This window comes from Tamandua tetradactyla, chromosome 16 (genome assembly GCF_023851605.1).
Source record: "Tamandua tetradactyla isolate mTamTet1 chromosome 16, mTamTet1.pri, whole genome shotgun sequence".
NCBI lineage: Eukaryota > Metazoa > Chordata > Mammalia > Pilosa > Myrmecophagidae > Tamandua > Tamandua tetradactyla.
In genome coordinates this window covers 13193794-13265882 of record NC_135342.1, presented here as the reverse complement: position 1 = coordinate 13265882, position 72089 = coordinate 13193794, and the positions used below count along the sequence as shown (strand labels likewise).

The following is a 72089-nucleotide window of genomic DNA, read 5'->3' as shown; positions in this document are numbered from 1 at the left end:
CTTCCTGAATTACAGTGCTGTTGGCGTGAGTTCAAAGTTAATGAACCGACTTTATATATATGTGCATATATTTACATTCTTTATTGTGAAATATGAATATATATATAAATACATATATAAATATATATATATGCAGAAAAGTGATCAATGTCAAAGTACAGTTTAGCAAGTAATTAGAGAGCAAATCTCAAAGTACAGTATGGGTCACAGTTCCACAATTTCATTTATTTCCTCCTCGTTGTTCTGATACACCAGAGACTAATAAGAAATACCAGTATAATGACCCAATAGTCAGAGCCCTTTGTTAAACCCTGTCTTCTCTGCTACACCTCTTCCCTCTCCTTCGGCCCTTCTCCCAGTCTTCAGGGACATTTGGGCAATGACCGTTCTAAATTTTTTCTGTTGGAGAGGGGTGTTGGCCGTATGGAATAAGGGGTGCGACCGGTTGATGCCCTTAGAGGGACTCCTACCTCTGGGTTTCAGGACTTACCTGGCCATTTGGAGGTTTTAAGTTTCTGAAAAACAAACTTCTGACGAGATCTTTTTAAAAAGTGTCTTTAAACAGAAACACGCATAAAACAAGGTTACGTATTGATGGGTTGAGGAAAATGTTGTGACCAGAAGACTCACAGGAACGTAATGTTTTATTTCCCCCGGGACCAGCGATTCAAAATGTGCTAGTTCAGCAATTGTGGTGACTTTATAAACTTGACTGCAAATCACAACCCCCAAGCCTGTGACACAGAACTCTCCCTTGGTGGCGGGTCCTGGCTCCCGGGTCTCCCCACAGCAGGTTCTGTCCCCCTCCTGGGCTCATTTAGCAAATGCTCTAATCCTCTTAGGCCAGGCCAGCCTCGGCAGAGCAAAGAGAGAATTAGGTAAGATTTTTTTTTTTTTGGGGGGGGCAGGGGGGGTGGGATATATGACAGGCTGTATGGGACACATGGCCGGGACATAATAGAGCTTCTTCTGGTTATGAGAGAGGGTCTGGAAGGGGATGGAAATAAAGCAAGTCACACACTGAGACCTCAGGAGGAAACCGAGGGACAGGGAGGGGGGACACCGGGGGGCAGAGAGGGTACCTGGAAGCACAGATGACTTTCTCCCCATGCCTGGAAAATGTTCTCCCATCTTTGATTCTCACTTTTAGTCACCCGAGAGCCCAAAGCTCTGCCTGTGTTTTTAGAACATCTCTCCTCTCTACAGGAACCCTTATTTTCCCCTCCAGAGTTATGAATTCTTGGTGTGTGTTTATATGACACGGTGTTGACAGCTCATCTTTATTCTCCCCTCTTGGCCGAGTCTTGGTCTGGGTGGGCACAGCAGGGGAAGGCAGGGTGAGGATACCTTGGGATGGCTCCGAAGGAGACCCCCCCCCCGAATTCTTAAGTGTACAGCAGGACAGGCAGCAGTTAGACTTGTAGAAGGACTTTCCGGAGCAGAGGCGCAAGTAGCCTTGGTGGGCCGTTAACTTTCTCTTTAGCATCTTGCAAAAACCCTGGAACTCTCCCGAAGAATAACATTCTGCCGATGCCCCAGGAGTTTGTGGATTCCAGGAGCTTTGTGAACAGGACATGGGTGGGACATTAAGAGGAACTTCCAGAAACAGAAAGCTGTTTGGGCAGGGTAGGGAACCAGCACGTCCCCTTGGGTTTTCCTGCCCACCCCAGGTTATATCAGAGCCTCTGCACAGCCCCTACCCTTTGAAGCCCTAATGTGAGTTGGCTTTTGACATCTTTTCCTGCGCATTTAATATATAGTTCAAGAATGAGTGTAAAGAGAAGGAGGCTGATAGCAAGACCTAGAGACACAGAGAGAAACCTCAAGCTTCTCTCCATGTCTGCAAAGTGCTTTTCCAGGCCCCGCCCGCTCCCCGGGGCCCGAGCTCCTCCCGGGGACCTCAGCCTGTGTCCCCCACTGCAGCCCTCACCTGGCCGAGAAAGTGGGGAGGTATCCGGTGGGCGGTGCACCTTGGGGCCCGGGAGGGAAATGGTCAACCACAGTGGAAAGCCCTGATCAGAGCCTGCGGGGCTGGAGGGGAGAGAGAGGAGACTGAGACCTGGGCCGTGGGAGAGGGAGCCCATTGTCTCTGCCTGGGTTAGTCTGGATTGCAAATGAATGGATTAATTTCTTTTCTTAGCACACTTCCATTGACGCCATCCTCATCTCTCTCTCTTTATCCTGGCAGCTTCCAAACCGCAGACCCATCTGATCTGGAAATTTGACTGTCACCCGGGAAGCCCCAGGAGGAGCCCTGAGCTCTGCCACCCCCGCTGCCCCAGGGCAGGTTCCTGGAGGACCCACCCTGGAAGAAGGCTGGAGGGGGAGAAAAGAGGGTGGAGGGGCCCCCTGGGGGTGGGAAGGGTAGGGCTTCAGGTCCTCCAGTGCAGCCTTCAGAGGCTGAACTTTTTCTTGTTTTCCTGCTTGCAAATTAAAATAAAATAAGCAGTAGGAGATAGAGAAAATGAACTTTCCCCAGAATGCCAGGGTAATTAATTGTGCTGGGTCTTTTTGCTAATTTACATATATAGTAGCATATATATTTTTACAAATATATGTCGATGGACATATCTATGCGTGCGTATATTTTTTGCACGTGCCTATTAAACGCATCCGTTGTTAGAAATAAACAATATGGAAAAGCATCATTTCCTTGCCCAAAGCTGCAGACTCATTTGATGATTTAACGCCTCATTACTCATCCAATCTGAGCCTATTCCTTAAGTGAGATAAACCAGACACAAAAGGACAGCTATTGTCTGATTCCACTTTTATGAACTACCTGGAATAGACAAATTCTTAATGAGTTAATTCAGCTTGGGGGTTACCAGGAGCTGAGGGAGAAGGGAATGCATGTGATTGCGTCACCGGCGGGGAGCTTCTATTTGGGGTGATGGCAAAGTTTTTGCTAACAGATGGCGATGGAGATAGTACAACACTGTGAAAGCAATTCATTTCATTGAATTGCACACTTAAATATGGTTAAAATGGGGAAAAAATCCACCATTTTGGGGGGCTGGGTTGGGAGCAGTGCACAGTCTGGGGATTGAACCTGGGTCTCCCACGTGGAAGGCGAGAATTCTACCACTGAGCCACCCAGGCAATAGAATTTTATATTTTATATACATGTTACCACAATAAAAATAAATACATTACAAAACACGCGGAGATTTTGGGGAAAGAGAAACTCACAAAGACCCTGTACTCAGAACTCATTTATTTCAGGAAAAGGAAGACCGAAATGCACCAGGCAAACGGAACAAAACGAGGGATGCGTTTTGAAGAATCGATCCTTAGTGATAGTTCGCACTCATTCCTTTTAATTGTGAATGAGCATGAAGTTGCCACAAATTATTTAGCTCTTCCCTTATTTGGGAACATGTGGCTCTAATTAACCGACATTTATTTATATACTGAACCGCATTGTGCATTTTTGCTTATTCACGCTGCAGGGGGTGGGGGGAAGGGATAAATGTTCTCACAGGCTAAATCTCTTCCAGTAAAACCACCGGGTCCACGCGAGCGATGCACATTTTATCTCTCAACAGATGTCACCAGCTCACTCCCCAAAAGTCTCTGATCCACCCACAAACTGTCCCCAGCAAGAGAGAGCCAGGTGTCCCAGCCTGCATGTCACCGAGTCTGGGAGCAATCCCTGGCTTTCTTCTTTGCCAATTCCATGGGTAAGATGATGAGCATCACTTTCATTTATATTTTTTTATGGACATGGAATTCACAGAATTTAAAGTTTACCCATTTTAAAGTTTTTTTTTTTACTTTTAAAATTATATAATATACTATATGTACAAAGCAAAGAAAGAAAAAAGCAATAGTTTTCACTCTTCGACAAGTAGTTACAGGACAGATCCCAGAGTTGTCATGGGCTACCCTACCATCCTCTCAGATCTTTCCTTCTAGCTGCTCCAGAATATAGGAGGCTAGAAGGCACAAATATTTTTTTTATCATCACAATTGACTTTCCCCCCCCTTTTTTTGTAAAAATATAACACATATACAAAAAAAAGCAATAAATTTCCAAGCACAGCACCACAATTAGTTGTAGAACAGATTTCAGAGTTTGACATGGGTTACAGTTCCACCATTTCAGGTTTTGACTTCTAGCTGCTCTAAGATACTGGAGACGAAAAGAAACATCAATTGAATGATTCAGCCATCACACTTGTTTGTTAAACCTTACCTTCTTTGTATAACTCCACCATCACCTTTGATCTTTCCATCCCACTCTTTTGGGTATTTGGGCTATTTTAAAGTGGTTTTTTTCCCCGTATATTCATTATGTTGTACAACCATCACCTCCGTACAATTCCAGAACATTTTCATCACTCCAAAGAGAAACCCCGATGCATTCATACTCATTCCCTACACCCCCTACCGCCAGCCCCAGCAACCTGCGATCTGCTTTCTGTCTCTTTGGATTTTGTTTGTTCCGGACATTTCATACCCATGGAATCAAACAATATGAAAATTCTGTGTCTGGCGTCTTCCACTTAGCATCATGTCTTGGAGTCTCAGCTATGCTGTAGCATGTATTAGGGCGTCATTCCCTTTATAGCAGCTGAATAATATTCCGTTGTGTGCCTAGGGCATATTTGCTTATCCATTCATCGAGTAAAGGACAATTTAGTTGCTTCCACTTTGTGGCTATGATGATTAATGTTTTTAAGAGCATTCATGTATTTTATTAATATTTTTATAAACTGTTATCGGTGAGCTTGTGCGTCGGTTTATGCCTTTATCGGCCTGAGAAAACCCTGAGGGCAGGGACTTCGCGGGCTTGCCCATCACTGTGTGTTCCCAGCTTGTTTGTGAGGTGTAACGATGTGCTCGGTGCAGAGTACAAGATGGATTCTGGTACGTTCTACCATAAAAAACTAAGCAGAGTTTAAAATAATGAGGTGTGCATGTTGTATTGCATTTTGAATCCGGATGCCCGTGTTGTGTCCAGCCCCCTGGACTGCGATGTCCCCTCCTGGCCCTCGAACCCACGAAGTCCATGACCCGAAGGAGAGGTGGTTAACAAGAATAGGTGCAGCCTGCAGGGGTTGTGCTGGAAGGAAGCAGGCTCCTGAGGCTCACGTATAAACCAGAGCCAGTTCATTCACTCACTAGGGAAGTCACCAGCTGTCTACCTGAATCCCCATCAGACCCTTTGTCCCATTTAGGAAAAGAAGCCAAACCACCGTCACTTGACAAAGGTCATGTACGCACCTTCCTGTTCCCGGGGGCCAGCGAGTGACCTGCAAGCCCGAGAACGTCCACCCTTAGAGAGACAGACAGATGGACAGATAGGAGGATGGACGCCTGGAGAAGGAAGCAGAATGGCACAGCAAATGTGGCAAAACGTTCAAAGTTGGTAGGTACTGGTATCTGGGGCGGGGGTGGGGAGCGTTGGATTTCTCGGTATGAGTTTTCTATTACTTTGCAACTGTCCTGTAGGTTTGGAATAACTTCAAAGTAAAAAGTAGAGAGAGAGAGAAGGAAGGAAAGGTAGTTCTCCCAGGACAGGCTGGTGGCTGGGCCCCGGCAGGCAGCCAGGGAGCTGGGGAGGGGTGGAAACTGCCTTGAGCTGAGAGAGCAGAGCCCCAGGACCCGCCGAGGGAAAGGGGTGAGGAACCAGGCAGGTCCTGGAATCAAGGATGACTCCTGAGGCCTGGCTGCAGGTGCGTCCCCTGAGATGGGGACCCTACATGCTCGGTGCCTCAGGAAGTGGGCTCCGCCTGGGTGAGAAACGCTCGGCCCCTGGGTTTACCCAGCTCCCAGCACAGGCCACGGAGGTAGTAGCTGCTCAGTAAAGAAAGAATTCATCAACCCTGGGGCAGGGGGAGGGGCAGGGGCTGCAGGGTGGAGCTGGAAGTGGGAGGGTCTCGGCCCGACGACCAGGGTGGGTCAGGGCGGGCACAGCGTGAAGGCTGGGACTTAAACCCCAGGCCTTGTGGGCAGAGGCTCAGACGCCGAGGACAGGTCAGGAGGGCGGGTGCAGGAGCCTCAGCATCTCATGGGTGAGTCAGAAGCGGCCTGCGGAGCGCGGTCTGGGAGCCGCCGGGGCCCACGGTGGAGGGGCCGAGGTGGGAGGTCGGGGCGAAGGTCGGGGAGGGCCCCTCTGGGCGCAGAGACGGATTGAAGCCTCACGGCTTCCTGCGCTGCCAAGTGGGAGGAATCGTGGTTTTCCGAGGAACGAAATGAAATCAGGCGGCGGGGGCGAGCAGAGGGCTGCGCATAGACGCGCGTCGGCCTGGGGGGCGTAGGGGAGCAGGCTGAGGTCTCAGCAGCCCTCGGCTGTGACCCTGAAATAACAGAGGGACCTCTGTCACCCCACCTCAAAGATGTGGACACGGAGGCCCAGACAGAGCCGGGGTCTCCCTTGCCCCGGGCCTGAGCTCCGGGCCTGCTCGCAAGGGCACCGTGGGGAGGGGGAGAGGGGTCCCTGGGTGGCGGGTGGGGTGGGGCGCCGTCTGCAGGGCCCTTCTGACCTCGTTATCCTGCCGCAGACCCCTCGGCATCCTCAGCCCCCCTGCGGAGGCGGCGGCAGGAACGCACCGTCTACAGCAGGCAGGAGCAGCAGGAGCTGGAGAGCCATTTTGCCAACTGCAAGTACCCAGCCTATGAGGAGCGCAAGGCCCTGGCGGTCAGGCTTCACCTAAACGAGCACCAAGTGCAGGTCTGTCCTGCCCCCCGCCCCCCACGACCCCGGGTCCTTCCTTCCCAGGCGCCCAGCCGTGCCACCCCCACCCCCTGCTGCAGGCGGGGAGCGCTGAGGCCCAGGGACCGAGTACTCGCCAGGGTCGGGCGACCTGGGAACCAGGCCCGGGGTCCCCAGCTCCGCATCAGCCCTGGGCGGCCACGAACCTGGTCACGCGGTGGGCCCGGCGGGGTCGCCCGGTCCCCAGAGCTCTGGGCTCCCCTCTCAGCCTGGGGCCCCATGGGGCGGAGCCCTCCCTGGGCTCCTCGGCTCCTGGGTGCCCAGGCCCTGCCCCTCCTGCACGCGCCCTTCCCCCGCGCCCCCTCGGCCCTCTGAACCGCAGGGTCCCTCTAACTGGGGCTGGGGGCGGGGGCGAGCCTGGTGGGGGTACCCGGCGCGGCGGGTGCTTCCTTCCCGCGCCTCCCACCGGAGGTCCCCCATTCCCGCGCGGAGCGGGTGCGCCAGGCCCCTCCCTTTGCACAGCGCCTCACGCCGCCTCTGTTCCCCCCTCCAGGTGTGGTTCAAGAACCGCCGCGCCAAACACTTCCGACAGATGCGGCTGGAGCAGCAGGGGCAGCGACCACCTGGGCAGCTGGGCGGGCGACCGGGAGCCCCGGGCGCACCCGGCTCCTATGCTGGGGGCCCTGCCCCTGCCCCTGCGGGTCCCGAATTCCCTGGGGGGGCAGGTGTCCGCAGCCTCCCTCGGCCCAACCCCTCGGGAATCTTCGCACCAGCAGCACCCGGTGTCTCCAGCCAGGGCCCCTCCTGGGGGACCCCTGCGCAGGGCGCCCTGCAGAGCACTCAGCCTGCGCCCGGCCCCTCCTGGGCTCAGGACCCCTACGACTCGGGCTCGTCGACAGACCCTGAGCTCTTCCCCGACTTCACAGAGCTCCTGGAACCCCTAAACCCCTACGTGGAGTTTTCCCCTATCCCCACGACCTCTGGATACCAAGGGGCTTCTGACTTTGTGCAGGAAAGGGTCTGTGCACCAAGACATCACTGAATTTGTAGGGGGGTCGTGCCTGCAATGTCCTGCAGGGGCGTGGGGACCCCCGGGGACAAGGGGACAGGCCCCTCGAGCTGCCCCCGCTGTGTTGCCCGTCACTGGGGGTGGTGGGTTTTGTCGTCGGCCTCTCTTGCACAACCTGAATGTGGCATCATTTACCGTCCCACTCGCTTGCTTCTCCTCTCACCATTTGCCCGCTGGCTGAGCAATGCTGCCAAGAGCTGCGGAAAAGGCAGGGACCGGTTTGCAACCACAGCACTCCTGCTGGCCAGCGTCCTCGCGGACACTTAGGATTGTGAGACTTTCTAACGTCTGTGATCTGCTGGTCTGGGCCTTCGTTGTGGTTTCATGTTCATTTCCCTGATGATAGTAGGTTGAGCGTTTCTCACTGGTTAATCCGGCCTTCACGTAAGGTGTCTGTCTGTTTAGGTGTTTTTGCCCATTTTCTGTTTGATGGGATTCTTTACCTATTTTCATGACTTTTTCACATCAGATTCATCGATTAATATGTTGCACTTTTCCCATTTTGTGGCTTGCCTTTTTTTGTTTTTTGGTGCCCTTTGGTCAAGCTAGTCCACAGGTTTCCAGGGGCTGGGGGTGGAGGTAGAAATGGGCAGTTAATATTAATTACTGCAGAGTGTCTGTTCCGAGTGATGGAAAAGTTTTTGTATTGGATGGTGGTGGTCTAACACATTGTGAGTATCATAGTATTGAATTATAATATCCAATGTTTTTACAGAAATTTTAAGTGGTCACATACATTGTTAAGAATAAATGTTTTTAAAAAAGAAAGATGACAAGCATATACATTTATATTAAAAACCTCATAGCATAAAAATACACCAACAAGTGAGTAATGGATAATATTTATTTTTTTACTCTTTGGGCTTGCTAATAATTCTGTGGTTGAATTTTAATTCTGTCTTTTTCACTACTTCTTTTTCTGTGCATCAGTTTTAAAAAATCCGGCTATTGGCAGACTGATGCTTTAGTGAAATGCAAAAGAGTAATATAAAAGTGATATTCCAAATGTAAATGGAGTTGAAAACTACCCTGCTAAACCATTAGAAAATTCTTAGGCATTATGACGTAGTGACAAAAAATTTGCAGGGTAGTTGGGAGAAGCACAGTTTGAGCAATGTTTGAGAGCTTTCTTTTCTCTTTTACTCCTTGGTTTAACCTGTCTTGTGTAAGAAAGCCTGCACAATCAAATCCCAAGGATTTGTGAAGGTACTTCTTCCTTATTCTCAGTGTAAAGCTTTACTTTTACCTTCACATTTAGGTATTAAATATGCCTGACTGTTAGATGTGGTGTGAAATCGGGATTCAATTTCATTTTCTTCATGAATATGCAATTGTCCTCTGAATATCAAATGAAGAGGTAGTCCGTCCATTCCTCACTACTTCTCAGGGTCCATTAATGCGCCATGTGTTCCTGAGTTGTACCCGTAATCTCCCTACTTCCTTGGACCAACGATTTGCTGACTTATTACAATAGAACGAAAATAAGTCAAGATATGTAGGAAGGCGTGTCTTCCCTCCTGGTTTGTAAAGAATTTCTCAGCTTCTCTTGGCTCATTCCTAAAGTTTTAAAAGGAGTTTGTGAATTTCCCCCAAGGAACCTGTTGGCATTTCAATTGGGATGCGTTAAATCCATATATGTTTCGGGTGAGGAATTAACAGCTTTACGGTATTGAATTTTCCAAACTAGCAATATTATTTATCTCCCCATTCATTTGGTTTTTTGTAAGAACTCTCCATAAAGCATTATTATTTAACCATAGAGGTCTCTCTTTATCTTAGGTTCTTCCTAAGATTCATCCTTATTAATGCCTGGGATTTTAAATGGTATTTTTCATTTCATTTTTTTTTCTCTGTTTGTCTTCTATATAGGATTCAGTTGATATATTTGTTTTCTATCCAGGAACCTAGCTCTATGCTTTTTAATTCTAGTAATTAACCTGATCATTTCATTTTTTTTTTCTCTGTCTTCTATATAGGATTCAGTTGATATATTTGTTTTCTATCCAGGAACCTAGCTCTATGCTTTTTAATTCTAGTAATTAACCTGATCATTCTCTTGGACTTCACAGGTTGAAAATCAAAAATGTTCGTGGCCATTCTGTAAATACTGCTTCCTATAAAGCATGCACCCCTTACTCTGGTATTCCCTCATCCCTTTCCCTCCTCACCCCAGTGCCCATAGGTGCTCCCCTCACCCCTTTTCTGCTTTTCTCTGGCTCCCCCTTTTCTGTTTTCTCTGCTGCTCCCCTGTGTCTCCCCACACCTGTCCTGGATCTTGTTTGGTAAATACTCTAATCCTCTTAGGCCAGGCCCGGCTCAGCAGAGCAGAGACAGAATTAGATGATATTTGGGGGGAAGACAGGGGACATGTGACAGGCTGTGTGTATGCGAAACTACCAGGAGATAACAAAAGCCCTTCCTACTTATGAGACAGGCTCTGGTAGGGGATGGAAATAGGAAAGCACACTAAGACCCATCCCCATCAATCCTTCTCATTGTGTGTGTGCATCCGATCTAGGAGAGGGAGCTGAGACCGAGGGAGTCCTGTGCCCAAGGTGGTGGCAGGGAGGGGAAATGGTTCAGCGAGATTGAGAGACTCAGAATCACACCCTGGAAAAAGGGTGGTGCCCCCGGGGCCCTCCAGGTACCCAAGAGCCATCAATGAATAGAAAATGGATTAATTTATTAATGAATGGAGGCTGATTTGCTATTTGCCGTGATTAGCTGAATAGAACGTAAATGGATTAAGTAGAACAGGATTCCTCCCTTATCTTCTCACTTCCATTTCCCCTTTTCACGCAAGCAGTCCCAGGGTCACCCTCCTCCCCCATGCTGAATCGCGAAATCTTCACCATCCAAGCAGGAAGCTTTCCTAGACTCTGTCCGCTGCTCCTTGCAATCCCAAGCTGTGTTCTAACTGTCCCTAGGGGAAGGGTGGCGACTTCCTAAATGCAGCTCTCAAGTTTCCCTACACCTGTGGCCCCCAGGGTAGTGCCTGAACAAGAATTTCTCTCTGTTCTGCTTGTAGGAAAGAAAAGGTATCAGATTTTTGTGCCCTCGATCAGATTGCCAATGGTTATCACTGTTGATCCATGGGGATCCGTGGTGATCCATCTTTAGTGGATTCCATGGCGAGCCTTAGAGATCCATTGCTATCCATGGCATCGACGGTAAAGACGACACAGTGTGCATTTTTACTCTGGGGAAAGTTACGTTTTAGATTGAGCCACAGGGTACACATGAGAAGAACTCGGAGGACGTAGGATAAATAATTCCTTGCCTCTACTGCTAATGAATGGGTAGTTAAGTTCAAGCGTAATTCTTTTCTGGGTGTCCTGGTGTGGAGATGGGGCAGTGTGGATAGAAATGCCTGTTTTGTAAGGATTGGAGAGAGGGGGCAAAGTGAGGCTGGGAATGAGAAGCCCATTTTCTAAAAGGCATAAGTAGGGCCTCTGAACCAACAGACAGATGAAACCTATTTTTAGATATTTGGGGACCAGGGAGATACATTCAGATCCATAGGCACCGGCCATCCTGATTTCCAGAAGGAACAAAGTGTGGGAGGATGATACAAAGGAGAAGACCAGTGTCCTGGGGTCCACAGGGGCAGGCAGACTCAAGATCACAGTTTCTATTTGTAGCATCCAGGGCTCCATTTTATCATGGAATGAGAAGACTGGAATCAGAGGAAACAGAAGAGAAGTGCCTTATATTCTGGCAGGAACAAACTGAGTCTCAGAGCAATGCAGAGGCTGAGACCCCGAGTTGGCCAGCTGCCACCTAGGTGCCCTGGCTCAGCCAGGCGGGGTGGGGTGGGGGGAAGGCCATGCTCCACCTTTCCTGGAATCTTCTCCACCTTAGCCTGGAGGCTGCTCACATGACCCTCCCCCCACCTAGACAGAGCCCCCTGACCCGCCAACTCCAGGTCTAGCAGGTTTTCTCTGTCCCTGCAGGGTGCGCCTTCCGAGGAGACCTGCACTACCCTAAATCCCTGCATCTCGTTTCCAATTCAGTTCTGTAGGGAGTGGAGAGTAGGGTGTTAACGGGGTCAGACAGAAACCCAGAGGTGTTAGAAACACCTCTGCACTTGGAACGAGTTCCTAAGTGAAGCCCGTCTGCCGGCGGGCCCCGCCTCTGAGAATCACTGCTCTCAATCATGGTTTTCAAACTTTGCCACGCGAGAATCGGCCCGGAAGCTTTGACAGCGGCCAGTGCCCAGGCCAGACCCCAAACCAGTTAAACATTGTCTCCAGAGACCGGACGTGACGCTGCCGTTATTGAATTCAAATTTACGTTGTCTGATTGTCCCTTTCGAAGACACTCCCTAAATAAATCAAGTGCCATCAAAAGAAAAATCTTAAAGCGTCACCACTGTTTTTATAGAAAATGAATGCAGCATCCGTCCATTTTGCTGGTTAAACTTTTTTTTTAAACACCACGTTAACGGATTCTTTCCGGAAATTCTAAATAAAATGCCGAAGGGAAATAATTTTAAAACACTGCGGGTTTGATTGTCACATCAAAGGGAATTAGGGGCGGTGTTGGGATCAGATGAAAGTATGCGGAACTGCACGAACCTGCTGTGAGGCCGCGCGGCCGCCAGGGGGCACCAACACACCGCCGCTCCGTCCCAGGAGGCGTGGTCGGAGCACGGAGGGGGTGGGGGGGTTGCTGCCTGGTTTTTAGGGGGACCCGAGGTTCCTCACGGGCCACTTAGGCAAGCTGGGGCCACTCAGGGAATCTCCGGGTTGTGGAATGGGGCTGGACCCTTCACATTCAAGTGGGAGAAAGGCAGGGGGAAGATACAGAGGTCCCATTACCGTTTGCTTCCACTGGGGTAATTTAAGCTCAAACCAGATAGAAAATATTAACCTGGAACAGACATGCAATAGCTCCTGGTTTAATTTGGAACAAGGCTGGAAAACAGTTTGGTAGTTTCTACTAAATCCTAATGTACACATATCTTCCGAGGCAGAAATTCCACTCCTGGAAATGTCCACCAAGAGATGCCACAAAAAGGCATGTTAAAGATGCGTGAAGGGTCAGCGCCCCAGGTTAGAATCAGACACCCCAGGAAGCGCACAGAGGTTCTCTGCTTCCTCCAGAATAGCTCCAGGGACCCCCAACGCGAGCACGGCCTGGCTCCACACCATCCAGGCCATCAGCTTACACAGGATTTAAAGCTGTGCTTTCTTGATTTAACTCCTGCGTAGTTACTGCAACCTGTTAACTGTTTTGGGGGTTTTGCTGTAAATGACCCGTTTTGCCAGTTTTTCGAAGCTTCTGGGGGGGGACGCTGCAGCTTGGGTAACTGGCCATGGCAGGCATTTTATTGATAAGGATTTGCATGAAAGGGACAGCCAGTTAATGTGATTTTGAGATATTTTTAAACTTTTAGCTATGATTACCATATACTTAATATAATGCAATTAATACTAAATAGTTATGGAACAATGGCTGCTATGTTAATCTGGTAGTAATAATTATAATACCAATGACAATAATGTACATTGATTTAAAGTCCTTTTATTTTTGCAGGTATTTTATTCAGAGAGATTTCTTTAAAAAGGGACTATTCGTTAAATTAATCCTTTGACATTTAATTAAATGATAATCTCGTGGATCTGTCTTATTTCTTTATTAATAATAACAGACCTGGCTTCTTTAAAATTCTCTTTCTTGGTGGGAATTTTATTTGTAAGCATTGCATTCAAAGAGCGGTTTTGCTGTCTTCTAGCAAACTAATTTCCTGGGGATCACTATATCCATTCAATAAGTATAATAGTTTAGAATTCTATAACTAATTAACCTATGTTTCCTTCTTAACTTTATAATAATGCTGCTGATTGTGATTATGGTAAGGCCTTCAACATTTTAAGGTCTTTTTCATTGACTAGCATTTTGTTGGGAAAGATTCAGCACAAGGACAACCAGTTACTGTTATTTGGATGCCTTTTTAAACCAATTACATTCTCAGCAATGACTACATTATTTTATTAGTAATAATAGGCGCAAACAATTTAAAATGGCTTTATTGCATTAAGATTTTATATGGAGATATTGCAGCATAAACAAAAATGAGTTAAGATTATTTAAAAATGTATTTTAATGAAATAAACTGCTGGTGTTATCGTATTAATGGAAAGAGGAAGGAGAGGGAAGAAAAGTCCAAACCCTTTTTTAAATCTTTCAACTTCTCAGCACATATCTTATTTAAGGGGATTTCAGTGAAAGTGGGAATTAACTACATTTCAACCATTGGTTTATTTATCATTACTTCTACCTATTTTTATTGAGGCATGATTTATGTATGGTAGGGCACACATATTGTTTTTGTACAACTTCATGCATTTTGTATATGAATCCATACAGGTAATCACCACTCAAAGCAAGGTGCAGATTATTTCTAATAATTTAACAATAAATAATAACACCAACCACTTTTTGAAAAAATTTCCAAGCTTTAATCATTTTAATTCCTTAACGGTACACAGCTTTTATTTCACCATGTCTTGATGTGAAGCTAAAAGATTTGTCCCCAGACTGATAAGGGACACTGAGCTCCTCTCCCAGAAGTAGGAGAGAAGATTAGATAACTGGTCCTTCCAGTTTTGGGTAACATTTTAATTCCAACTGTTTGACATGGGTTACAATTCCACAATTTTAGGTTCTTACTTCTAGCTGCTCTAAGATACTGGAGACTAAAAGAGATATCAATTGAATGATTCAGCAATCATATTCACTTGTTAAATCCTATCTTCACTGTATAACTCCACCATCACCTTTGATCTTTCTATCCCTCTCTTTAGGGGTGTTTGGGCTATGGCCATTCTAACTTTTTCAAGTTGGATGGGTGTGTCACTAATATGGGGTAGGGAGATGGAACTATCTGATGTTCTGGAGAGGCTGGGCCCTCTAGGTTTCAGGACTTAGCTGGACTAGGGACCCACCTGGAGGCTGTAGACCAATCACTTTTAAATCCTTTTATTTCTTGGCAAGGGGGGGCATTATTTAGAGCAGCTGAGAATGAGGGCAGACTCAGCACACCTGGGAACTTGGGAGAAATGGAAGTTTTCAGGCTCCACCCTCACCCTTCCAGCCCCACCGAAGATACAACGCTAGGGTGGGGCCCGGGAATCTGTGTTTTCACAAGCCTCCAGGTGATTCTGATGCAGGCTCAAGTTTGAGAACCACTGGGTTGGGGAAATTTCTGAGAAAGGACGTGGTCTCTCCGAGGGCCACGCGTAAGCTCGAATATTCCCCAGCACAATTGGCAGGAGCCGGGCGAGTTCTGAAAATCATTTCCTGGGAGGACTTCATGGCCGGGAGAGGTGAGAGGTGGCTGGGGGTGACTCTAGGTGTGACAGCGAGAGGGATAATTACAAAGGAATCCTAAATTTAGGTGGAGAAGAAACATCTCAGGCTCCGCACGGTCTAGAGGACGTTTCCTTCCACCCATCACCCTGGACGTTAGACAGTGTGGCTCGTGGCTCCCTGCACACCTGTGCCCAGGTACAGATGCATAACTTACCTCTAAATTCACATGTAAAATGGAAGCTTAGAGATGTGAAACATGAGCCCTGCTCTCTCTTTGTACGTGATTGGCCGCCACAGACACTTTTTTTTTTAAAATTTTTTTCTTTTTGAGGGAGGAAGGGAAGGAAAGACAGAGAGAAGGAAGGAAGGATGGAAGGAAGGAAGGGAGGAAGAAAGGGAAACATCTTTAAACATTTTCTTGTTTTATTATATTTTGTTTGTTTTTTACATGGGCTGGGGCCGGGAATCGAACCGGGGTCCTCCGGCATGGCAGGCAAGCACTCTTGCCCGCTGAGCCACCGCGGCCCGCCCCGCGACAGACACTTTTATAGTTATCTTTACAGATTTTTGTGCAAATTGAAGAAAATGCCCTTCTTTCTACACTCTTTCTCTTCCTCCCTGCTATCCTTAAGTTATTTTTCACCACACCCATGTCTATTTGAATTTGCATTCAATTTGTGTCTTACGTAATTTTTTATTTTTTATTTTATTTATTTATTTTTTGTCTTATGTAAATTTTAACTGAAGGAGGGAAATATGCAAGTTATAACTCTTCTTCGAGTGAACAAAAAACGCACATGTTCTCAAATGTGCAAAATCCCTAACTGTCTGAAAACAGGTATTCAAACAAACAACAAAAAACCCAAACAAAACTCGTATAGGAATAACAGTAGGAGCACTATTTAACAATAGCCCAAAGGTGGAAACAATCTATAGGTCCATCAAACTGAAAAATGGATTTTTAAAATGGGATCTATCGGTACAATGGAATATTACTCAACCATAAAAAAGGAATGATGCTTAGATTCATGCTACAGTTGTGGATGAGCCTTCAAAAGCACGATGCTGAGTGAAAGAAGCCAGACACAAAAGGTCACATATTATATGATTCCATTTATACGAAATATCTAGAATAGATAAAAGAAAGGGAAAGCAGATGAGTAGCTGCCAGGGGCTGGGGGAAAAGGGGTGTGGCGGCTACCTGGTGCAGGATTTCTTTTTGGGGTGGTGACATTGTTTTTTTTTTTAACATATATGTAATATTTTTATATATAAAGTACATTATATAAAATGGCATATGTCTGAGGAAAAGTAATGGTGAGAAGCAAAGAAGTCAAAAGGAAACTGTGAACACACGCCACTTTAGCATTTTGCGAGGTTCCACTTGGCTCTTTGAAGTTAAGCACCTCACTGAAGAGGAGAGTAATCAGAAAGACTTCACACCTGCTAGATTTGTTTTTGTTCTATCCTTTTTTGTGTGTGCCTCCCACTAAGCAGAGGAAAGGGTTAGGGACCCTTTATACACAGAGTGATTTACCCCCTGCTGCTGTTGGAAGGTTAGTCATTTTAGGATCCGTTATTTGGAAAGGAGAATAAAGGCAACCTAGGGTTTTCCTTAATTCCTACCATAAAACTGTAAGTTTCATGAGAAACTATAGTTTCACAGCTATCTCCCCAACATCAAGGGCAGCACATAGTAGGTTCTCAATAAATATTTGATCGAATAAATGGATGAACTGAAGGATCAATCAAGGAAATCAGTGAGATCAATGAGTATTGAATGTCTTTTCTATGCAATGTAGAATGCAGAAAATTTTAAGACATGCTACTTTAAAAACACTTTGTTATCAAATAGGAACACAAAGCTAACGATCATACAGTAGTCAGAGAACAATATGCAATAGTATTAATGGCAAGAGTGAAAGTTAGGTTCTGAGTGGTTTAATTTATAATGCTTTTAAGGGGTTGGTTTGTAGAGCAGGAAGATGATGCTGAGCTGGGCCTTGAAGCTTGATAGGATTTAAATCATACAGTCTGCTTGCTAACTCCACTCACCAGCAGCCTCCAAAACACTCCTCAGAAGCTCTTGAGCTAATGCTAACAATTTAAAATTTTGAGAATGTATTAAGTCCCTCTGTCCAATCTACCTATAAGAGCAGCATTGTGTTTATTAGGGACGGAAGAAAGAAGACAAAAGATGATTTCGTAACACAGGTATGGTGGCCATATATTTGGACCTTCAATTCCAGTCTTACAATAGGATATCATATTTGGAATTGAGACTCTACAGAAAAATCTTTGCTAAAATATTTGTAGGTGGTCTGATTGCTACAGATCCTGCACACCTCTTCTTACTCTTCACAGGTAATGTATCACTGCAACACACAGTGGAGTCCAGGTTCTTTGCTTTAATGACTACTTTAGGAAATTGAGCTTTCAGAGAGATCTTTGCGGATGACTTCAAAACTGATATGGTTACAGATTTAGGATGTTAAATAAAATTAAAAAAAAAACTGATATGGGTTGCAAACTGATCTCCAGGTAGCCCTTTGAAACTTAAAGTCAAAAGATCAGTAGATTGAATGGCTCAAAGTTGTTTGTCTAATCTAAACAGAGTGAGGCTATAAACCTAAACAGAAAGTAAGAGACTCTTCTAGCTTCTCAGAGAGGCTTTGTGATTTTACCATAACAGTGGTATCCAGTATCTATGCTCTCCAAGGAGTTTAGTTTAATCTTATTTTTTTGCAGGAATATACTTGAGTGGCAAAACAGTTTTCTTTTCTACTTTGCTGAATTTAGCAGAGAAATAGGTCAAATAACGACTTCTGGAAGTCACTGGCAAGTGTCCTGACATGAAGGCAATAGCAGCACCAAAGTCTCAACACATACTACTGTTTAAAAAACAAAACAAAACAAAAACCTTTTTGTTGAAAAACAAACAGGTACAGAAAGCCACAGAAAACAAATGCATACCTTAATGTGTTATTATAAGGCAAACACCCCTGTAGCTACCATCCAGGCTGAGAAACAGAGCTCTGCCATGCACATTCCCCCAGAAGCTCCTCCACGTGCCTGTTCCAATTATAATACCTTTGCTCCCTACAAGTACACCTTCATCCTGACTATTATAGCAATCTTTGCTTTTTTTAAACAGTTTTATCACCCAAGTGTAAAACAAAAAAATTCAAGTGTGTATCCCTAGACTATTGTTTAGTCTTAACTATTAAAAGAAATTAAATCTCTTTTAATGTATAGGTCCCTCCTTCAATCATTCTCTTTTCTTTATGCTCTATTTGTTGAAGAACCCAAGACCATTTGACTTGTATACTCCCCTATACTCTGAATGTTGCTGACTCATGGTGCTGTTCAACAAGTGTCTCTGTCCTCTTTATTTCCTGCATATTGGTGCTGGATCCAGAGGCATGATCAGGCTTCCATTTGATTCCTCTGGGAAGACAAAGTCATGGTGTTTTCTTTCACCAGGAGACATGTGTTTGATTGTCTTACTTTTTGTGATGACAGCAGCTATTGATGCTCAGTGCTTATATCTATTAATTTGTTGGGGATTGAAAAATGGTGATATCCTAACTCTAACATTTCTTTTTTTTATCAGTTGGAATACATTTATAAGGAGACGCTTCCTCTCTTCTACTACTTGGTGACCCAAAGGCACTGTTTGTATAGGAAAGATAAGAGAAATTCTTGACTATTTCCCATTATCAGTTTTTGAAACAATTAATTAGTTGCTGTGCCAGTTTGAATCTGTTGTGTACCCCAGAAAAGCCAAGTTCTTTAATCTTCATTCACTATTGCTGGGTGGGAGCTTCTTGATTGTTTCCGTGGAGATATGGCCCACCCAGTTGTGGGTGGTAACTTTTGATTAGATGGTTTCCATGGAGATGTGGCTCTACCCATTTAAGGTGGGGTTGCTTATAGGAGCCCTTTAAGAGGGAACCATTTTGGAAAAAGCTTGAGAGCCAGGAGAGCCACAAGAGCCGCCAGAACTGACAGTGCTGACAGAACAGACAGAGCCCTAGGGAGGCCATTGAAGAGACAGCCAGCAGATCTCACCATGTGCCTTCCCAGCTGAGAGAGAAACCCTGAACATCATTAGCCTTCTTGAACCAAGGTATCTTTTCCTGGATGCCTCAGATTGGACATTTTTATAGTGGTTTAATAAATTCCCTTTTTAAAAGCCATTCTGTTTCTGGTATATTGCATTCCAGCAGCTTGTAAACTAGAACAGTTGCTTATCCCACTCCAAAGGAGACAGATTTAAATATATATGGTACATATAGGCTATATGTATCATTATGAACACATGTATTTCAATATAATTGATGGGTAGCAATTTCAATAATTATCAACTTTAAAGCTCAAATTGTCCTGTTTTGGGCCAATGGTTGCTTCTTCAGTTTGGCTCCTGGATCTTTGGATATGAGCCTAGTTGTCCAGATGGCTTCCTCAGTATCTAGTATGACAAAGTGCTTGTGGCTCACACAAAGAAAGAAGGCTCACCTTCTTTATTTACTACCCAAGACCTAAAATGAGCCATTCTCTATGAAACTTTGGTGTATCTTAGTGGGAAATGGTTTTATACTATTTCAAGACCACAGTCTCATTTCTATAATACTGCTCATTGTTGCTGGGTCTCTTCAGTGGACAGAGATATGAGAGTTAAAAAGAAAACCTCCTTTGTAAAAACCTTTTGATTTAAAAACAATACACAGATACAGAAAACATACATTTTTAACAAGAAATACCTATGAGTTAATATTGATATTGGTATTTTAAATTAAAATTCAGTACCACAGTTTTGTTTTTTATTTAACCCCTCCTGTATCTCATCTTCCACACTGGTTTTCAAGAGCAGAAGTAATATAGAATAGACTATCCCACAATTGCCATTTACTTTATCTCACGTTACATACATCATAGTCTCAGAAAAAAATACAAATATCATTATCAAGAACAGTTAAATTTTTCCCATATTTTATCGTCATTCTTCCTTCAGTTTTCATAACTGTACATTGTCAGATAGCCAAGACATACCATATTCTGTGTTTAACCCTTATTTAGTCTTAGTCCTACAAGTAGTTATTTATTTAAAGCTAATAACAATCCTTATTTTGGTCATCTAAAGCTCTTTATCTAGTAGATTCCTCAGGGAGAGAAAAGAAAAGCAATATTTCCTGAGCTCTTGCATGTTGATAACTGTTTATGCCTTTTATATTTGAAAGTCAGTTTTGTTGTATATAAAATCTTTGACTCACATTTTCTTGTCTTAGCTGTGTTACTCCGTTTAGTCTGGCATGAAGTTTTGCTGTTGAAAAATCTGATGATAAGTATAAATATAAATATATTTGTCTTATGTATAAATCACATATTCCTTTTGCCTAGATGCCTATAAGGATGTTTTCCCTCTTTTTCTTTAAAATCCAGTAATTTTAGTAGACAATGATGTAGTGTTGGTTGTTCTGGGGGATATTCTCAGCTATGTGGTGTGCTCTTTCAATATGTAATTTCAGTTCCTTTTTTTAATTTCAGGAAAGTTTTCTGGTATTATAGGTTTTAATATTTGTTCTGTTCCCTCTCTTTGATTTCTTTTGGGGAACTTCCTATTTTCTATATGTTGTATCTTCTTTGTCTTCAATTCATCATTTTTCTTTTAAATCATTATCTTTTTTATTTGTAAAATTCTCGTTCTTTTCACCTTCTAGTTCTCTTAAAATATTATCTGTATATTTAATCTTATGGTCCTTCAAGTAAAGTCTTAATTTCTAAAATGATTTCTATCTCTAATTATTGTCTTAGTTCTGTCACTTCATTTCTGAGTTTTAAAAGTCTGATCCATGTCTTGTATCATTTCCTTAGCATCTATTAGCTGATTTTTTAAAAAAAAATACTTCCTTTTAAGTAGTAAGTATATATATATATTTTTTAACATGGGCAGGCACTGGGAATCGAACCCGGGTCCTCGGGCATGGCAGGCAAGCACTCTTACCTGCTGAGCCACCGTGGCCCGCCCTAGTAGCTGATTTTGAAATAGCAGCTTATACTCTTGATATATTCTTGTGGACATATTTTTTGGCGTGTATTCTTTGTCTGGAATGATGTCATTCTGTTACTTACTCTTTCTTTCTTATAACTTACTTATTGCTCATTTTAGCTGCTATTCTTAAATTGGACTGTTGTATTTTCTTATAAATATCTGTTGGCTATATTTTCTACTCTGTACACAGCTTTGTCAGAGGCTCGGTTGCTGTTTTTCTGTTTCCTCTTCTTTCTCCCACACAGACGGCAGGTCTATGGATATTGGTGGTTTGTTCCCACATTCTTGTATCTTGGATTTTCTGAGGATACCTGGAACCTAATTTTGTATTAAATGTTTTCAGTTTTGCTATTTAGCTGCCCTATTTGTTGCTATGTGGGAACTTGGAAAATTAACAAACTATGCTGCTGCTACCATCTTCTATAATCTCAATTATAAAACATTTTCAAACATATATTTAAAACAGCAGTACTGCTCATCACACATCCCCAAAAGAGATGGCCTCTTGACACAGTAGGTTGCTTCGAACTAGACAAAGCCTCCAGAGATGATCTTATCCAGGCCCCATAGGCAGTATGCACACACTGTAAAATCCATCTCTTCATTTTCTGGTTGAAAAGATCATTGTAGAAAAGACCTTCACTTAAGAAAGGTCAATGAAGTTCAGGGTTTCTCTCTCAGCTTCAAAAGCACATGGTGAACATAGTGATGCCTGCTAGCTTTCTCTCCAGGCTTCTTGTTTCATGAAACTCTCCCGGGGCATTTTCCTTCTTTATCTCCAAAGGTCTCTGGCTGTGTGGGCTCTTGTGGTTCTCATAGCTCTCTCCGGTGACAATGTTTTGAAACTAGATAGCTGTGGTGGGTGTATCACACTGTCACTGTCCTAAATGCCACTGAACTGTACACTTTTAACTGGTTAGTTCTACATTATGTGAATTTTACCCCACTTAAAAAAAAATTAGAGCAACACACATACACACACACACACACACACACACAGACACTTAGGGAGAAATCATTATTTGGAAAAGAATGGCATGTACAAAGGAACCACTGAGCACCTGAAGACTGGGGAAGAGAGGCCTTGGAACAGTGAGGACAGCAAAAATTTGGGCTCCATATCCACCCCAGGCCTGATGGAGAGCAGAAGGCGTATATTCAACTGGCCCCTGACTATGCCACTTTGGATGTTGCCAACAAAATTGGAATAACCTAAACCGAATCCAGTGGCAAATTCCAAAATATAAGTTTTTTGACCGTAAAAACGAAGCAAAACAAAAACACAAACACTTGAGGGTATATAGCTCCTTGAATTTCACAAAATGAATACACTCATAAAACCAGCACTTAGATCAAGAAAAAGAGAACTTGCATCCCCTCCGCCCAAAGTATTCTACCAGAGATTCGTATTGTTAGTTTTGTCCTTTACGTACATTAAGCCTCATGGCTTCTCATTGCTGTGTCTGGCTTCCCTGACTCATAATTATGTTCATGCGATTCTCGCTTGTGTGAAGTCTGGTATTTCATGGGGTAAATGCACAACATCCAGTAAATTGTCATGGGTATTTGGGACGCTAACCCACCCGTATGAGAAAATAATTAAACCCTGCATGACACATTTGAAAGAAAAAAAGCTTATGAGTTAAAGACATGAATATGCAAAGTAAAGCGTTATACTTTCAGAAGACAATATAAGAGCATGGCTTTGAAACTTCTTACTGAGTCACAATTAAAGGATATTTCCACTGTATTTAAAACAGAAAGCATAACGACATTAAAGAAGAAGCAATAAGGAAAACATATTTTCATTGCCTGAGAAGGCTTAGTAACTGGAAATTATTAAGAAGGCACAAAAAATCCCCCAGCAAATTGAAAAACTGGCAATGTCTATAAATAAATATATACTGATAGAAGAGGAATACCAAAGATTCCTCACATTAAAAAAGTTGTTCAAACTCACTATTCATCTGAGAGGTGCAAATTCTGAACAATAATGAGATATCATTTTATCCTCTTAAAATAGCAAATATAATTAAATATCGGCAAATACTGATACTTGGAAAGGGCAAGAGCAACTGGAGTTGCCATGCCTGTAGCAGGCAGTGTAAATTGGTGTACAACTATTGGAGAAAAATTTGGCCACACCTAGTCATGACAGATAAGTCAGTCCTCTTTGCCCTGAAGTTCACATCTTGCTAGAAGAGCTTTCATATTCGTTGTCACATGATGTCCTCCAAAGTAGTGCTTTAACTGGGGAAAATTGGAGGGGAAGAAAACCACATTCACCCACAGGAATGGAAAGCTAACTTATGTTATAAGTTTCAATACCAAACACGTATCTAGTCTTCACATATTGACATGGATGATCTCCAAGTAGAGAATGCTGAGTAAAATTGCACGTTGGTTAATGTATTATCAAGGCCGCCATTTAAAAAGTTTTAAAAGCACTATACTGTGCACTGTTATGGTCAAACATCCAAATACTAAAGGAAAAAACTAGAGTGGGAGTTAATAGCTGTTGAAGTTTAAATAATAAAATAAGGAGATAAAGGTGATAGAAAGGAGAGGAGCCTAAATTCTTCCGTAATTTTTTTCTTCTCAAATGTGGTTTTATTGAGATATATTCATACCCCATCCCACTCGAAAAGCATGCAGTCACGGGTTCACAATACCATCTCATGGTTGTGCATTCATACCCGTGATCAATCGTAGAACATTTGCATTACTTCAGAAAGAGAAATAAAAGAAAACAGAAAACCCCTAACGTTCCATACCCTTTATCCACCCCCCTAGTATTGCATTCTACCCAATTTAAAGACATACAATGAAAGTAAGTTAACTAAGACAGTGTAGTATTGTCAGAGATAGATATATAGACTGGTGGAGCAGAATAAACTATACAAACATGGTCAATTGACATTTTTTTTGCTATATAGCTATGCAATTATTATCAAATGCTTCTGTAATTTTTAAATTGCTCATTTAAAAATTTTGGACACAATTTTGAAAAATACATTATTTCTCTATCATTCTCAATGTTTAAGACATTACATTTTTAACAGCTGGGATGCCACGCAGTATATAATAGTAACTGGGTCTTTTTAACAACCAAGTGGCCAAAGACACAATGATTTTTGAGAATTCAAGCCTCCACATTTCATGCCATTACCTGGTCATCCACACATACAAGGACATATGAACAAAAATCGACAGCCACGTCAGGTCCAGAACTTTGTCGAGTTTATTCCCAAGGGAACAGCCCTCGAGGAAGACCTGCCATCTTCTCCTGATATATTTTATCAAAGGCTTCAACCTGGGCTACTGTGAAGTGGTTTTTCCAATCCCCAGAGGTGCCTGGCAAATAGGGAACAGAAACTCAGATCAGATCCAGGGCTAAGTCTCAAGACCACATTACTTCTGCTCTCCAACCAACGTGGAAATTGTAGCCAATATGGCGGCACATTGAATGGCTGATGGGCCCCCTTACTGCCTGGCAGTCATATGCTTCCACCTGCCCAGAAACTATCCATCCTAGACCCAATCCATCCTTCTCAGAGCTGGCTATAGCTTCTAATACCTCCTGGATAGGTCACGTCTCATTGCCTCTACTTTGACCACCTCGCTTCTCACCTGGTTTGTTGTGATAGACTTCTAATTGGTCTCCCCGATTTGACCTTTCTCTTTGCTAACTTACTCTTAGCATGGCACCCATCTCGAGTCTTTGAGAAACTGAGGCAGACCACGCCACTCCCCGCTCAAATGTTCCACGGACTTCCAGTGTCAATCAGTGAAGGTTGGTTATGATGATTTCCAAGCTTCCCCGTGACTGGTTACCCTGGTGCTTCTCTGACGCTGTGTCCTATGGCTCTCCACTCGCTCACTCTCACATCATGTACGGATTCCTCCTGAAGCACGCTAGAAATGACCCACCTCCGACTATTTGCATCACATGTTCCCTCTTTCTGGAATGCACTTTTCTCAGATATACCCATGCCTTTCTCCTTTGTCTCCTTCAAGTCTTTATTTGCTCACTGCAGGCTGTTTGGTGAAGTTCTCTCCCACCACCCGATTTATATGCAAACCCCATCCTTGCTAAAATATTTTACTTTGCGTCATTCATCATATATGAGATGCTGTAATATTTATTTCCTTTTTTATCTATCGTTCCTAACCCCAACATAAGTAAGTTCTAGAAAAGGAAAATTTTCTTTATTTAATTGCCAAACACTAAGTGTTTAAAGGGTCACAGGCACACACCATGTGCTAAGAAAATATTTGTTAAAAGGTGGAATGAAAGAAGGAGTAAAGTACTATTATTAGCTTCATTTTATAGAGGAAGGAAAAAAAAGGACTGGAGAGGTGGTTAATGGTAAAAAGTGATGAATGTGGGTTCGAAGCCAGATTTTTGACACCAGAAGACTTACTTTTAACTGTACATATAAAAGTAAAAGCAATATTTTTTGCTTTCATCTCAAAACCAGATACATCATGATTAAATGGGTAATTGCAGCAGCCAGGTTTCCCCTAAGTGAATTTGATGTATGTAATCCCCAAGGGGCAATAAAAGGTGTTGTTTTTGTACCTGGCAGAAAAGGGCCCCAAATGTCCTGGAAGTTGGCTAAGTGGAACAGTCCTCGACCAAGACCAGCACAACTGATAGAGTTTTTCAATGCATTGAATTTATATAATTAATTATCTAACTATAATCAATATAGCTAATTTAAAAATTAATCTGGAACCAGTATATCCCTTACAGAGGAAAGTAAGTGTAAAGCTCAGCCCCGAGGATGAGGAAACAGGATATCAACCCTCTATACCTTTTCATTTTTTTTTAACCCCCACTGAGGGGCTCCTACTGTGCCCTGGAATATTGAAATAGTCATTCATCTAACATCAGAGACCTGGTTTTATCAACTACGTGGGTTTTCCCACTTTTCTGAAGTTAATGATACCCCCTGGGTTTGTTGTGATGACTCAATTACCAACTAAATCTGAAACCACATCACCAGCCTCGCCATAATAATCACAAAGTATTTGCTGATTATTTCTTTCATTACCATTACTGTATTTATCCCTCACTACTCTCCATCCCACAGAACAAATTCCATGAGTAACTGAAAGAGGGTGAAAACCCAGTAGGGTTTCCCTCGACACGAGCCATCCTAGACAAGACAAACTAATGGAACTATCATAGCCACTCGAGTCTACGCCAAAAACCTGGGTAGCTGGTTTCCATTGTCTTTTATCCCTGTGCTAACCATCCTTTGAGCTCTTAGCAATTTCGTACGAGGTCTATACACAGATGGCACATTGTCAGCTCTCGTCAGATTTTGATGCATAAAATGAAGTGTAATGATGGGCGCCTCTGCTAGATTCTCGTTATTTCCGGTTTCATAAAGTATCAAAGGCTGAGTTTGACCAATGTTTTTTGGAATCATTTAATTTCTTTTTCCTGGGGCGCACCATACTTGATAATTTTCAACTGCGGGATTCTAGGAAAATGGGTTCTTCCTACTTTCGTTCATTTTGAGATCAAGTATAGGGACATGAATAATCTTTCATCAGAATTGTCTTATAATAGTTGCCTCTGGGCTAAGTGAAAAGTGTTCTCCTGTTTTCCAGTTGGGTAGTTACTTTGTATATTTCTTTTTGCAGGGCAGTTCACTATAGCTGACTCACTCGTGGGTTAGTCCCTACAGGACCAGCCACAATTCCGTCCTCATTTCCCTGGTCTAGCACAGCTATCAAGTTTGGCAGGAGTATCTAATTTATCTGGTCACTGTTTGTAGAATGAATATTTCCCAATTTCATTTTTTTTAGGAGCGAGCATCTAAATCACCCCACGTAGTTCAAAGGAAAATTGAGGACTGGTCTCCATATCGGCTTCCTGACAATAGATTCCCAGGGAAGGCATGGCATTCGGGTGCTGGTAAAACAGCAATTAACGATGATCAACTGAAACATTCCCTAGAATCCATTATTTGTGCTCCATGTCCTCATGAGATGCTATCCACCTACTCTGATGCATTTTGAAATCAGAGCATTTTTTTTCACCTTTTCTCATAAGACGTCCATTTGTGAGATCTAAAATACGGCTTGCTGTAATGGCACATCTTGTTTTCCTTCCTGACCCCGAAGGAGCTAGGCTTTAGAACTGATTCCAGTTCTTCTCGTTCTAACTTCTTGCCCAGCAATTGGCAGATTTTCTCTATAGTGCTTCTGGAGTCGTAGAAGAAGAAAAAACAAGAGAGGACATGAACGAGAAAGAGAAAGGAAAAAACATGGGCTTCCCAGTATGGTTGAGTTCAGGACACCTTAAAAGTAATAGACAAGGTCTGAATTTTCTCAGAGACATTTTTATAAAGGTTTCTAGGCACTTACATTCAGAAGTCAGCAAGGGGAGGTGCGTGGAGAACTTGGCAAAGATTTAGGGTAATGGTTCAAAACATGACTGTGCCATCAAATAATACTGGTTTCCATAAAGAACATTTAAATAACACATAGATTTTACAATATTTTCTTATATGTCATCTCAATAATTAGTTCTCCATACCGGGTCCTGGGAAATTAGTATAATATAATGGATTTTATAACCAGAAAGACTTTGCTTCAAATCGCAGAACTTCCTTTTACCGTGCCAATGCATTAGGATTTCTCTTCACCCTATGAGAACTAGTTACGATCAAATAAAAAGAGAGGGAACTGTAGGGCTGGCCACGATAAAGTTCATTTTGTGGTTTGTAAGCAGATGACGGGAAGGCATGGGAGCATATACCATATGTCACAAAAGGCTTCTCGGTAAAATTGAAACTCATGTTGAAGCCAAAAAAGATTGGTCTGAAAGGAAAGTGGTGGAAGGTATATTTCACAGATGGAAGTCATTCTCTGAGTTTCTGTTTTGCTCTATTGCTCCAAGATACGGTTACAAGATAAAGTTCTTATAATGGTTTGATCACTATGACTGATTTTGAACATCACTTGACAGCTTTTTCAATTTATGAATGGATAATTCATGCATATTCTGACCTTCCAGGATATTTACACAGATTATTTTCATGCCTGCACCTCTCTCTCTTCTTTTAGTCAAGCTGGATGACTGGGAGTGGGACATACCTTTATCCAAACCTTCCCCACATATTCCCATTTTCTCCCCCACTAAGATATCAGCAGTGTCATGTGTCTATGTACAAAAATACATATCCTGTATGGCGGGGGCCATGTTTCATCCTTTTTCCACGTGAGTGTCCTGTTATTGCAGAACCATTTGTTGAAATTTTGCTTGTTTGCTTTTTTGTTTTTTGAATCAAACCTGGGTCTCCTGCATGGCAGGTGAGAATTCTACCACTGAACTACCCTTGCACCCCAACCCACAGATGTTTTTAACAACCACCATTGTCAGCCTAACCCAATGTGCCCTGCATCTAGAAAGTCCTTCAGACGTTGTTAAGACGGGATTAAGCAGAATACGAGAAGAAAGGAATCGCGTCAAATGGGCGTAGGATGATGAAGCCCAGTCAACCAATCTCTCTCCTGATACCTCTGCCCCAGGCTGAACGTCGAGTGAGAACGTGTAATAGAGTAAGTTAGAGGAAATGAAGATGTCGGTAAGAGAGCGTGGTGTCGGTAAGAGAACTATGAAAATAACAGGTACCTGTTTCAACTCTTCGTGAGTCAACATGGGACGCTTTCCTTCCCTCTCATGGACATCCGGCCACAAATGTGGTCAAAGCATGACCCATGTACGCTGCACCAGTGGTAAGGAAAAAGGGTGGACAGATTACAAAACTCCGTGAAAGCAGGATTCCAATCTGGGGTGTTCACATTTGGGGCACAATTATTAGTGCACCGTGTGGCACGTTTAAGCATGTCATACCTGTTTGAGAAATTAATGAGAGCAAGAATGGAAACTATTTTCTGTCGTCATATACATACTCTGTGCAGAGCCTATTCCATCTGGAGCAGACCCTGTACTTAGTTTTCAAGGGTCTCTGAGAGGACCTTGTCCACAAAGCCATGTGATCTGAGGGACGGTGTTAAGCTGCCCCTTTCTCTATTCAGAGTTCAGAATTCTGGGTTGGCAGATCATCCCTTATCCCTTAAACATATATATATATTTTAATGGGAAGCACCAGAAATTAGGTCTCCGGCATGGCGGGAGGGAATTCTGCCACTCAGCCGCCTTCGCAGCGCCCTCCTGCCTCCTTAATTTCATTGTTGATGCTGAAAAGTCTCCTGTTATTGTACCTCTGTTTCTTTAAAAATGATGTGTCTTTCTTCTGGTTTAAGATTTTCTTTCTTTTTAATCCGACATTTCCTGGGGACTAGGTGAAGATTTATTTGCAGCTATTCTTTGTGAGGCTTCACCCTGAGATTTCATTGAGTCAGGAAATCCGCAGTCATTTTTATTTGGAAATTGCCTTTCTCCTATTTTATATATTTGCCTTGAGAGGGCAATTTTCTCACTCTTGCCTCCATACCTTCACTATTGTATATTTTTGAAAGATTCTTAGCATTCCCGAGCTCTTTTTCACTCCAAGAATATTAATTACATTCATTTAAACTGTCATTCAAGAATGAGCATGCAATAAAGACATCTACACACAAAACACTATGACAGGCAAAAATGAAAGAACGAGTATGGTATAATTCATGAGTGGAGAAGGTCACTGCAAGAGGAAGGAAACTGCAATGTTTTCTGCCCCCCCACCTCACGCTGAAAAACAAGAGGGTATATCTGAAAAGGCATCGGTAGGAAAAAAATACTGATTTTAAATATTTAATTTGAGTACATATAAAAACATATTAAAGATACACTGGATGTGGTATTGGTTGAATATGACCTAAACAAATCCACAATTTTGCCTGTCTTTGTAAATCCATTTTTATTGCCATATCCATGTTCATTCATTTAAAATGTTTTGGACGGCTGCTTTCAAAGCCATAAGGTTGAGGAGTTGCGGTAAAGACTACAAGTCCCATAAGGCTGAAATTTTTGACTTTTTTACTAGGCAAGAATAACATGAGAGATGAAAGAGATGACTGGAATGAAAACGTCCGAGATAGTTCATATTTGTGGAAAGAGCAGGCAGAGGAGTGTTAGACATTATTAAGCCAAGTGTGCTTGCTACAAAGCTAGGTTATCCAGAACATGAGATATATAAAAGAATGATTTCTAAAATCTATAAGTGGAAAGGGAATGAAGAAATACCAAACATTCAAGAAGTTAGGATAGGTGAGAAATAGTAGCAAGGAAAAGCATGGTTAAAGGGGAAACATAAAACAACCCAGAAGAAAAATATCTACCTATATCAATGTTCAAAATATATTTAAATAGACTAAACTTTTCAATGAACAGTTCAGGAGGTGTATTAGAAAAAAAAGAATCTGGCTGTATGGTATATACAAGTGACTTACTGTAATCAAAGGAAAACATTAATAATAAGTATTATTTATAAATATTCATATATTTGATCAGGAAAATGGCAGTTCACATGAAAACTGGCATACCAATGTTACTATCAGATACGATAAACTTATAAAAATAGTTATTAGTAATGAAGATGATTATTACATTTTGATATTAGAAACAGAATATCAAGAAAACATAACATTCCTAATAATGTGTGCAGTTAACAACATAGTTTTACTGTATAAAGTCAATTTTTTCATAATTGAAATAGAAAAATAATCCATACTTATTCTAGGAACTATTTACCCTTATTTCTGCAATAACTGATATATCAAGTAGACAAAAATATAATGAGGAAATGGATGATTTGATCAACAAAATTTACCAGCTTAGTCTAGTGACAAAGTTTGCATATTTTTAAGCAAACATCACATACCAAAACGGATTATATAGTGTAAAAATAACAAGTTTTAATTCCAAAATTAATAGTTCTGGTCATAGAATAAAGTTACGAAGTATGTAACAACATGGATGGACCTTAAGGACATTATGCTGAGTGAGATTAGCCAGAAACAAAAGGACAAATACTGTATGGTCTCACTGATATGCACTAACATTAATGAATGAACTTGGAGAATTTCAGTTTAAGAACAGAGGTCATCAGGAGATGGAAATAGGGTAGATACTGGGTAATTGGAGCTGAAGGGATACAGATTGTGCAACAGGACTGTTGCAAAAACTCAGAAATGGACAGCACAATACTATCTAACTGTAATACAATAATGTTAGAACACTGAATGAAGTGGAGTGAGAGAATGATAGAGGGAGGAGGGCTGGGGGCATAAATGAAATCAGAAGGAAAGATATACATGATAAAGACTGAGATGCTTTAATCTAGGAATGCTTAGAGTGTATAATGATAGTGACTAAATGTACAAATTTAAAAATGTTTTACATAAGGAAGAAGAAAGAAATGTCAATAATGCAGGGTGTTGAAAACAGATGGCAATTAATATTTTAAAACTTTAACCTATATGTGAGACTAAAGCAAAAAATGTTTATTTGGTACAAAATTTATATTTTGACTAGTGCATTTCCTATTATAACTTATGTGAACAGCTTAATTGAGCACCATAAGTACATGGAACCTTGAGTAGGGCGTGAGATTTTGTAGGTTTGTCCAGAATGATGCCCTGATAAATCCCAGAAGGATTGAACAGTGAGTAAAATAGTATTTGCAAAGTCCCCGTGGGGGAATGATAAGAAAGGGAGAAAATTTAACTTCACCAAGTGGAGAATCATTGATATTCTCACAAGCAGTGGGGACAACAAAAGCAATAGGCTGAGCCCCCAACTTGGGGTTTGTTCATATGAAACTTAACCCCACAAAGGATAGGTCAAGCCTACTTAAAATTAGGCCTAAGAGTCACCCCCAAGAGAGCCTCTTTTGTTGCTCAGATGTGGCCTCTCTCTCCAGCCAACACAGCAAGCAAACTCACCACCCTCCCCCTGTCTACGTGGGACATGACTCCCAGGGGTGTGGACCTTCCTGGCAACATGGGACAGAAACCCTAGAATGAGCCGAGACTCAGCATCAAGGGATTGAGAAAACCTTCTCGACCAAAAGGGGGAAGAGAGAAATGAGACAAAGTGTCAATGGCTGAGAGATTCCAAACAGAGTTGAGAGGTTATCCTGGAGGTTATTCTTACGCATTCAGTAGATATCACCTTGTGATATTCAAGATGTAATGGAGAGGCTGGAGGGAACTGCCTGAAAATGTAGACCTGTGTTCCAGTAGCCATGTTTCTTGAAGATAATTGTATAATGATATAGTTTTCACAATGTGACTGTGTGATTGTGAAAACCTTGTCTGATGCTCCTTTTTATCTACCTTATGGACAGATGAGTAAAATTTATGGATTAAAAATAAATAGATGATAGGCGGAACAAATGTTAAAATAAATTTAGATTGAAATGCTAGTAATCAATGAAAAGGAAGGGTAAGGGGTATGGTATGTACGATTTTTTTTCTGTTATCTTTTTATTTCTTTTTCTGAATTGATGCAAATATTCTAAGAAATGATCATGATGGTGAATCTGCAACTATGTGATGATATTGTGAATTACTGACTATATATGTAGAACGGAATGATCATATGTTAAGAATGTTTGTGTTTGTTGTTATATTTTTAGAAAAATTTTAAAAATTAATGAAAAAAACAAAAACAAAAAACAGTAGGGGGTTCGATTCCCAGTGCCTGCCCATGCAAAAAAGAAAACAAAAACAAAAACAAAAAAACCAGTAGGACCTTGAGATTCCCTTATTGGGTCCCCCTTGAATTCCCTCACCAGCTCTGCATGCAACTGGCCCTTGCTCTTTAGGGTCCCAGGTCCTGGATCTGGGGGGAGCAGGTAACCCTCATGCATGCACCAGCCTGCATGGTGGGGGCCTGAAGGACTGGGCCAGGAGAGTTGTTTCCGGCTTGCCACCCCATAACCGGTGGTGAGTGCAGCAGTAGCTCCCAGAACGCTCCAAAGCACTTAGGAGAACCTTAGAATTGCAGTCACCTGGGGCACAGGTTTGCTGGTTGAGGGATTAGCCTCCATTGCCTGTGAGAATAAAGAAACAATGTTTCCTTGAGAAAAGGAGACATCTGGATCTGTTTAGGGTCTGGAGAACAGACTCCAGAGGACCCTTGCTTTTTCTTGGGCTATTTCATAAAAATATTGTTAGGATAGCTAAGCTCTGAAGGGGTGCATTTGCACAGGCCAGTCTGCAAAGACTGAGAAAGGTGGTTTCTTTATTCCTTTTTTTTTTCTCTTGTTAACTCCTGGCATTCAAAGAAATCTCTCTCCTAACAGTAGCTGGATGAAAGTTTAGGGAACTGACGCCTCAGAGTCTAAATTCCAGCAGTAATGGATGGAAATATCAAAATGTCCAGGCTGCAACCAAAGATTACAAAATATACAAAGAAACAGAAACAAATGTTTGTGGAAAGAAGCAGGATAAAGAATTAGAAATCATCAACAAGGACAATCATAGCCTGGACACATCAGACAAGACTTTGAGAGAATAATTCTAACTATGCTAAACTCAAGGAGTTTAAAGGAAAACATGGGCAAAGAACTAAGGAACACCAGGGAAACAATAGATGACCACAGAGAGAATGCCAATAAAGAGATGGAAATCATGAAAAGGGGGCAAACAGATCCAAAAACCATAGTAGTAGTAGAAATAAAAACGCTCTAGAGGGTTTCACCAATAGATGGAGCTGGCAGAAGAATCAGTGAACTTGACGATAAGACAACTGAAATAATTCAGTCTGGGGATCAGAAAGAAAAAATATTTTAACCTCCGCCTCATCTTCTCTTTTTTTGTGTGTGTTTGGGGGTGGGGGGTGCATGGCCCCGGAATCGAACCCGGGTCTCCTGCATGGAAGGTAAGCATTCCACCCCTGAACCACCCATGCACCCTCTCCCTCACTTTTTAAAATGTGTCTCCTTACATATATGTATTTCTACATTATACATACACACATAAAGAGGCAGATTTGTCATATGTAGGTCATAGGGAATTTTGTTCCTGACATTTTTTAGTTAAGGTGAGATCAGGTTGAACCTAAATCCATTATGACTGGTGTTTTTATAAATAGAGACGTAGGAGACAGAAGGCTTTGTCTGGAGGCAGAGATTGCGTTTTGGACGGTGGCAAGCTTCCACCAGAATGCTACAGATTTTAGGACACGTTAATTTTGAATGTCTAGACACCAAGATTGTGTGACAGTAAGTTCCTGTCGTTTAAGCCACCTGGTCTGGGGTATTCATTATCGCAGTTCCAGCAAACTGAGACAGGGATGATTGGAGAGGTTCCCAGAGCATTGGTTAAGAAAGGGTTGCAAATTCTAGGGGGGCAAGAGCCACTGATCACACAAACTCCTTATTTTGGGGGTTCTGGAAATGTGTCTAGAGCAGGGGACCCTCAGAGGGTTCATTATCAAGGTGAGCCCAGAAGCTGTGCTCTAAACTCAGGGACCAAAGCAGGGAGTCCTGTTGCCTGGGTATAGGGTGCTACTTCCAGAGATTTGGATTCCAGAGATTTAGGTTTCTTCATTTGTAGGGATCCGATTGATCATCTTCAAAAAGCATGCAGACAACTTGGAATGCTGTATTGGTATTAGTGGATAATACAAAAGATTTTGGTCTTGGTGATTTTTGACTGGATGGAAAGAAAGAGACCCACGTGTGAGTTTAGGGTACACACAGGCAGGCTGTTGGGATAATGGTGAGTTTGCAGGACGTGTCTTCATCACCCACCTCAGCGTCTGGGCTTCTGGGATTCCTGGAGACACCTTATGTGCAGTTCAGGCATTTTATGTCCAGAATGACAAGGTCCAACACAGCTTTGAGGAGGGAGCTGTCTTTGTGTCCCAATTAGCTTTACTGTTGCTGTTTCCCTCCAAGAGACACGTGAAGCAAGGCAGGGCTGAAGAACCGGCTTAGGTCAGAACAGGAAATGAGAGTGCCAGGCTCTGAAGACTGGGCTTTAACTGAGGGCAATAGAACCAGAGAACGTTGCACAGAGGGAATGCACCGTGCATATGTAACTGATGGTTGCAACATCGCCTGGGAATGTTAATGACATGGGACACAATAATTTTTTTTATATTAACATTCTTTATTTTTAACTATTTAGGGTAAGTATAAGAGATAGAATACAAAAAATACATCAAGACTATATAGACTTGGTTTTTTTTTAATTAAAAATATTTTTTTTAAATACCAAAAAACACCAAACAAACGCAAGCATTCTTATTTTGATCATTCCGTCCTACATATATAATCAGTAATTCACAATATCATCACATAGTTGCATATTCACCACCATGATAATTTCTTGGAACATTTGCATCAATTCAGAAAAAGAAATAAAATGAAAACAGAAAAAAATGTATACATACAATACCCTTTACCCATCCCTTTCATTGATCACCAGCATTTCAAACTAAATTTATTTTAACATTTGTTCCTCCTATTATTTATTTTTATTCCATATGTTCTACTCGCTTGTTGACAAGGTAGATGAAAGGAGCATCAGACACAAGGTTTTCACAATCACACAGTCACGTTGTGAAGGCTAAATCATTATACAATCATCTTCAAGAAACATGGCTACTGGAACACAGCTCTACATTTTCAGGCAGTTCCCTCCAGCCTCTCCATTACATCTTGAATAACAAGGTGATATCTATTTAATGAGTAAGAATAACCTCCAGGATAATCTCATGACTCTGTTTGGAATCTCTCAGCCATTGACACTTTGTCTTTTGGTTGAGAAGGTTTTCTCAATCCCTTGATCCTGAGTCCTAGCTCATTCTAGGATTTCTGTCCCATGTTGCCAGGAAGGTCCTCACCCCTGGGAGTCATGTCCCACATAGACAGGGGGAGGGTGGTGAGTTTGCTTGTTGTGTTGGCTGGAGAGAGAGGCCACATCTGAGCAACAGAAGGGTTCTCCTGGGGGTGGCTCTTAGGCCTAATTTTAGGTAGTCTTGACCTATCCTTTCCAAGGTTAAGTTTCATATGAACAAACCCCAAGACTGGGGGCTCAGAGCTATAGAGCTTTGGTTGTCCACACTGCTTGTGAGAATATCAAGAATTCAACTTGGGGAAGTTGAATTTTCCCCCTTTCTCACCATTCCCCGAAGGGGACTTTGCAAATACTTTTTTATTCACTGTTCAAATCACGCTGGGATTTATCGGGTCATCACTCTGGACAAACCCACAAAATCTCATGTCCTACTCAAGGTTCCATGTACTTATGGTGTTCAATTAAGCTGTCTACATAAGCTATATTAGTAAATGCACTAGTCAAAATATAAATTTTGTACCAAATAAACATTTTTTGCTTTAGTCTCACACATAAGGTAAAATTAAAAAATATTACCATCTATTTTCAGCACCCTGCAGTAATGACATTCCTTTGTTCTTCCTCATGCAAAAACATTTTTTAACTTTGTACATTTACTCACTATCCTTATACCATCTCAGTCTTTATCGTCTATCTTTCTTTCTGATTTCATTTGTGCCCCCAGCCCTCTTTCCTCTATCATTCTCACATTCAGCTTCATTCAGTGTTTTAACATAACTGTATTACATTAGGTAGTATTGTGCTGTCCATTTCTGAGTTTTTACATTCAGTCCTGTTGCACAATCTGTATCCCTTCAGCTCCAATAACCCAATATCTCACCCTATTTCTACCTCCTGATGGTCTCTGTTACCAATGAAATTCTCCAAGTTTATTCACTAATGTCAGTTCATATCAGTGAGAGCATACAGTATTTGTCCTTTAGTTTTTGGCTAGCCTCACTCAGCATAATGTCCTCAAGGTCCATCCATGTTGTTACATACTTCATAACTTTATTCTGTCTTACAGCTGCTTAATAGTCCATCGTATGCATATACCATACGAGTGTTTAGACACTCGTCTGTTGATGGACATTTTGGCTGTTTCCATCTCTTCATGATTGTAAATAATGCTGCTATAAACATTGGTGTGCAAATGTCTGTTTGTGTCCTTGCCCTCATGTCCTCTGAGTAGATACCTAGCAATGGTATTACCAGGTCATATGGCAATTCTCTATTTAGCTTTTTGAGGAACCGCCAAACTGCCTTCCACAGTGGTTGTACCATTTGACATTCCCACCAACAGTGGATAAGTGTGCCTCTTTCTCCACATCCTCTCCAGCACTTGTCATTTTCTGTTTTATTGATAATGGCCATTCTGGTGGGTATGAGATGATATCTCATTGTGGTTTTGATTTGCATTTCTCTAATGGCCAGGAAAGTTGAGCATCTCTTCATGTACCTTTTGGCCATTTGTATTTCCTCTTCTGAGAAGTAAGTGTCTGTTCAGGTCTTTTGCCCATTTTGTAATTGGGTTGTCTGTCTTTTTGTTGTTGAGTTGAACAATCTCTTTATATACTCTGGATGCTAGATCTTTTTCTGATATGTCGCTTCCAAATATTGTCTCCCATTGTGTAGGCTGTGTTTTTACTTTCTTGATGAAGTTCTTTGATGCACAAAAGTGTTTAATTTTGAGGAGTTCCCATTTCTTTCTTTCTTTCTTCAATGCTCTTGCTTTGGCTGTAAGGTCTAGGAAACCGCCTCCTAGTATAAGATTTATAAGCTATTTCCCTACATTTTCTTCTAACTGTTTTATGGTCTTAGATCTAATGTTTAGGTATTTGATCCATTTTGAGTTAACTTTTGTATAGGGTGTGAGATATGGGTCCTCTTTCATTCTTTTGCATATGGATATCCAGTTCTGTAGGCACCATTTATTGAAGAGACTGTTCTGTCCCAGGTGAATTGGCTTGACTGCCTTATCAAAGATCAATTGTCCATAGATGAGAGGGTCTATATCTGAGCACTCTATTTGATTCCATTAGTCAATATATCTATCTTTATGCCAATACCATGCTGTTTTGACCACTGTAGCTTCATAATGTACCTTAAAGTCAGGTAGCGTGAGACCTCCAACTTCATTTTTTTTCCCTCAGGCTACTTTTAGTTATTCCAGGCACCCTGCTCTTCCAGATAAATTTGGTTATTGGTTTCTCTATTTCTGAAAAGTAAGTTTTTGGGTATTGCATTGAATCTGTAAATCAATTTAGGTAGAATTGACATCTTAACTGTATTTGTAGACTTGGTTTTACAGGACTGTTAGAACACTGATTAAGTCAGCTTAACAAAGCTCTGTACCATGAGAAAATAGGTAATGCTAACATGTTTACATATTTTCATATGGTTTCAAGGCGAATATTGACTGTGACATGGGGAATTTACAGGAAAAGTTACAAAATGGAACTAGCATCTTTAACTTTTTGAAAGATTTTCCATCACACCCATAAATACACATTTTATATATATATATATATATATATCATGCCTGTTTGAAGCTGTTATGTACCACAGAAAAGCTGTTCCTTTTTCCTGACCCAATCTTGTGGGGGCAACCATGTTCCTTTTAATCCTGATTCAATATTGTGGGGTGGAAACTTTGACTGGATTGTTTCTATGGAAATGTGATACACCCAGCTGTGGGTGGGGCTTTTTGATTAGATGGAGATGTGTCCTCGCTCCTTGGAGTCTTTTAAAAGGGGAATCATTTTGGAGAAGCGACACAGCCGACAGAGACACAGGCATTTGAAGATGCTTGGAGTGCTGGCAAAGAAAGGAGATGCCTAGACAAGGGTGTTTGGAGATGTAGAGCCCAGCAGACGACACCATGTGCCTTCCCATGAGATGCTCAGCAGGCCAGAACGCAGAGTTGTATCCCAGAGGAGCTAAATGCAGGCCCACGGATGTTTAGAGAGGAAACCACTGGCATTAGAAGCTGGAAGCAACAGAAACAGAAACAAGGACCAGCAGATTCCAGCCACACGCCTTCCCATGTGACAGACATTGGCTTCCTTGAGTCAAGGTATCTTTCTCTGGATGTCTTAGTTTAGACATTTCTATGGCCTTAGAACTGTTAACTTGCAACTTAATAATATTTGAGCCCAGCCTGCTGATCGCCTTGGATGTTAAAGAAGGTAAGGTGCTGTTTTTGCCCAGCAGCCACGACCTCGGAGCAATCCCTCTGGAGGTAGGCATGGATTTAGGACCCCAGTTTTGCAAACAGTTTTGAGATAGATAGGAAAGGACGACTGAGGGAGTTTTGGAAGGTGGCATCTAAAACAATGGTGGAAAGTTAGGATCGGGCAGTCCAGAAGGCCAGTGAAAAGCAGAATTTCAGAAGAGGAGGACACTCTGCGTAGCCTTTGCTGGTTGTGGGCAGGCCTGGAGCATCAGGAAGCAGCTGGGCTGGCTTACCTTGGACCGGGCAAATGGAGCATTGGTTTGCTTCTGCCACCGTGCAGGGAAGTATGCGGATGTAGCAAACGTGGGACCCAGTCGTGAGGGAGCGTTAGACCCACACGTCGGTGAGATGTGGAGATCTCAGTCTGGTTTAAGTGGAGATCTGGAAAAGGACTCCAGGAATCCCTCCAGCTGCCTTATTATTATTTTTTTAAGTCATTTTTTTTTAATTTAAGAAAACAGCTATCTTATATCACACTCACCATATCCTTGCATGAATCACTCAAAATATTGTCCCAATGACTCTGCGTCCTTGATCACTTTCAGTAAGTCCCAGAAAAACTAGCCAGAGATAAGAATATCTCTGGGACCTCTGATGAGATAAATCACCTTAAATGGAAAAATGGAATAATGAAAAATCAACACATTCGTTTTCCATCTGTCTTGACCCACATAGGAGTGGGGAAAATGACAATTCCCCTAAAATGCCAATAAATCACCAGCGGATTCTTTAAATAAATGAGTTACTTTGTACATGAATGAGAGATGCATTTTGAAGCTTCTATATACACTTACAGGGCTAACATTAGGAATAGAACAATGGAAGGAAAAAACATGAACTCTGCTTCTGCCATAGTATAGACTAGTCACAGAGGGAAGCCACTGGGAAGTTGTTAAAGGTGACTGGTATATTTGTGTACCATAATCTCAAGCATGCTGACAGAAGAATAGATTAGTAAATTGTGCCATCTTCAGACATGCAGTACATATATCGTACAGTCACACAATAGCATGGAAGAATCTCACACACGTAGTATTGAATGAGCCCATTTATATGAGATTTAAGAACAAGGCAAACTGATCTATAGGTATAGAAGTCAGAGAATGGCTGCCTCTGTGGGTGGGAATTAACTGGGAAGGGGCGTGAGAGAACTTTCTGGGGGGAATGGAAAGTGTTCGATTATTGAATCCGCATGGCGCTTACTCAATACTGTATATATATATATATACACACACACACAAATTCATTGAGTAGGCACAATTAGTGCACACACGCATACAAAGAGAAAGATCTCTTGGCTTTAAATCACCTGAGTTTTGCTCTGATCTACGGAATGACGCTCAGTGGATATGGCTCTAGGCTCCCTCTCTTTCCAGGCCTCCGCTTCGCACTCAGAGATTTACCAAACACCAATAAAATACATAAATAAGTGCATTTTAAATAAATTTGGGTTAAAAATGACATTGTTTCCTCCACATTTTGAAGTTAACAGGAGAGGAGGCTATTTTTCTAAATTTCTCCGTTTAATTTAGTCATAAAACGTTGACAAATCCTCAAGCCACTTAGCACCTTCCAGGAAAGCATGTTTCTAAAACCTGGTCTGAGGTATGCAAGACACCCACGTTTCCTTCTGCCATTATGGGTGAGCCCAGCCTGCTGATTGCCTTGGATGTTAAAGAAGGTAAGGTGCTGTCTTTGCCCAGCAGCCACGACCTCGGAGCAATCCCTCTGGAGGTAGGCATGGATTTAGGACCCCAGATGGGAAATTCTACATCTAGTGCTTCTTTCTAAGTGGCAGGGGGCATTTTTATTTAATTAAGATTGGCTATAGAGCCACAAAAAGAGCAGTAGTTATGAATTCTCGTTGCGCTTCAAGTGTACATTTGAAAGATTCTGACAGTGTTGTCTCACTTTGTCCCTGATTAACCCCCGGCTGGAATAATTTCTGGAATGTTCTACCCCTTGCTAGTCAAGTACGGCCACATGGGGCGTCTTCTGGGAACGGGTTAGCGAGGCAGAGCCTCAGCCCCCACCGTGTATACAGAACGGGTCTAGGCATTTTAATGAGCCCTTTTCAGGTGATTCCCACCTGCATTCACGTTTGGAACTGACCTTGGCCTTGGTACTAAAGAAAGAGTTGGGAAGGAGCTGGATGGGGAGGTGGGAGCTGAGGAGTTGTGGGACCTCCGTATCCTTTGCTGGTTTATACCCGACTTCATTCTCCATCCAGGGTGACAGGTGCCATATGGGCACAGATTGGACCCATTTGGGATCCCCCTTGGAGTAAACCAGACAGATGATCTCAATCAACCAATTTGTTCCTGGAAAAGAAGGGAGCATGGTGGTCACTCATTTCAACCTGACTTTTTCACTACCTTTTCATCTTTTGCAGAATTCAGCAAAGACCTCTCTGGTATGAAATCCAGCAATGACATAATATTTACCCTCTGGCTTCCTCAGTAGGCAGTGGGAGATATACCAGAGCCGTTCTCCCTTCTGGAAACACTTCGTCCTTGGCCTTCATGATTCCAGCTCCCCTGGGGTTCTCGTTCCTTTCTGGGTTGTCTTACTCAGTTCCTTCACCTTCCTTTCCTCCTTCCCCACCGATTCTTCTCTCTAGATGGCCTTGATCGTCTTGGAAATGAGCAGACTACAGGGTGAATAATGAAGGCAGAGAGAATTGCTGCAGACACAGGTACCCAGAGAATAAATAAATAAAGAACCGTCAAACAAGCAAACACAGCACACCGGGAGAATGATTTCCACCGTCTCCCACTCCATGCACTGGTGTCCCAGGGATTCACGAAAACTTGATCTGGCACCATTTTTGGTCTACTATAAGTAAATTCAACCAGCTAGTTCCCACTCTCCCAGTTTTAGCTTGAGGCAGCCACAGAATCTAATTTTGTCCAAGGAGATATGAAAGTAGGTCATCCTGGGGCCTTCCAAGGAAATCCTGAAGGTCAAGGAAAGGGTTATTCTGCTGCCTGCTAAAACTCTGCCCTGTGGACTTTAAACAGCATCACACGTTCCCATGGGATTTGGGCCTCTCTCTTTTTTCTTTCCAGTGCCTGGTCACATCAGAAAATCACCTTTTGGACAAACATAGAAGGCTATGACGTTTACAGGGAGGAGATGTGATTTCTCCTTTTATTTTTTTTCAGAATAATTTTGCATTTGTCCCTATCACCATTATGATTCTATCCAACCAGCTTTAGAGGCAGGTTCAATTCCCTTGGTACCGCAGAACCGATATTGAACAATAAAAAGGATTGTTCACTAATTTTTGGCAGAGAGTTCTCTAAGGGGGATAAAAGGCATTAGATGCTCTGTGCATTACACATTCTGAAATTCATTGTTGACAGTGCTGTACTCAGAGTGTCAGGTGAGTGACATTTTTAGAACCAAAAACCATCTTCACATGTTAATTCCTCATGTTTGCTGAGAGAGAGAAGCAATCACTCATAAGGCAGGTAGCAGGGGGATTCAGGTCTCTAGTGTAAAATGCCTACGAAGGTTTTCCTGCAATACTGGTTCTCTGTCCGCCCTCTGCTATTCCCCAGCTTGAAATCTTGGAACCATCTTGGAACTTCTCTCTTTTTCTCAGCCCTCAATCCTACCACCAGCAAGTATCAAGTTGCTTTGATCCAACCATGTCAATATTTTTCAATTCCTTAAATTTCTCTCCACCCCCTTTCCCCAACTGTAATTCCAGACACCTTCACATCTTATTCAATATCCCTAAGTGATTCACACTTACGTTGTCCCTCCAACAACCCTCTTTAATTTCCTTACCACTGAGTGAGCAGCATAAATGTTTTGAAACTGAAAGTATGCTCAAATCGCTTTCTACTTAAATCCTTTTCATATGTTCTCGGCAGCTTCAGCTTTTCAGGGCTGAAAAGCTACTTCTGTGTCTTCAGATCAGTCCTTGTCCAATTTTCACTTCTAATCCCACAGTTGAAATATCATTCAATCAGCCCTTGAATTTGCCAGGCTCTTTTCCAATCACTGACCATCATCCTTTACCTGAAAATATCTCTCTTCATCAAATAATTTCTCATTCATTCTTTTCATCTCAGTTTGTATGCTATTTCTTCTATAAAGGCTTTATCTTAGTTCTCCACTCCCCATACCCAAATCTTCCTGAAGAGTATTTTCTATGCATTTTTCCTAATATCTCCTATTACCCCAGCTAAATGTACACCTTACTGGATTTAATTTTCGGTTTAAATCCCTTTCTCTGAATTTAAATGATTAGGGCACTCCGATTTCTACCAAGGCTTTGCACATTGCCTGGCATATAGAAAGCACACCATTCATATACCGAATGAATAGAAAACACAGCACAGCCTTTCTCAGTTCCTGATCCCATTTCTTTTTTTTTTTTTTCACTTTTAAAAATTTATTTATTAATTAAAAAATTTAACAAATGGACTAAAACATTAACACATGATCATGCCATTCTACATATATAATCAGTAATTCACAATATCATCACATAGGTGCATATTCATCATTTCTTAGAACATTTGCATCAATTCAGAAAAAGAAAAAGACAACAGAAAAAGAAATAAAATGAAAACAGAAAAAAAACAGATTATACATACCATACCCCTTAAGCCTTGCTTTCATTGATCACTAGCATTTCAAACTAAATTTATTTTAACATTTGTTCCCCCTATTATTTATTTTTATTCCATATGTTCTACTCTTCTGTTGATATGGTAGATAAAAGGAGCATCAGACACAAGGTTTTCACAATCACACAGTCACATTGTGAAAGCTATATCATTATACAATCATCTTCAAGAAACATGGCTACTGGAACACAGCTCTACATTTTCAGGCAGTTTCCTCCAGCCTCTCCATTACATCTTGGATAATAAGGTGATATCTACTTAATGCGTAAGAATAACCTCCAGGATAACCTCTCGACTCTGTTTGGAATCTCTCAGCTATTGACACTTTATTTTGTCTCATTTCACTCGTCCCCCTTTTGGTCGAGAAGGTTTTCTCAATCCGTTATGCTGAGTCTCAGCTCATTCTAGGGGTTTTCTCAGTCCCTTGATGCTGAGTCTCAGCTCACCTAATCCTGTTTCTTTACTTGAATTGGGGTAAGCTACTGTGACAACGTCTTCATCTGTAATCACAAAATCCTTTCCTACTGATATCAGTGCTGTACGTGTGGTGTGGGAAAGGTATTCCTTCAAGCCGTAACTATTCACGTGACAGTATGATGAGCACTGTGTGCTTGGCGTTCTGGATTCAGCTCAGCCACACCCACATTGGAGGGTAATCCAACTTTTAGATAACCATTTATAGACTCTTCAGAACAATGATTAGCTTCTCCAGTTTTTGATAAGTCCGCCGACTATTAAAGAGACCTAGAAATGGGTACTATGACTGATGGGTGGATTTTTACTGATTGCATTGAAAAACTGGGAACTCGTTCAGAAAACATTCTGGGGTGATCTAAGTTTGATTTTCATGGAATGGAACCAGAAACCAAAAGCAGGACATTGATATACAGGAAATTTAAAAAAGAACCTTAATGAACTTTACTTTTCGTAAAAGTTTTAGATTTATAGAAAAAAATGCAAAATGTACAGAGAGCTTCCACAGATCTCGCAACCAGTTTCCTCCGTCGTTAGCAGCTTCCGTTAGTGTGGTATATTTGCTACCATTAATAAACCAACAGCGATACATTGTTAACCTATGTCCACATTTTATTCAGATTTGCTTAGTTTTCACCTAATTCGTTTTCAATTCCAAGAGCCTATCCAGGAGACCACAATTCATTAGCTGTCATGTCTCTTGATAACATCTTGGCTATGATGATTTCTCAGATTATCTTTGTGTTTAATGAGTGTTCTAGTTTGCTAGCTGCTGGAGTGCATTATACCAGATACAGAATGGCTTTTACAAAGGGGAATTTAATAAGTTGTTAGTTTACAATTCCAAAGCTGAGAAAATGTCCCAATTAAAACAAGTCTATAGAAATGTCGAATCTAAGGCATCCAGGGAAAGTTACCTTGGTTCAAGAAGGCCGATGAAGTTCAGGGTTTCTTTTTCAAGTGAGAAGGCACATGGCGAACATGGTCAGGGTTCCTCCCTCATCTGGAAGGGCACATGGCGAACACGGCATCATCTGCTAGCTACTTCTTCTGGTTTCCTGTTTCATGAAGCTCCCAGGGAGGCATCTTCCTTCTTCATCTCCAAAGGTCACTGGCTGGCGGACTCTGTTTCTCGTGGCTCTGTCGTTCTGCTCTGCTCTCTCTGAATCTCCTCATTCTCCAAAATGTTTCCTCTTTTCTAGGACTCCAGAAACTTATCAAGACCCACCCAAATGGGTGGAGACACGTTGTCACCTAATCCAGTTAACAAACACTATTGATTAAATCACATCTCAGGGAGATGATCTGATTACAGTTTCAAACATACAATATTGAATAGGGATTATTTTACCTTTATGAAGTGGAATTTCAATTAAAATATGGCTTTTCTAGGGGACATACATCCTTTCAAACCAGCACAATGACCTTGAAGGTTTTGAGGTGGGGGGTGTCAGGTATTTTGTACCATGTCCTTGCATTAGGATTTGTCCAATGTTTTTCTCCATGATTAGATTTTGCTGGGGAAGGAAAATGCCACTCTATCACAGCCTGTCTAGTGTACATATTATCAACATGACTTATCACTGTTGATATTGATCTGAGCCATCTGGGTGAGGAGTATTTATCAGGTTTCTCTACTTTATATTCCACTCCTTCCTCTTATAAAAAATGACTTTGTTCTTAAAATCAAATCTGTATCTAATGCATTCATGAAAACATATTATATACACAGTCACTGAGGTTCATTCTAAAAAAAATCATTGGCCTGTACTAATCAAATTGTCAAACCATTATGAAAAACAAAAGCTGCGGGTATGTTGCAGGTTAAAGTAACATGTAAACTTAATGTAATTGGAATTCTGGTTTGGGCCCTGGACTAGTGAAAAAAAAAAGATGTTCTTGCAACATTATTAGAACAGTTATCCAAAGTTGAATATGCACATAGAATAGATAATAATATTGCATCAATGTTAATTTTCTGATCTCTAACACTTTATTGAGGTTATATAAGGAATTATCCTTGTTAGAAAATAAACACTGAAGCTTTGAGGAATAAAGGCAATGATGTCTGGAATCTACTCAACTGGTTAAGAAAATATTGACATATGTGAGAGAGAAAGTGATAAAAAAATGATGTGGCAAATATTGGAAAATGTTACAATGGCTCATCTGTATAAAGTGTTCTCAAGAATTATTTGTGCTCATCTCACTAGATTTCTGTAAATTTGGGGGACATTTCAAAATAAAAGTTAAAACTAAATAAGTAGAAATTCTCTGATAGTAACAAGTTGAAAGTGAATTGAGAAACAATAGATTACGGTATCTCTTTTTGAGTACAAAGGTCAAGTTGCTTTAGGGTCACGCAGTTGTGTGGGTAGATTCATAATCAATTATAATTGGACTACAGACTCCAGTTAATCATTAACATCAGAATTTAGTAAGTCCTTTTTAGATTAGATGTTAAGAAAATTTTCAGATCCACCACATAGAAAATCCATAATTGCTGAGACCAGCTTAGCAAGAGGAGTCGAGGAAGGCACCACAAATCTGAAAAATAAAGACACTCACACGGAAGAGTCTTGTAAGGTGAGAGCAGGGGACTCAGGTCTCAAAGGACAAGAGCCCTGAGTGCTTGCTCAAGCACCGTATTTCTTGTCTCAGTACAGCAGCGAGTGCACAGAAATAACTTTTGTTTGTCTTTCTTCTTTAATGGTACGTGCAGACAGAGGGAGTGCCTATTCCTTCCTTATCGGGGTAATGATTACGGGACAAAGAGCATGTTTTGGCTCTGTCTTCACTGGAACGTTAGCCAAGTGGATGCTTCTCAACTTTGGCCAACTGTAGTGTTCTAAAGTTAACGTTCCGTCATCACCCACAGGTCTCAGTGTTCTGAGACTGCAGATGTTTTGCAAAGCTGTTGCTTTGACTTCTTCTCTTATTTTCCTCTTCATTGCCCCCTTTTTGTTTCTGAAGGATGAGACTAGGGATTGAGAGGAGCTTCCTGGGACCTAGATATCTTTATCCCAGTCCACACTCCTTCTGGAAAGATAGCCAGGTGTTCTGCCAGAGTGCAACACACCAGAGACGGATTGGCTTCTAATAAAAGGGGATTTATTTCATTAATTCTTCAGAAGAAAGTCAGCTAACTTTCAACCGAGGTTCTTTCTTACGTGGAAAGGCACAAGGTGATCTCTGCTGGCCTTCTCTCCAGGCCTCTGGGTTCCAATAACTTTCCCCGGGGTGATTCCTTTCTGCATCTCTAAAGGCCTGGGCTGTGCTACGTTGAGCTCTCATTTAAGCACCAGCCAATTAAATCAAACGTCCTTCATTGCAGCAGGCACGCCTCCTAGCCGACTGCAGATGTAATCAGTGACAGATGAGGTTCACGTGCCATTGGCTCATGTCCACAGCAACAGAACTAGGTGCCTTCACCTGGCCAAGCTGACACCTGAATCTAACCACCACACCAGGCCTCCCAGCTGGAGTGCACATTTTAACTGTTTCTTACCAAGGTCATGCAACGGCAACATCAATTGCAGTCAATGGCAACGTCAGGTGAACCCAACAGACTCCACCAATGTCTCTTTCCCTTACATTCGGCCCTTAGAATCTTATTTGTTCCCGATGTAAGCCATGGTCATTTTGGGGGGGAAATTTAGTTTATGCATATATTATATTTTAGTTTATGCATATATATATGCATATGCATATATATAGTGTCATATATATGCATATATATAATATAATATATAATATACAATATATAATATATATATATTATATATATTTAGTTTATGCATATATATATATGCATATGCATATATATAGTGTTATACAGGCTTAAAGGAATTTAGGTTGTTATATGATTTGAAAATCATTTAGCCAGTACAACAAGAGTGTACATTAAGAACAGATCCACTTAAAGCAACAGTACTTTAGATTAATAGATGAAGCCACCTGGTTTGGGGGCCAGAAAAGAAACATTTTCCAGCCAGCATAACATTTATAAAACAGGAAAGAAATATTTCCCAGATTTGCATAGGCTTTACAGGTATTTCTTTGGGTGACACATTGGTATACACAGGCAACAGCACTTTAGAGTAGGTGTAATTAATTTGCCATATTTGAATAGGGAGTGTTTCTTCTGTCAATTCCCGTTATTATTTTCAGTATTATTTGTAAAGAATTTTTTTTTTTTTTTACAAATTTCACACTGATTTTTAATCTGAGTTAAAACAGAAAATTAATCCCTTTGGCTTGTGCCCACTTGTGCATAGCGTGTGCACTAAATGTCCAGGTTGCTGATTTACCCAATGTACGAGACCAGAGTCCTTTTCACTAACACTTTTCACAGCAATCTTTGCCAAGGCATCTGCAGCAGCATTATTCTCACGTTCAGGTGAATTTAGGATCAACTAGGCATCTACATGGAAAGCAGACACATTGGCACACTGACCAATTCTCCATATTTCCTTTTCCATAATGTTTTTTTCCCCTGCAATTTCCTTCCATGTATTGCTTAATTATTTTGTTTCCAGATAGGCATTCAAATAGTTAATCCATTAGCCACTGTTGATGAATCAGTAAACTTTTTTTTTCAAACAGTGTGATGATTTATTTTTTTTACACAGCCAAGGACATGATAAAGTTAACATAAGAAGTTATTTTGATAAAACACAGACGCTTTGCTTTTTACACTGATTACTTAGAAAAGACTTTTATAACTTTTCACTAGAACAGGCCAACAGTTCAAGAAAACTTTCCACTTTAACAGAGAGAAAACTAAACTTCAGTCTTGCATCACTATATTATTTGATATTAAAGTTTTAAAAAAAATTTATAGATAGACCCATTAAATATTTCTTGACTTTGACCATAATTTCCATTCCCACAAACTTCAGCAACTTACTAGATCTGTTCAGGCTTTGTCTTACATTTTCCTCATTCTGTAACAGCTATTCACTTCATCTTAGGACAAAACTACTCTTTTTTTCCTATCAATAAAAACACATCCTTTATATTCTTCATACTTAAGTCATTACTTCAAGCAAACATTTCACCACATACAATTAGCATCAAAATCAAATTTGTTAGAATAATGTCAAATATTTAAGATGCTTTAGTCAATGCCTATTTGAAACATTAATATGCAATTTTTAACAAAGAACTTTTTTAAAGTTTTTAAATTATACTTTTATAAAACAAATCTAATTACAAGATGCTATTGAAATTTACAGTTTCAATCTTAGGCTATTTTTCACTGGAGTCCAATTTATATAATGGAAAGTTAACAGATTTTTAAACTTAAAAGGAAAGAAAAACTGTAAGGATAAAACTTGCAAGCAGGCGTTTCTCAATATTAAATAGCTCCTCTAAATTAAAAATATGGACTGTAAAACCAAAGAGAAGCCACAAATTTGGGGTCATCGGGTGTCTCTTGGCATCAGTGGAGGGGGTGGTGGGGGAAGGTGGAGGCAGGTCAGCCCCTCTAAAATCAATTAACTTGGGGGCCGAGGGCACATTAATTTTAACATTAGAATCCTCAGAAGATTTACTAGGAGGAGCTTTATCAAATACCTTTTCCTCTTCCTCTGCCTCATCCTCAGCCTGCAAAGGTTCCAGAGCAGGTTAACAATAGTCCAGGACAGCCAGGTAATGACAGGGAACGGGACCCCTTGCACACGGAGCTTTTTTAACCCTTTACCCACTTGTTCCCAATCTCCTCATTTTCAACTGCCCGATGTTGGAAACCAGGGACAGTGTTTTTCTGTAACTTGCAAAAGTTCCATAATGCAGGACTCACTGGCCCTAGCTGCTCCTGCTGGGAGGAGTTGTTTCAGAAGCCGGAATAGGGGTGATATTTAGTAGTGTTACCACTATTCCCCATTATTAACCTACTCGTTTTACCCGAGAGTGTCCGTACCTTTAGTTTCTGTTTCCCGGACTCTAAACCCGCTTGGGGATTGGTGATGTGACCATTTCAATTTTCGCTCCGGCGAATCTTCTTCTTTGAGCCCCACGTTGGGTGCTGCTTGCTGAGACCAGCTCAGTACAAGGGGCTGAGGAAGACTCCACGAATCAGAGAAAATAAAGACACTGTCATGGTCAGGTTCACGTGTCAACTTGACCAAGTGGTGGTTGGGCAAGTCTGTTGCGATGAGGACATTTTATAGAATTAAATCAGGATCATGTCAGCTGCATCCACAGCTGATTCCATTTGTAATCAGCAAAAGGGGCGTGTCTTCTGCAATGGGTGATGCTTAATCTTATCGCTGAAAGCCTTATAAGGAGGATTCAGAAGAGACAGGCTCTTCCTGTTTTGGCTGGCGAGCCTCTTCTGTGGAGTTTGTCTAGACCCTCCATCGGAATCATTGGCTTCACAGCCTACTCTGCGGATTTAAGCTCTGTGTTCCTGCGGTCACGTGAGACACTTTTATAAATTTTGTATTTGCAAGTGTTCCCTGTTGATTCTGTTTCTCTAGAGAACCCTAATACAGACACTCACACAGAAGAGTCTTTTAAGAGGAGAGCAGGGGACTCATGTCTCAAAAGAACTCATCGTATCTATTGGGGAACTTCAAAACAGAAAGCATCTTTCAAGGTTGTTAGGAAGTTGTTTTCCGAACTGTCACATCAGCATTAATCTCAGGCATGCTGTACAAGGCTCAAATATTTCCTTCTGCAAACACTCATGTGCTCTACAGGACAGTGTCCCACCCGGGTAGAACCTGGTGTTCCAAGATCCACACCTTTACGTGCATTATGGAAACATTCTGACCTTCAGCCATTTTCCCACACATAATACCAGCTGTTATTTTGTTGGCCCCACTCTTCTATTTTCCAGGGGCAGGCACAGAGGGCAAACGACTTCACATGTGCACATAACAAATAAAGGCTCCCAGCCTCTCCAGAACATCAGTTAGTTCCATCTACCCCATATTATTGACAGCCCCTACCAACATGAAAAGGTTAGAATGGCTATAGCCCAAATACTCCTAAAGAGTGGGATAGAAAGATCAAAGGTGATGATGGGGTTATACAGAGACGGTAGGATTTGACAAACCAGTATGATTGCCAAATCATTAAATTGATATTTTATTTTAGTCTCCAGTATCATAGGGTAGCTAGGAGTGAAAACCTGAAATTGTGGAATTGTAATCCATACCAAACTCTGAAATCTGGTCTACAACTAACTGTTGTGCTGTGCTTTGAAATGTACTGCTTTTTTGTATATGTGTTATTTTTCACAAAAAAGAAAAAAATTAATTGTGATGCTAAAAAAATAGCAAAGGCAGATTGCCTACCAAATGCATGATATGCCAATTCTAGGAACACTTAGAGAAACAATCAGATCTGCAATGTTTCCCCATGGGCTTCAGTCAGCTAAAACGAAGATCATCCAGTGAGGAAACCAAAATCCAAGTCATAAGCTACACTATTTAGTTTAGAACATTTGAAGCTCAAGGAAAGAGTCACCATCCCTTTTTCCTATTCATTTCTGGGCTGGGTGAGCAGGCTGGGTTTGCATGCGTCAAATCATGTGCTGGAATACATAAATCTGAATTCAATGCCATAACTGACCATTCTGTCCTCCTTGGAGGGAGAAAAATAAGAAAAGGCTCCGTGAAGGAGAAAGTGGAGGGACTCATAAAAACACGTGGAAGGGGCACTACATTAAAGCTGAAGGGAGAGCTGGAAATTCTAAAAGAGGTGATGTTTACACTGCCATTTTAAAGGTGGGTGGAATTTAGCCAGGCAGAGAGGTGGAAGCGGGCGAGTGATTTAGGCAGATTGCAGTGTGTACACATTACATCACGGGGAGGCACATTTATATAGGTCTCCATTTCCCAAATAGATATTTCAGTACTTATTATTCCCTTACCATTTCCGTGAGAGTGGGAGTAAACCTCCTTGCACTGTGAATGGGCAATGGTTCTGGACAGTTGACACGCGTCAGCATTATTATGATCCCTACACAATTTATACCACTGACTATAAGGATTATAGGAGCGGGTTAAATTTCTCAGTCTGCACCCATGGAAGACAAAGAAGCTGGATAAAATGGTTATGCTTGGTGGAATGAGGCAGCTAGTAAGTGGTTGGGCGAGTGTGTGCCCAGCCCCTCCGACACCAGACTCTGTTCTGGGCTGGTTTGCAGTTATCCGTGGGTTACACGTGAGTGCACACCCTATACCGAGCTTCAGTTATCACTGGGTTCCTCCTAGTCTCTCCTCTGCACTGACTCCAGCTATTCTCTGGTTAACAGCCAAATCCCTGCTTGAGGCCAGATTCTGTGCTCCGTGTAAATGCCATGGTAACATTCTCAGTCATCGCTTTGTACTGGACTATGGTTTTCTGTGGGAAACTCAGGTCCACTCTCTGTACTGGATCAGACTTATGCCCAGTTTGACCACTGAGGTCACGCCTTCCAGCGAACTTCAGTTATCGCTGGTTAATACTCTTGTAGTGTGCTACAGCTATCTCTCTTCTCCAGTGGGAAAACTAAGCGCCTTTTACATGCATGCTTAAAAAAATAAAGTCCTTCTATTGAAAGGAATGATTCTGATTTTTTTCTCAATCATGATATAGCTCATTTCTATCTCCCTTCCAATTTTCTGGGCTAAAACTTGAAGGCTGCGGGTCATAATGATCAGTGAGGGTAAAACACATTCCAATTTATTATACCAGAGTCTTTACAAATTATTCAAAATAAGAGTGCCAAGTTAATCAAGTTAGTGGCAATTAGGGTTAAAATACGATAGGAAGATGGAGCCTTCAAAAGGAAACATCTTATGGACATGACTGTGGTTGTGAGGAATTGAAATGCATCTCTGTGGTCAATAGCTGAAGTGATCTGGGGATATATCAGACATGGCAGATCAAGGAAGGGTCCAGAAAATCAACCAGGTACTGAAGGTGTCTGATTTGAATCATCTGAAACAGCAAGAAGCTCTCATTCTTAGGTGGTCAGTCAACTGGCAGCTGAGATGTCATCACTGGACCAGGTAGAGTGAAAGCTTTTTATTAAGCCCAAAAGATTTTGTAATTCCATGGATGTGTAAGAAGTGCAGAGATAACCCAGTCACATTTTCAAGGTCCTTATCACATTTTGGGCCCAGGATATACAGCGAATCCACTGGACTTTCTGTACCTTCCTCTCCATTCGAATTGAGCTTTGCATCCTTCAGCTGTCCCATGAAGGTTTCCTGCACACGTGATTCCACATCTATGTTGGGGGAGCAGACTCATTCAGAATGACATGAGAACATTTGTTAAGTGATGATGAATTTTCAGATACAAGTATGGGCTTATAATAACAGTCTTTCATCAATTATATAAAAAAGGTATCTTTTCTAGTTTGCTAGCTGCCGGAGTGCAATATGCCAGAAATGGAACGGCTTTTAAAAAGGGGAATTTAATAAGTTGCAAGTATACAGTTCTAAGGCCATGAAAATGTCCCAACTATAGCAAGGCTATAGAAATGCCTCATCTAAGGCATCTAAGGAAAGATACCTTGGTGCAAGTAGGCCGATGACGTTCAGGGTTTCTGTCTCTCAACTGGAAAGGCACTTGGTGAACATGGCGGTGTTTGCTAGCTTTCTCCCCAGGCTTCTTAGTTCATGAAGCTCCCCTGGGGGCGTTTTCCTTCTTCATCTCCAAAGGTCTCTGGCTGCGCCGGGCTCTGTCATGGCTCTAAAAAAAAGACTCTCTCCAGAAATATTTCCTCTGTTAAAGAATTCCAGTCAAGGCCGGCATGGAATGGGTGGAGCCACATCTCCCTCTTATCAAAAGTAAATACTTACGAATGGGTGAGCCACATCTCCATGGGAATAATCCAAAAGCTTCCAGCCAGAGCAGGCCATGGTGGCTCAGCAGGCAGCATTCTCGCCTGCCATGCTGGAGACCTGGGTTTGATTCCCAGTACCTGCCCATGCAAAAAGAAAAAAAAATTCATTTCTGAAGTCTGGGATATTAGTAGTTCTGCTTGAGTTTGGTTGTTGAGTGTTCCATTGACTTTAACAAAGGGGCATGATTTACTAAGAGACGCCCTAAGAGACTGCCTTTCTCCAGGCATTCTCTTTCTTAACTCCATTGTGTAGAGTAGCTGGTTTTCCCTTGGAATCAGGCTCAATCACCCAACTCAATACAGCGATCCCCTTCTCTGCCTGTTGATTCAGAGGTGTGAGGAGCCTGAAGTGGGTGACTGATTGTCTACGCTGTCAGTTTAATGGAATACTCGTGTCTCCTGGTGGAACCACTCCTCCCTTTGGAATTATTACCTCTAGACCAGCAAAGCCAAAAGTCGCAGTTATGGGGTGCAAAAATTTGGGTAGTAGATTGCTATTTTAGCTTTCCTCGGCTGCTCAAGTAAATACCACGCAATGGATCGGCTTAAACAGTGGGAATTTATTAGCTCACAGCTTTAAAGAAATTAAAAAATATATTTTTTATTGTGACATATCAAACATATATACAAAAAAGCAATGAATTTCCAAGTAGTTATAGATCAGATTTTAAAGTTTGGGATGGGTTACAGTTCCACGATTTTTTCGTTTTTTCTTCTAGCTGCTCCAAGACACTGGAGACCAACAGAAACATCAATATAATGATTCAGCAGCCATACTCTAGCTCACAGCTTTTAAAATATACATATATTTAACAAAAAATTTAAATATATTTTTAGCAAACCCAGAATCAGCGTGGCCACATCCTCTTCCCAAGAGAAGAGGCCAGCCCAGGGCCCAGATGTCCCTGAATGGTGTCTCTGCTCCAGCTTTGCTGCAGCCTGGAAAGACCATTTCTGCACAGGGATGTAGGCCCGGAGACGCTGACTGCCCTCATAGAACTGTGCTCATTTGCAGAGGGAACGGCACCAAACTTTCTATTCATCAGTCTGAGATAAAATAGAGGCCCCTGAGCCTTGAAGTTTGGCCACCTGGGACTCCAACACAGTGTCTTCCTGCCCAGCTCCTTAGGTTCTCCAGCCATGGTTTAGTGACTGTCACATCTTTAAGCCACTGACAACATGAGCAGACCAATGACAGAGGGAAAGGTAGAACTACAGAGAGCTACACTAAATCTTCTTAGGATAATCCATGTGGAGCAGTTTTCTCTAAGGAAGAAGAGACATGCCCTTGGCCGTGCATATATATCTCATGCGTTCTCATCGTCCCACCTCTGAGCATCAGTCTGCCCCTTCCTCAGGCGCTCATTGAGAAGCTGTTTTCACTCCCATTGAGGTTTGATTCCTCTTTCTTCCACGGGAATTCCGAGACATCTTTTTAATGCTTCTTCTGCCTTTCCTGGTGAGCTGTCCTGTGCAGTGAATAAGAAGTAGCCTGGAGCCCTGGGCACGTGATTCTGCAAAGAACAAGCAGGCTGCTTTTTTTTTTTAAATTTATTTATTAATTAAAAAAAAACTTAACAAACGAACAAAAACATTCTTAACATATGATCATTCTGTTCTACATATATAATCAGTAATTCACAATATCATCACATAGTTGCACATTCATCATCATGATCATTTCTTAGAACATTTGTGTCAATTCAGAATAAGGAATAAAAAGACAACAGAAAAAGAAATAAAATGAAAACAGAAAAAAAAAGATTATACATACCATACCCCTTAACCCTCCCTTTCATTGATCACTAGCATTTCAAACTAAATTTATTTTAACATTTGTTCCCCCATTATTTATTTTTATTCCATATGTTCTACTCATCTGTTGACAAGGTAGATATAAGGAGCATCAGACACAAGGATTTTTTCTTTTTTAAAATTTATTTATTAAGTAGGCTGGGTGGTCTTGGGAAGGCAGGAGGTTTTATAACTTTTATATATATATATTAAGAATATACAAAGTGGGGACTTCCTGGAAGATGGCGGCTTAGTAAGACGCGCGGATCTTAGTTTCTTCTCCAGGACACCTACTAGGGGAGTAGAAACGATACAGAAAGCGCCCAAAGCCACAACAGAGATAAAAAATACAGCGTACCCCATCCTGGAACGGCTGGCTGGCTGAGAGAAGCAGCTCGGGTGAGATCGCCGAGGCGCGCGGGCCTTACCGGGCGGGGTGGCAAGCGGCCGGAGTTACTCCCTTCCCCCTTCCCGGGCCGGCTGGGAGAATTGGAGAGGCGATCCCCTGAAACCAAGGCGACTGCCGCCCACACCACGCGCAGCCCCCGGACCAACTGAGAGAATTGGATCGGAACCCCCAGGCCGCGGAGAACGGTGACGGGTGGGGGAGGCCCCTTCCAAACCCGTGACTCCCGGGGAACGTGCACTCTCTCGGGCGGGCCGCTGCCGCTGGTGCCCTCCCGCCACGCTTGTTGCCCAGGGCCGACTAGGAAATTCGGACGGGCTCTTTCCCTGGCTGCGGCGACCAGCAACCCTCCCTGCGTTCGGACCGAGGGCCGGCTCAAGCCGCTTCAGCTAGCGAACCCCCAGGACGGTGAGAGTTTTCCAAAGTTTAAGGTCCCACAGCACCTTTTACTGGTGGTACCCGCAGACAAACGTGTGCCACGAGCGCCACCTACTGGGCAGGATAAGAAAAACAGAACCCAGAGATTTCACAGAAAAATATTACAACCTTGCTGGGTCCAACACCAAGAGAAATCTGAATAAATGCCCAGACGCCAGCAGCAGAAGATAACTGTCCACGCTCAAAAGATTGAGAATATGGCTCAGTCAAAGGAACAAACCAATAGCTCAAATGAGACACAAGAGCTGAGACAACTAATGCTGAATATACGAACAGAAATGGAAAACCTCTTCAAAAATGAAATCGATAAATTGAGGGAGGACATGAAGAGGACATGGGCTGAACATAAAGAAGAAATAGAAAAACTGAAAAAACAAATCGCAGAACTTATGGAAGTGAAGGATAAAGTAGCAAACATAGAAAAAATAATGGATAGCTACAATGATAGATTTAAAGAGACAGAAGATAGAATTAGTGATTTGGAGGATGGAACATCTGAATTCCAAAAAGAAACAGAAACTATAGGGAAAAGAATGGAAAAAATTTGAACAGGGTATCAGGGAACTCAAGGACAATATGAACCGCACAAATATACGTGTTGTGGGTGTCCCAGAAGGAGAAGAGAAGGGAAAAGGAGGAGAAAAACTAATGGAAGAAATTATCACTGAAAATTTCCCAACTCTTATGAAAGACCTAAAATTACAGATCCAAGAAGTGCAGCGCACCCCAAAGAGATTAGACCCAAATAGGCGTTCTCCAAGACACTTACTAGTTAGAATGTCAGAGGTCAAAGAGAAAGAGAAGATCTTGAAAGCAGCAAGAGAAAAACAATCCATTACATACAAGGGAAACCCAATAAGACTTTGTGTAGATTTCTCAGCAGAAACCATGGAAGCTAGAAGACAGTGGGATGATATATTTAAAATACTAAAAGAGAAAAACTGCCAACCAAGACTCCTATATCCAGCAAAATTATCCTTCAAAAATGAGGGAGAAATTAAAACATTCTCAGACAAAAAGTCACTGAAAGAATTTGTGACCAAGAGACCAGCTCTGCAAGAAATACTAAAGGGAGCACTAGAGTCAGATACAAAAAGACAGAAGAGAGAGATATGGAAAAGAGTGTAGAAAGAAGGAAAATCAGATATGATATATATAATACAAAAGGCAAAATGTTAGAGGAAAATATTATCCAAACAGTAATAACACTAAATGTCAATGGACTGAATTCCCCAATCAAAAGACATAGATTGGCAGAATGGATTAAAAAACAGGATCCTTCTATATGCTGTCTACAGGAAACACATCTTAGACCCAAAGATAAACATAGGTTGAAAGTGAAAGGTTGGGAAAAGATATTTCATGCAAATAACAACCAGAAAAGAGCAGGAGTGGCTATACTAATATCCAACAAATTAGACTTCAAATGTAAAACAGTTAAAAGAGACAAAGAAGGACACTATATACTAATAAAATGAACAATTAAACAAGAAGACATAACAATCATAAATATTTACGCACCGAATCAGAATGCCCCAAAATACGTGAGGAATATACTGCAAACACTGAAAAGGGAAATAGACTCATATACCATAATAGTTGGAGACTTCAACTCACCACTCTCATCAAGGGACAGAACATCTAGACAGAGGATCAACAAAGAAATAGAGAATCTGAATATTACTATAAATGAACTAGACTTAATAGACATTTATAGGACATTACATCCCACAACAGCAGGATACACCTTTTTCTCAAGTGCTCATGGATCATTCTCAAAGATAGACCATATGCTGGGTCACAAAGCAAGTCTTAACAAATTTAAAAAGATTGAAATCTTACACAACACTTTCTCGGACCATAAAGGAATGATGTTGGAAATCAATAATAGGCAGAGTGCCAGAAAATTCACAAATACGTGGAGGCTCAACAACACACTCCTAAACAACGACTGGGTCAAAGAAGAAATTGCAAGAGAAATTAGCAAATACCTCGAGGCGAATGAAAATGAAAACACAACATATCAAAACTTATGGGACGCAGCAAAGGCAGTGCTAAGAGGGAAATTTATTGCTCTAAATGCCTATATCAGAAAAGAAGAAAAGGCAAAAATTCAGGAATTAACTATCCATTTGGAAGAACTGGAGAAAGAACAGCAAGCTAACCCCAAAGCAAGCAAAAGGAAAGAAATAACAAAGATTAGAGCACAAATAAATGAAATTGAAAACATGAAAACAATAGAGAAAATCAATAAGGCCAGAAGTTGGTTCTATGAGAAAATCAATAAGATTGATGGGCCCTTAGCAAGATTGACAAAAAGAAGAAGAGAGAGGATGCAAATAAATAAGATCAGAAATGGAAGAGGAGACATAACTACTGACCTCACAGAAATAAAGGAGGTAATAACAGGATACTATGAACAACTTTACGCTAATAAATACAACAATTTAGAGGAAATGGACAGGTTCCTGGAAAGACATGAACAACCAACTTTGACTCAAGAAGACATAGATGACCTCAACAAACCAATCACAAGTAAAGAAATTGAATTAGTCATTCAAAAGCTTCCTAAAAAGAAAAGTCCAGGACCAGATGGCTTCACATGTGAATTCTACCAAACGTTCCAGAAAGAATTAGTACCAATTCTCTTCAAACTCTTCAAAAAAATCGAAGTGGAGGGAAAACTACCTAATTCATTCTATGAAGCCAACATCACCCTCATACCAAAACCAGGCAAAGATATTACAAAAAAAGAAAACTACAGACCAATCTCTCTAATGAATACAGATGCAAAAATCCTCAATAAAATTCTAGCAAATTGTATCCAACAACACATTAAAAGAATTATACATCATGACCAAGTAGGATTCATCCCAGGTATGCAAGGATGGTTCAACATAAGAAAATCAATTAATGTAATACACCATATCAACAAATCAAAGCAGAAAAATCACATGATCATCTCAATTGATGCAGAGAAGGCATTCGACAAGATTCAACATCCTTTCCTGCTGAAAACACTTCAAAAGATAGGAATACAAGGGAACTTCCTTAAAATGATAGAGGGAATGTATGAAAAACCCACGGCTAATATCATCCTCAATGGGGAAAAATTGAAAACTTTCCCCCTAAGATCAGGAACAAGACAAGGATGTCCACTATCACCACTATTATTCAACATTGTGTTGGAGGTTCTAGCCAGAGCAATTAGACAAGAAAAAGAAATACAAGGCATCAAAATTGGAAAGGAAGAAGTAAAACTATCATTGTTTGCAGACGATATGATACTATACGTCGAAAACCCGGAAAAATCCACAACAAAACTACTAGAGCTAATAAATGAGTACAGCAAAGTAGCAGGTTACAAGATCAACATTCAAAAATCTGTAGCATTTCTATACACTAGTAAGGAACAAGCTGAGGGGGAAATCAAGAAACGAATCCCATTTACAATTGCAACTAAAAGAATAAAATACCTAGGAATAAATTTAACTAAAGAGACAAAAAACCTATATAAAGAAAACTACAAAAAACTGCTAAAAGAAATCACAGAAGACCTAAATAGATGGAAGGGCATACCGTGTTCATGGATTGGAAGACTAAATATAGTTAAGATGTCAATCCTACCTAAATTGATTTACAGATTCAATGCAATACCAATCAAAATCCCAACAACTTATTTTTCAGAAATAGAAAAACCAATAAGCAAATTTATCTGGAAGGGCAGGGTGCCCCGAATTGCTAAAAACATCTTGAGGAAAAAAAACGAAGCTGGAGGTCTCGCGCTGCCTGACTTTAAGGCATATTATGAAGCCACAGTGGTCAAAACAGCATGGTATTGGCATAAAGATAGATATATCGACCAATGGAATCGAATAGAGTGCTCAGATATAGACCCTCTCATCTATGGACATTTGATCTTTGATAAGGCAGTCAAGCCAACTCACCTGGGACAGAGCAGTCTCTTCAATAAATGGTGCCTAGAGAACTGGATATCCATATGCAAAAGAATGAAAGAAGACCCATCTCTCACACCCTATACAAAAGTTAACTCAAAATGGATCAAAGATCTAAACATTAGGTCTAAGACCATAAAACAGTTAGAGGAAAATGTAGGGAGATATCTTATGGATCTTACAACTGGAGGCGGTTTTATGGACCTTAAACCTAAAGCAAGAGCACTGAAGAAGGAAATAAATAAATGGGAACTCCTCAAAATTAAACACTTTTGTGCATCAAAGAACTTCATCAAGAAAGTAGAAAGACAGCCTTCACAATGGGAGACAATATTTGGAAATGATATATCAGATAAAGGTCTAGTATCCAGAATTTATAAAGAGATTGTTCATCTCAACAACAAAAAGACAGCCAACCCAATTACAAAATGGGAAAAAGACTTGAACAGACACCTTTCAGAAGAGGAAATACGGATGGCCAAGAGGCACATGAAGAGATGCTCAATGTCCCTGGCCATTAGAGAAATGCAAATCAAAACCACAATGAGATATCATCTCACACCCACCAGAATGGCCATTATCAACAAAACAGAAAATGACAAGTGCTGGAGAGGATGCGGAGAAAGAGGCACACTTATCCACTGTTGGTGGGAATGTCAAAGGGTGCAACCACTGTGGAAGGCAGTTTGGCGGTTCCTCAAAAAGCTGAATATAGAATTGCCATACGACCCAGCAATACCATTGCTAGGTATCTACTCAAAGGACTTAAGGGCAAAGACACAAACAGACATTTGCACACCAATGTTTATAGCAGCATTATTTACAATTGCAAAGAGATGGAAACAGCCAAAATCTCCATCAACAGAAGAGTGGCTAAACAAACTGTGGTATATACATACGATGGAATATTATGCAGCTTTAAGACAAGATAAACTTATGAACCATGTAATAACATGGATGGACCTAGAGAATATTATGCTGAGTGAATCCAGCCAAAAACTAAAGGACAAATACTGTATGGTCCCACTGATGTGAACGGACATTCGAGAATAAACTTGAAATATGTCATTGGTAACAGAGTTCAGCAGGAGTTAGAAACAGGGTAAGACAATGGGTAATTGAAGCTGAAGGGATACAGACTGTGCAACAGGACTAGATACAAAAACTCAAAAATGGACAGCACAATAATACCTAATTGTAAAGTAATCATGTTAAAACACTGAATGAAGCTGCATCTGAGCTATAGGTTTTTGTTTTGTTTTGTGTTGTTTTGTTTTGATTTTACTATTATTACTTTTATTTTTTTCTCTATATTAACATTCTATATCTTTTTCGGTTATGTTGCTAGTTCTTCTAAACCAATGCAAATGTACTAAGAAATGATGATCATGCAGCTATGTGATGATGTTAAGAATTAATGATTGCATGTGTAGAATGGTATGATCTCTAAATGTTGGGTTAATTTCTTTTTTTCCGTTAATTAAAAAAAAAAAAAAAAAGAGAAGGGATAATTGGAGATGAAGGGATACAGACTGTACAACGGGACTGGATATAAAAACTCAGAAATGGACAGCACAATACTACCCAATTGTAATGCAATTATGTTAAAACACTGAATGAAGCTGCATGTGAGGTATAGGTTTTTTGTTTTTGTTTTTTTTTGTTTTTTTTTTCTTTCTATTATTGTTTTAATTCTTATTCTGTTGTCTTTTTATTTCTTTTTCTAAATCGATGCAAATGTACTAAGAAATGATGAATATGCAACTATGTGATGTTATTAAGAATTACTGATTGTACATGTAGATTGGAATGATTTCTAATTGTTTTGTTAATTCTTTTTTTAATTAATAAAAAAAAATTTATTTATTAATTAAAAAATTAAGAAACCAAATAAAACATCAACATACATAATCAGTAATTCACAATATCATCACTTAGTTGCATATTCATCATTTCTTAGGACATTTGCATTAATTCAGAAAAAGAAATAAAAAGACAATAGAAAAAGAAATAAAAGGAACACAGGAAAGAAAAAAAAAAGATTATGCCTACCATGCCCCTTACCTCTCGCTTTCATTGATCACTAACATTTCAAACTAAATTTATTTTAGCATTTGTTCCCCCTATTGTTTGTTTTTATTCCGTATGTACTACCCCTTTGTTGACAAGGTAGATAAAAGGAGCATTAGACACAAGGTTTTCACAATCACACAGTCACACTGTGAAAGCTATATCATTATTCAATCATCATCAAGAAACATGGCTACTGAAACACAGCTGTACATTTTCAGGCAGTTCCCTCCAGCCTCTCCATTACATCTTGAATAACAAGGTGATATCTATTTAATGCGTGAGAATAACCTCCAGGATAACCTCCCGACTCTGTTTGGAATCTCTCAGTCATTGACACTTTGTCTCATTTCACTCTTCCCCCTTTTGGTCGAGAAGGTTTTCTCAATCCCTTGATGCTGAGTCTCAGCTCATTCTAGGATTTCTGTCCCATGTTGCCAGGAAGGTCCACACCCCTGGGAGTCATGTCCCATGTAGACAGGGGGAGGGTGGTGAGTGTGCTTGTTGTGTTGGCTGGAGAGAGAGGCCAAATCTGAGCAACAAAAGAGGCTCTCTTGGGGGTGACTCTTAGGCCTACATTTTAAGTAGGCTTGACCTATCGTTTGTGGGGTTAAGCTTCATATGAACAAACCCCAAGACTGGGGGCTCAGCCTATAGCTTTGGTTGTCCACACTGCTTGTGAGAATATCAAGAATTCAACTTGGGGAAATTGAATTTCTCCCTGTTCTCACCATTCCCCGAAGGGGGCTTTGCAAATACTTTTTCACTCACTGATTGAATCACTCTGGGATTCATCGGGGCATCACTCTGGACAAACCAACAAAATCTCATGTCCTATCTGAGATTCCAAGTACTTATGGCATTCAATCAAACTATCTACATAAGTTATATGAGGAAATGCACTAGTCACAATATAAATTTTGTACCAAATAAACATTTTTTGCTTTAGTCTCACACATAAGATGACATTTTAAAATATTAATTACCATCTATTTTCAGCACCCTGCAATAATGACATTCCTTTGTTCTTCCTCATGCAAAAACATTTTTAAAATTGTACATTGTACATTTCACTATTATTATACACTCTAGGCATTCCTAGATTATACCATCTCGATCTTTACCATCTATCTTTCTTTCTGATTTCATTTGTGTCCCCAGCCCTCCTCCCTCTATCATTCTCACATGCAGCTTCATTCAGTGTTTTAACATAATTGTATTACAGTTAGGTAGTATTGTGCTGTCCATTTCTGAGTTTTTATATTCAGTCCTGTTACACAATCTGTATCCCTTCAGCTCCAATTACCCAATATCTCACCCTATTTCTATCTCCTGATGGTCTCTGTTACCAACGAAATATTCCAAGCTTATTCACTAATGTCAGTTCATATCAATGAGACCATACAGTATTTGTCCTTTAGTTTTTGGCTAGTCTCACTCAGCATAATGTTCTCAAGGTCCATCCATGTTGTTACATACTTCATAACTTTATTCTGTCTTAAAGCTGCATAATGTTCCATTGTATGTATATACCACAGTTTGTTTGGCCACTCATCTGTTGATGGACATTTTGGCTATTTCCATTTCCTTGCAATTGTAAATAATGCTGCCAGAAACATTGGTGTGCAAATGTCCGCTTGTGTCTTTGCCCTTATGTCCTCTGAGCAGATACCTAGCAGTGGTATTGCTGGGTCATATGGCAATTCTATATTCAGCTTTTTGAGGAACTGCCAAACTGCCTCCCACAGCGGTTGCACCATTTGACATTCCCACCAACAGTGAATAAGTGTGCCTCTTTCTCCACATCCTCTCCAGCACTTGTCATTTTCTGTTTCATTGATAATGGCCATTCTGGTGGGTGTGAGATGATATCTCATTTGTGGTTTTGATTTGCATTTCTCTAATGGCCAGGGATGTTGAGCATCTCTTCATGCGCCTTTTGGCCATTTGTATTTCCTCTTCTGAGAAGTGTCTGTTCAGGTCTTTTGCCCATTTTGTAATTGGGTTGTCTGTCTTTTTGTTGTTGAGTTGAGCAATCTCTTTATAAATTCTGGATACTAGACCTTTATCTGATACGTCGTTTCCAAATATTGTCTCCCATTGTGTAGGCTGTCTTTTTACTTTCTTGATGAAAGTTCTTCGATGCACAAAAGTGTTTAATTTTGAGGAGTTCCCATTTCTTTCTTTCTTTCTTCAGTGCTATTGCTTTAGGTGTAAGGTGTATAAAACCGCCTCCAATTATAAGATTTATAAGATATTTCCCTACATATTCCTCTAACTGTTTTATGGTCTTAGACCTAATGTTTAGATCTTTGATCCATTTTGAGTTAACTTTTGAATAGGGTGTAAGATACGGGTCCTCTTTCATTCTTTTGCATATGGATATCCAGTTCTCTAGGCACCATTTATCGAAGAGACTGTTCTGTCCCAGGTGAGTTGGCTTGACTGCCTTATCAAAGATCAAATCAGACACAAGGTTTTCACAATCACATAGTCACATTGTGAAAGCTATATCATTATTCAATCATCATCAAGAAACATGGCTACTGGAACACAGCTCTACATTTTCAGGTAGTTCCCTCCAGCCTCTCCATTACATCTTGAATAACAAGGTGCTATCTACTTAATGCGTAAGAATAACCTCTAGGATAACCTCTCGACTCTGTTTGGAATCTTTCAGCCATTGACACTTTATTTTGTCTCATTTCACTCTTCCCCCTTTTGGTCGAGAAGGTTTTCTCAATCCCTTGATGCTGAGTCTCAGCTCATTCTAGGATTTCTGTCCCACGTTTCCAGGAAGGTCCACAACCCTGGGAGTCATGTCCCACGTAGACACGGGAAGGGTGGCGAGTTAAGCAGGCTGCTTTAAAACCATTCTTTCAAATGCTCCAAGATGGAAATATAGCTACTTCTGTCCCCTCTTACAGGCCAAACCCAAACAGATGAAGGTTTCATTCCAAACACTTGCGTATGGGTGTGTCTGGGGTCACCATACATTCCACATCTTTACACTCCTCCTTCTAGCGTCCTGTAGGAGAATGGAGAGATGAAGATAGAATTTTGTTACGATTTTGAGGCCGGTACAATGTCCAAATTGAGGCACTGTCAGGGTGATGCTTTCTGCTAGAAGACCAGCTGCCAGCAGTCTTTGGCTCCTCTCCCACATGGCAAGGAACACGGTGGCATCTGCTGGCCTCTCTGTTCTCTTCCGGTTGCACTGAATTTCACCTACTTGCTCCCATGACTTTCTTTTTTCTCTCTGCCTGAATTTCATTCCATTCATAAAGGGCTCCGGGAATAAGATCAAGAACCTCCCTGATGGAGATGGCCACAGCTTAACTGAAGCAACCTTATTGAAAAGTGCCACTTGCCATGCGTTGACACCTACAGGAGTGGATTAAGTTTAAGAACATGTTTATCTGGAGTACGTGATTCCAGATAAAGATATATACGAATTCAGCAATTGTGCCTCAAAAGTTGCAGGAGATGGCCATGCCTACTTCTTGGGTGGTAGTGGAAGAGTGCTGCTTCTATCCTATCAGGAACTGATGTACCGGCAGGGGTGGACAGAGTACCATAAAATGGACATACTTTAGTCAGATGGTCTCTGCTGAATGTTTATATACGCTCAGGGCAAAAAGGGAAGGAATGTGCTGTAATTATACATAGGGAGGTATTCTGCCTCAAGGGACTCCAAGAGCGGACTCAACATGCATTCATCATCCATCCTAGGACACAGGGTAAGGTGGCAGGTTGTTCTCAGACCATCCCTAACGATGGTTCACCTCTTGACATTTCTAAGGACCCCAACAGACAGAGAAGCAAAGAAAGGACAATTTCTGGCGTGCCCATCATCCATTTCAGACAGTGACTTGTGTGTCTGTGGCATGCTGCTTAGCTCTGATAGACTCATTTTGTGCATCATCCAAAAGAAAAGAATCAATAGGTAACATTTGAAGAGGGAAACTGATGGGATTCAAAATCTCACCCTCTTCCTTCTGATAAGACGTTCTCAGAAGTAATTGCTTATGGTCAGACCTGAAGAAAAACATCACACAAAGGATTGTAACTAGAAGCCAGACTTCCCAACTCCACCCCTGGAGTTTGCAGGACCTAAGAGAAAAATGCGAGTGCCTCCGCTGTGCATCCAAGCGCTCTATGACCCATTGGTCTGAGGCCACCGGCGGACCAGGAATGTGATCAGAATCATCCCAAAAAAGGCAATCAGCCCTGGTGGGAGGATTTAACAGAACTCTGAGCCCCAACTGTTGCCAAGCCAGAAAAAGATGTCTCATCTTTGGCATCTGGCTTGAGGCATCCTTTCAGTTGCAGCACAACTCTGGCCCATCAGTGGAGACCGGACTTCCATGGCCCAGGCAGAGTCATAACACCAGGATACACCCGCGAGAAGTGTGACCTCGGAGGTCGCCTGGAAACAAAGCGCTTACAACACTAAGAATGTGCATTATCAGGTGGGGTCCCCCACTGTGGAGGCTCTTTCCTGGGGTCCCCAGGTCTGTCCTTGGTTTCAGAGGACCTGCCACAGCCACCAGGCTCAAACAGTCCGATTTGTCTGGCACATCGGCTCAGCCATCTCACAAGCGTGGACGACACCCAGAGGTGTCCTGTGGGGAAGTGCGGCAGCTGAGACCGTCTCCTGTTGTCACGCAGTCGGCGCTGGCAGGTAGGAAAGTAGATCAGCAGGCGGGCACATCCAAAGCACTCCCAGCAGCTTGGAAAGGCAACACCGGGGGTTTTTCATCAAGAAGAGGGAAAAGCTTTTTGGAGCAGTTCTGCAAAGCAAACAAACACACCGAAATTCACAAATGAACTTCTTCCCCCACCCCGAGCCTCCCCAGGGGTCCATTTGTAGATGCTGGTGGAAATGGGAAGCACCTTTCGCGGGATTGCCACTTTGAGACCCCAGACCTCTGGGCTGAGATGTGTCGCCAGACGGGGGTTATCTCGGCCCCTCCGCTCGGCCACTTAAGCCTCCCATTGTTCAGCCAAACACCCAGTCACCCCCCGAGGCTCAGGGTGATATGAAGCATGGCAAGTGTGTCACATGTCCCGCAATTGGCATCTGGCTGCTCAGAACGTCTTGGGCTGTTGGCTTGGGAATCTGTCCCTGGGCAGTATTTTTAGCCATGGCCAGGGTCAGCAGGCGGGACAGCTTTTCCATGCTGTTCTGGTGTCATCTTGCGGCCATGGCAGCCCGTGTGGGCAGGCCCAGGGCTGGATGGCTTCTGCATCGGCCTGGGTCATCCTGTTGGGGACCCAGGAGGGGACGGACACACATCTCCATCTGGACTCAGGACAGGTCAGCCTCTGCACGCGGCTGGCGGGCTGCATCCCTAGCTCTTGGGTTCTGTCACCCCTTACCTGCATAGCGGAATTTCTGGAGAGCATCCTCGTGGGTGAGAGAAAGCTTATTAGGAAAGCTTATTGGTCAGTGCCAGTGGCCACAGGCATGTTAGAGCACGGCCTGGGGGCCAGGGGGGCTTACAGCCTTTCAAATGTCCCACTAGAATTGCCTGAACTGCTTTACTGCCCGTGGGGGATTGGCTCCTAGACAATACATCAGTACCAATGACGCATCCACTAGCGGATGCTGAATGGAGGTTTGCAGAGGCCCGAGGGGACCCACCCACAATCAGGCTCCAGCAAGGGGCCAAACCAGAGAGGGTCATTTGCTCCGTCCCAGTGCCAGGGGCTGCAGCAATTACAGTTTCCTGAAAAGCACCGTCTGCAAGGTTGGAAAAGTACAGCCCTCTCCTCCCCCCTGAACTCCAGCTCCCCGCCTCCTTCTCTCCTGGTGACACCTCGGTGGCGGCGGTAAAAGGCCCGAGGGGCTCTCAGACCCTCAGGGAAGGGTGGAGAGAACAAGATCCCGCTGGTCACGGGCTTGGCGTCGGTGCAGAGCCCCGTGGAACCAACACCTTGTGCAACGGAGGGAGCACCCACTCTCCACACAGCACCCCCAGAGCAGCACCCCCGATGCAGGGAGGGGGTGGGGGCAGGCTGGCTTGGACGGATTTCAGGCTTCCCTGGAAGGGAGGGGCAGAGTGCACCTCCGCGCTGCCAGCTCTGCGCCTTGAGGTGGGAGAGGGGCAGTCGCCACCCACCCCGGGTTTCTCTCTTTCTCCCTCTCAATCTCTTTTAAAAGAAGGTGGGAGGGAGGAGGCCACCAGCCCTGAGCCTGCGCACAGGAGGGGTCACCGCCCCACCATGGAGCTCAGCTGTTGGGCTGCAGGCAGGGTGGTGCTAGCAGAGGCCCCGAGGACCCCGGGTGCTCCAGGTGCACTCACCTTCAGGGTGCAGCGGCCGTCCAGCTTCTCCTTGGCCAATCACGGCAGCCAGTGCAGGAACCTCCCCCTCCGCTGTCTCCTGTATCCTGTGGGCGCTTTTGTAGGTATCCGAGCGCTTACCCCAGAGCTCTTCCTGCAGGGGCAACGTTGCAGCGTGTTCCTCCAAGAGGGCTTTCCCCACAACCCGTGCATTTCCAGGCATCCCCTCCACACAGTTTCTGTTGCGGTCCTGTCATGTTCTCAGTTGACCGTCTTGGGCAGAAGTCCAGCCGCCTCCAGACAAGACCGAAGTCAGCCATTGTCCATGTGCTTGCTCCCCAACCCCAAATGCAGGAGACCCGAGTAAAAGCTCCACGGGGTCCAGTAGAGGTGGCAGGACCTGTGTTTCTTCTCTCTAGGGAGGAGGGGGCTGGACTCACTGTGTGCAGTAAAGGGTTGAGAACTCAGCAGGTTTGGGGTATTCGAACCCTGACCATTCCAAAGAAACACTTGGCCTTTGCCCACCTCCTGGGAAATAACCTCTAAGCCCCTTGGCATTCGCTGCCTGTTAAGAGTGTCTTTGTTTACATGAGGCCGTGGGCCAGGCCACTTGGCCTTGGCGCACAGTGTGACTTACGGTGGGGACCTTGGGTTGTGTGGTACCAGCCCACCCTCTGGAGGGGCTGAGACGAAGCTGGTGCTTTGTTTCTAGGTGCCTGATCCCCATAAAAACCCTGACATCCAGGCTCAGGAGAGCTTCCTCAGTTGGCAATGCCCACTGTTTCGGGGAGAATTAAGTGCTGTCTGTGCCAACCCACCCAGAGAAGACAACAGGAAACGCGTGCCTGGTCTCTCCTGGATCCCACCCTAGGTGGCTTTTTCCAGTGATGACTTAAAGCTGCATTTTTTTTTTTTTTTTTTTTTTTGGTAATAAACTCTGTGAATAAAAGGCTTTCCTAAATTCTGTTAGTCTCTCTGGGGAATTACTGGGCCAGAGAGTCATCTTGGGGACACTTGCACAATATTTTTCTCGCAGACAATCTCCTCCCAGAAGCCTGACCAGCCTTCAGTCTCTTCATGGGTTTAGGGATCCCTTAGTGGCTTTCAGGTGCCTTCTTTTGCTGCTCAAAATTAGGCTGCTCATTTGCACAGCAGAACAAGAAAAGAGAGTTTCGCCCAACACGGTTAACGATTTTGGTGTTTCATGGGCCAACACACATTATCCACAATTCTAACCTAACTTTTCACTCTGATTTAATTCTTAAAGTTTTTGCACTTTTCTTTGAAAATTAATGTCTAATTATTGTGTGGCCTCAGTCAAATTTCTAATTCTTTATTCTATTTTACTTACATCAAGATTGAAAGAATATGCATTATGCCTGTTTCACAGTTGAGAAACCCAACTTGCCAGAAATCACTAAACCAGTAAATTCAGGAGCTGGCAGCCCCATGCCTCTTAATCAGAAAGAGTGGAAAGGAAGTTCTGCAAATTAGATAAGAGTTAGGCACTGGAATCCATCTACTTAGGTTTGTAAAGATCTGTCTACTACGTATTGGCTGTGGAATCTTCAACAAGCATTATAACCTGTTTGTGCCTGCCTTGTATTTATTGGAAAATGAGAACGATCATACCTATTGCATAAGGTTTTTTTTTTTTTTTTGCATAAGGTTGTTGAAAGCAAGAAATGAGGTAATCCATATAAAAGTGCTTTGACTATCTCCTGCCATGGAGAAATACAAGGCCCATTTGTTATTTAGACTAAACGTCTTTTATTAGATTTGGCTTCTCACACCCTTCACAATTTTTATAATGGTCCTCTCTATTGGTTGTTTTCAAAGTGTGGTGCAGTGACTGCAAGGTCAAAACTGTTTTCATAATAACACTATGCACTTATTTTGCATTTTTGCTTTTGTACTTTCATAAGCGTGCAATGGAGTTTTCCAGAGTCTATGTGATTTGTAATGACAGCTTTACTCTGATGGCTGACAAGATATGTGCCTGTGCATTCCTGTGTCTTAAATCTTTCTCAGCTTTAATTTCTAATGTGGTAAATGCTGATATACATAAACAGAAGCTCTGTGGGGATGTCCATCATTTTTAAGAGCGTAAAATTGTCCTGAGGTCAAAATGTCTGAGCACTGTTGCATTGGATTAATGCTAATTTGGCCCTCTCAAATGAGGTCTTCTGATTTTGATCACATTATTGCATACGTTATTTTATTGGTGTAGACCCCAGGGCCTCTATTATTATGAAAGAAAAAAAATAACTCAGATTACATAAGGGGAAAAATATATTTGCAAGAGACGCAAAAGGTACAGAGTCAAACTGAAAGCTTGGAGAGTGGTCAGATAATCTGTATTTTAATTTGAACATTCCACTTACGATTTGGGTGGCCACGGGAGGCCACTTAACTTCTCTGGGGTCAGTTTCTTTGCATACTTCAAATTTGAGGGTTTTAGTAAGATTCTGTATGCCTGACCTTTGGTGGGTAGGATTTGAATCCCAATAAAGGATGTGGTTGCATGTCAGAACATGGTCTCTTGCTATCTCTCCTTTCCCCTCCATCGGCACCTGCCTCTTACTATGAAGTGTTGTTCATTGGAAAGCTCCTGAGAAGGCTGGGGATGGGACTTGTTGGATGGAACTTATAAAATTAACTTAAGCTGAAAAGGAGACTTTATCAGCTCAAATAACCAAACCAAGGGAACGGTGGTGGTAGACTTCAGAGAATTGGAGGAAGGACTCTTGTTCACTTTATTCTCTTCTACTGTATATGGAGCTTTCCCTCAGGGTGGAGAACAAAACTTAAAATCTTCGTTTAACATCCCGACAGTCCAGCTAACAGAACGCAAACACTTTCCTCACCTCTACCGCCAGCTAGAAGAATCATCCCTCTGACTGGGTCTATGGGTTCCTGACCAGAGAAACAGGTGGATGTGTCAGATCTTGAGTCATCCATCGTCATGTGAACCTACTAACATGGAACATAGTTATACCTCTGACTCAACATTTCTTAGTATATAT

The 72089-nt window shown here is 41.9% G+C and overlaps 2 protein-coding genes across 2 annotated transcripts; one reads left to right on the top strand and one right to left on the bottom strand.

Annotated features, from left to right (window-relative positions):
* Nucleotides 1-5657: 5657 nt before the first annotated feature.
* On the top strand, nucleotides 5658-8191 carry LOC143658309 (tetrapeptide repeat homeobox protein 2-like). The gene is made up of 4 exons (XM_077130458.1): nucleotides 5658-5742; nucleotides 5949-6020; nucleotides 6510-6679; nucleotides 7215-8191. The coding sequence occupies exons 1-4, from the start codon at nucleotides 5658-5660 to the stop codon at nucleotides 7701-7703; spliced, it is 816 nt and encodes a 271-aa protein (XP_076986573.1). The 3' UTR covers nucleotides 7704-8191.
* An 18958-nt stretch (nucleotides 8192-27149) lies between these two features.
* Nucleotides 27150-69286, bottom strand: SULT2A1 (sulfotransferase family 2A member 1). The gene is given in 8 exon segments (XM_077130457.1): nucleotides 27150-27326; nucleotides 28751-28779; nucleotides 28782-28843; nucleotides 39626-39756; nucleotides 41261-41469; nucleotides 44256-44410; nucleotides 68520-68715; nucleotides 69085-69286. Coding segments are annotated over 8 exon segments (1161 nt in total).
* Between the last annotated feature and the right edge of the window lie 2803 nt (nucleotides 69287-72089).

Excerpts from the sequence above, each read along its gene's own strand:
- LOC143658309 (XM_077130458.1), top strand. The coding sequence starts at position 5,658 with ATGACTCCTGAGGCCTGGCTGCAGGTGCGTCCCCTGAGATGGGGACCC. Across the intron at positions 6,021-6,509 it reads GGAGCCTCAGCATCTCATGG|ACCCCTCGGCATCCTCAGCC; the intron begins GTGAGTCAGAAG and ends ATCCTGCCGCAG. Across the intron at positions 6,680-7,214 it reads TAAACGAGCACCAAGTGCAG|GTGTGGTTCAAGAACCGCCG; the intron begins GTCTGTCCTGCC and ends TCCCCCCTCCAG.